General features: G+C 38.0%; 2 protein-coding genes and 1 pseudogene across 3 annotated transcripts; all 3 read left to right on the top strand.

Annotated features, from left to right (window-relative positions):
* Or8k38-ps1 (olfactory receptor family 8 subfamily K member 38, pseudogene 1) lies at positions 2,950 to 3,751 on the top strand (annotated as a pseudogene).
* Positions 12,106 to 13,047, top strand: Or8k33 (olfactory receptor family 8 subfamily K member 33). Its single transcript, NM_001000677.1, is given in 1 exon segment — positions 12,106 to 13,047. A coding segment is annotated over 1 exon segment (942 nt).
* A 37,192-nt stretch (positions 13,048 to 50,239) lies between these two features.
* Or8k32 (olfactory receptor family 8 subfamily K member 32) lies at positions 50,240 to 59,430 on the top strand. Of its 2 annotated transcripts, none has more exon segments than NM_001000678.1 (2): positions 50,240 to 51,122; positions 59,375 to 59,430. In NM_001000678.1, coding segments are annotated over 2 exon segments (939 nt in total).
* The last annotated feature ends 12,659 nt before the right edge of the window (positions 59,431 to 72,089 follow it).

Below are 72,089 nucleotides of genomic sequence, written 5' to 3'. Positions count from 1 at the left end.
CTTTTTATTTGTGTTATGGAAAAGATTAAAGACATTCACTATTATTTTCTTTGAAGACAAAGAGACTTTCCTCTTCACAATGAGATATTGAATATTTTTTTAATCTCAGTGGCTTTTAAGCACCACTTTTATGCTTATGGCCAAAATGACTATGGTGTGGAATCTGAGTGAATTCTCCAAAGTATATTAATAAATAATAGCTATTGTACTGAATAGTGAATGTTAACAAATTTTAAAAGGCAACCTGTTTCTTAGAATTAAAAAAATTAGTGAGAAGAGACACATTTTCATTATTTACCATATATAAATATTTATACGTACTTGTCAAATACAGTTTAATTTGTAATATTTCATGATTATCCCCTTTCATTAATATTTGAACTATTTCTGAATCACATTTATCAATGATATTAATTGCTATAACATGAATTTTTGGTCATAAGTAGAAATTATTATTATTAAAACATTATTTGAAGGTGACAGGGAAGGAGTATTAGGTCACTACAATAACACAAATTACATTTTATATGAGGTAAGTTTATTTGATCTGTGATATTACATATATAATGTAATATATATATATATATATGATCTTACTTATTTGAATGGAGCACAAGCTCATATATTGTTACTACACCTTTTACTGTCATTTGTGCTTTTTTATTGTATAGTATATTGACAATTTCTGTTCACAATTTTCTGATTCATTATTGCAGTTTAATATCATTTGTCTGTAGCTATGATATGCTGCCAATTTCTATATTACTAAAATGATTGAACTATTTATATTTGGTTGTATATTTGCCTGTGTGTGCAGTATCCTGTAATGTATTTGAAAGGAATTCTTATGTCAACGTATAGAGAAACACACACACACACACACACACACACACACACACACGCACACACACACTAGTATTATATTCCTTAATAAAAGTCCTATACATAACAGAACTTCATGACATTCCTTATAAAATATTCATACTATAGATTGTAGTATATTTTATTATTTTCTCCAAAAAAATTTCTATAAGAGTTAATTGCATACACCTAATTTAAACAGTCTATTTCATTTAGTCTTCTTAAATGTCCCTACGTTCTTTCAGGCTCCTCCACAAGCTGTTGAATAAAATTTGTTGTATTTTAATACACATATCAGTTTTAATTAAAATGTCCACAGCAGAACTGTAATAAATTCATACAATATATTTAATATTAAAAATAATTCAAATTATAAATATTACTAAAAAAGCAAATTCAAATACAAAATTCTGCTTGTTTCACTTTAGTCAGACAATGAGAGTCAGTGGTGAATGCTCTGAAAAATTCTGAATATTTATATCCTAATTACCATTTACTCATCTATTCATCACTGTTGCACAGTGGCAGCATTAATGTTCTTAAAAATAATCATGCAAATATAGCTCTTTCCTACAAGTTTATTTGGTATTATAGATTAAAAACTGTATAATTCTAAGGGAAAAAAAGAAGATAAGGCAGATGTATATTAATGGGTCTTTATCACAAAACAATTTTAAGCTGATCACAGTATTTGGTAGAAGAGTTCTTCCTTAGATTGATCATAGAGACATAGATACCATGGAAAAGAAAATCCTTTCATCTTCATCTTTTCAACATGGTAAAGATTTCATGACTTTCAACATAGTCAGAGTTATACCAGTATGTTGCCTGTACAAGGTAACCCTCAAATACATCGCATGTTGCATATGATGCTATACACTGTACCTACATGAATGGAACTTCTTTTGGCTTATTCATAAGACAGTTTAAATTGTTTTCTGTTGTAACATTTTTGATATATATCCAAAATTCGAAAATGTTTTTGCAAGGAATAACACTTGTAGTATAAGAGCTGTGCTTCAAATTGATGATTTATATACACATTTTCAAAATTTGGCATTATGAAATCATAGCACAAAATTGTAGTGTACTTTGTGACATTTGATTATTGACTGTCAATATTGTTTCATAGTTAGATAAAATAGTAAAAGTGATTGTTACATTAATTATTCATTATTTAGCATCATATTCTAATATTTATTTTTAAAATATTTTATGAGAACTATCTATATCATTATTTCAACCATGTATTCTAATCTGACTGCCTGTCAATTCATATATTTAATTTCCTTTTCCTTCTCTATCACTTCTTCCCTCTTTTCCTCCATTTCCTTCCTTCCTCCCTTTCTTCCTGAGTTATTCCCTTCCTTCCTTCCTTCTTTCCTTCATTCCTTTCTCCTTCCTTAATTGAATTTTTTTCTCTCAGCTCTTTATTAGGTAGAATTTGGAGTTTGGTTGAGAGAAAACCCCGAAACAGTTGTCAACCTGGTTTAGGTTCAGGACAAATGAACCAGGAATAGAGAAGCCATTGCTTGGAGACAGGCTGTTACTAAGACAGAAGCAGATCTTTGATTTTCTAACCAGGGATCTGATTGGCTGAAAATTTCTGAGACCAAATTCAGGTGATTTCATGAAGTGGTTGGTCAAAAAAGGCAAGTCGGGGGCAGGATAAGACCCAAAGCAGCACTCCCTGCTGTGTGCAGGAAAATAGACACCAGGCTTATTTTGGTTAGAGGTCATCTCAGCTATTCCCCACCATTTGTTGAACCATTATGTTTTTTCCATCTGTAATTACTTCCTTGAATTTTTAGTTAAAGAAGAATAAATATCACTTGTGACCAGAATTTGGATACAGTGGAATGTGTTTAAGCTTAGGTAATCTTTAACCTAATTGTTGCCAATAACATTTAATCTCCAAATGTATATGATTGAACTATCCCGAGATACTGAATGAGTTTTAATTTCAAAATGCCTTATGTGAGAAACAAAGCCCTATTACTGCTTCTGTATCATTTATAATTCACTCTATCTGAATCACATGTATATTCATTTTCAAATTTCTATATCAAGCCTTCAATATATCAAATTTAAAAGATATTTATTTAGCAAATGTCTAGGAGATGATAATGTCTCTAGTTTTTTACTTCAGAATTCTTTCTATCCAGGACAGACTGTAAAATATACCTGCATGGAGAAACAGAATCTCACAGTGGTGACTGAATTCATTTTGAAAGGTATCACTGACCGTCCTGAGCTTCAGGCCCCCCTCTTTGGGTTGCTCTTCATTATCTACCTGATTTCAGCCGTGGGTAATCTGGGCATCATCATTCTCACCAATGTGGACTCCAGGCTCCAAACACCCATGTACTTTTTCCTCAGACATCTGGCTTTAACTGACCTTGGATATTCTACAGCCGTAGGACCAAAAATGTTAGTGAATTTTGTTGCAGAGCATAATTCTGTCTCCTATTATCTTTGTGCTACACAGTTAGCCTGCTTTCTTCTTTTCATTACTTGTGAACTTTTTATTCTTTCTGCAATGTCCTATGACCGCTATGTGGCTATATGCAGCCCTCTTCTCTATACTGTCATCATGTCACAAAGAATATGTTGGGTACTTGTGACAGTCCCATATATCTATAGTATATTTGTATCTCTAATTGTCACACTTAGGGTATTCACTTTATCTTTTTGTGGCTACAATGTCATCAATCATTTTTTCTGTGATTGTATCCCGTTAATATCTTTGCTCTGTTCAAATACACACGAGGTTGAACTGATAATTAGGTTCTTTGCAACATTTGATTTGATTTCCTCTCTTCTGGTTGTCCTTGTGTCTTATCTGTTCATCCTTATAGCCATTCTGAGGATGAAATCTGCTGCTGGCAGACGAAAGGCTTTTTCAACCTGTGGGTCTCACCTGACTGTGGTCATTGTCTTCTATGGAACTTTGATATTTATGTATGTGCAGCCCAAGTCCAGTCAATCATTTGAGACTGATAAAGTATCCTCCATATTTTACACACTTGTTATACCAATGTTAAATCCCTTGATCTATAGCTTTCGGAATAAAGATGTAAAAGATGCCATAGAAAGAATATGGAAAAAGATAGTCAACAATTTTTCTTAAAGGCTGCATACAAATGTAGTCATAGAAATCTGTGTCTAATGTAAACCTACTTTTGTTTCTTCATAGCAAATAGGAAAAGGCTCAATATATATTTCTTCTGCTTGTATTCTGGATACTAATCTAACTATTTATTATTCTAACTATATTAGAGAAGAAAAGAAAAATGCTGTTGCTTTCCTTCAGGAGAAAGGAAGAATTTAAATAATAGGACTTCAGTATACTCTATAGAGAGTAATATCAGGTTGAGGATCAAGTGATCACAAATGTGTGTTATTGAGTTCTTTGATGCCTGGAAAAGTCAGAGAAACTTTGAATGGTTTGTATCACTTATCAACATTTCAGTGAAAAAAAACGTAGGGTTCATTGTGTTTATATCTGTTTTTCTAAGTTGTATAAATTCAATTTTAGGCTGAAAATCATTTAGATGGGTTGTCTACAAATCAAATTTGATTATGACACTAGAACTGCTAATTGCAGTTCATGATTTAAGAGTCATTCATGAAAATATGTTCAAGCACTTATTCCTCATGATAAATTTTTTGTTAACAGCATACTTTCTTTTATATATAAAATGCTCACACTATGTATTTGACTTTTCAATAAGCAAAAAAAAATCATTGCAGCATCTGATCTTGTATAATCCATGGTGTGTTTGCGCACAAGAGAAACTACTAGTTACTGTGTTTTTCTGATGGAATCAAGTTTTTTCTTAGGATTGATCATGATTTTGAACCAGTTTGAACTAGAATCCATACTGACTTCTTAGTACTACTTTGTCTTAACTTCTCTAAATTCAAGTTATGCTTATTTAAACTCATAGTTTATTTGCTTTTAATTCTTCCATAGTAAGCCTCTTGGTAAATATGTTTTTGGTATGCTTTAAGGCTGATTTATTGTGTTTCCTCCCAAGACTGCATTCTGTCCTTTCATTGGTTATGCGTTTTCTATTTGGTAATTTAACCTAAATGTAGCTAGGAAAATTAGTGATTTGTTTTGGCAAATTATTTCTAAAGAGAGTGGTAGGTTAAATATTCATGTATAAACCTGCCATGTCCTCTGCATACCCAGCACTCATCACATAACTTTCTCTACTACAACCTATTATATAATAATTTTTACAATTTGGCATTTTATTTTCATCTTGACTTTATTGATGACTTTCCTTAGTATGGCAACATTCACTCAATAAAATCATTTTAGCAACATACATTGAAGAAACCTATTTATTGCAATTATAAATGCACATAGGTTTTAATTATTTTAATTTTTAGAAGTTAATACAAATATACAAAGAAATATGATCTTGTTTGCATTTCACACCCTTCATTCTTCTTCCCTCATATCCCTACAACAATTCACCACCTCATTTCAAATTTTTCTTTTAATTATATATTTCTGACTTTGAAATATGATTGCATCATTTTCAGAAGATAAAATATTGACTGAGTTTATACAAAACTTCACTAATAAATTAATTATGTTTTTTAACTCTTGATGAACCTGTGGAACTGTGACAGGTGATAAATACTCTTAATGGATCTACATGTTTATTCACTTATGAAAACTTCTTATTTGATTTATGATTTAATTTTATGTGTGGACTTGTAATGAACCTTTTACCACGTAACCATGTATTCTAAAAAGATATATAAGTGGACAAAGAGAGGAGGGTGAAGAATTTTACCTTATCACTATTTTTCATTCATTCCATTTTCACCTGTTTTTCTTAGAGAGCTTTTATAGGAAACGTTTTACAACTTAGAAATTAAAGCTAAAAATCACTTTTCTTCCTCAGACTTCAACTAGCAGGCTGAAAGAGCTGTGTAATTTCTGCAGAGATAGAACAAAGGCTACATTACTTTTATTATTATTACTATTATTATTATTATTATTATTATAGCAGCAACAGTATAATCATCATCATCACCATCACCACCAACACCATCATCATTATCATTAATTTTATTCATCCACATTTCAAATGATATCCCCCTTCCCAGTCAACCTCCCATATCCCCAGACTCTCTAGGTTCCATCGTCACATTGTTGGGCATCGCAGCTAAACTCCCATTAGACCTGAGAAACTCTTACATTTCAGGTCGCTGGGACTCTCTAGATGTTCCTTTCACCTCTCATTCTCCTGGCTCTCTGGGCTTCTTTCCTGTCTCTCCTCATACCTAATCTTGCCCTCCTTCTCCCCACCCTCTCTTCTCTCCTTCTCAGGTCCCCCCTCCCCTGCCTCCCATGGTTATTTTCTTCAGCCATATGAATAGGATTGAAACATCTGGACTCTTCAGAGGCTGGTCAAATGAAAGATCCACTTTCTATCCAGCAATAATTTTAAGCCTGTTGGCACACAAAGTTTCTTCTTTGGATCTAATTTTTCTAATATATGCTGGGAATGGACAGAGGATGATTTTCTAGCCTATGAACACAAAGACAGTGCCTGAGTTAACTCTATATAAACTTAGGCTCTTCCCCAAATGTCAAACTGGAATGACATCCATGTTTTGGTTCAGTCCTTTCCAATCCTTCACCAACCTATGAGTGCTTGTGACCAGAGACCATTTTAAGGACCAATCAATTTGGCTAATGATCAAGAAATTTGAGTCAGTTAAGTAAGTTGAGTTATTTTTTGTAAGGGAGTGTATCAAAACCTCCTAGATTGAGGAAGGCAGCTAAGTTCACTGGTACACCGTCAACTCTGTGAAGTGTTTAGCCAACCTGTGCAGATACTCTTTGCTGGAAATAGAATGTATACATTCAGGTAAATGGAAGTAGACAACCATGGCTTACTAATTATGACAGTGAGTTCAGGCTTGCTTAAGACTTACATAGGTTATCACCACCTAGAGTGATACATACAAATTAATGTAGAACTATTAGAATAAAACATGGAGACTTTTAAATGTCAAGTATTAAGAACAAATAAGTAAGTGGGATTAAATCAAATAAAAAAGCTCACAATAGTAAAGAGAAATGTACAGATTGTCATGTGAATCTAGAGTAGTGGCTGGCAAACTTCCTCATGCTGTGAGCCTTCTATACACTTGCTCATGTGGTAGTTACCACCAGCCATAAAATTATTTTCATTACTAGTCCACAACTGTAATTTTGCTATGGTTATAAGTCATAATGTAAATATCTGTGTTTTCTAATAGTTTTAGGTAACTCCTGTGAAATGGTCATTCGACCCAAAGTCGACCTGATCCAGAGGTTAGAACTGCTGATCTAGAGTGTGAGAAGAAATATTTGCAACCTATAAAGTTTAGAAAGAGGTATAGTCTATAATACAAAGGAACTAGAAAAGGCAGTGATGGAAAACAAATCATTTATATAACAGAGAGTAAACCCTGATGGAAATTTCCCTAAATGAAACATGCTACTTGAGAAAAGGTAGATTTTAAAATGTACAATAGCATTCAAAACACAAACCACAATACTACTTCCCCGTGCTTCTTTATTTTTTTTTTTTTTAAATTCACTTGGGAGTTCTTTTGGCGTGTGTCTCTGTATATGTATGTGTGTGTATGCATGCAAAGGTGCGCTTGAGCATGTGCCTACAAGATTTGAAATGTGTGCAGTGCATATCAGTGCTCATAGATACAGGAAGAAAGTACCATTGGATATCCTGTAACTAGAGTCACAGGCTGTTGTTAACCACTTTGAGTAGTCTGAGAACTAAACTGAGGTCCTATGAAAGACCACTACTGAACTTTTAACTTCTCATCCTCTCCATCCTCCATACATCCTCATATGTACACGCTGACCCTTCTCCAAATATTTTCTAGTACTCTTTGATTATAAAAATGTAATAAATGAATTTATGAAAATGAGGGTATTTTAAAAAATGGATGTACTTTCTTAATATCCCTTGTTAATAATTTTTGAATCTTTGAAAGCTTTCTATTAACCATGGCTTAAATAGATGCTATGTAACCACGTACAATATTCTATAGTTTTGCGTTATGTTCAGGCTCAACGTCATTACATTTTACAGATTATTATTTTGGGGATGGATAATATTGCAGAAACTATGTGTAACATATTTATATATTGATTCATTTATAAAGGAATACGTAAGTTGTTTGTACTTTATATCAAGTTAGAACTAATCTACGATGAATCCAATGTTGTGAATATCCCTTTGAGATAATAATGCAAGTGATTTAAGATAAAACCAGACATCTCTTGGCTGATCTCATAATGTTAGTTTATTCAAAGTGTAATACAAATTCTTTTTGACAATTAGTGGACAGTCTCCAGACATTTCATTAAGCATTCTGACATTTTAAGTTAATCAAGATCACCCACAGGGAGCCTCCTTACAATTTGAAGAAATATTCATAAGTTACCATCTAACAGTGCCTTAAATTATTCATGGATGAAGTACTGAAGATATATCATCACAGGTAAGGGATGCAGAAGATTTTATGTTATCATTATTCAGTTTTTGCCGTCAGAGTCCTTTTGGATGTTTTCCATGATTTTTCTCCTACTACTTCATGATGGAACAAGAAAAACCCTCTCTAGCAACTTAAGTTAGAGAAAAAAGTTAATGAGGAAGTGTAAAAGTTTATATTTTATATACTTCTAAAATATTTAATTTAATACACTAAAAGTAAAAATTGGTCCACACACATGAAATGAGATGAGGTATTAGTGAAAAGTATAAGTATTTTCAAGGCAAAAATAAAGTAGAAATTCTGCTTTTTAATATGCTTCAAATAGTTAAGCTTTGTGGCTGCTGTGTTTTCTATAGGATTACTGTTACATGCTATTTCCAAACTATACAACTTATGTAATTACATTGATAAGAATGAGGCCCAATACATTATAGTTAAACAATTATTCCATATCATCAATATTTTACATATTATGTAAAAGTAACTAGTATTAAGAGAACATTAAGTAATAGCTTTCATGCCTATGGTAAAATAGTCTTGTTTTCTACAGTGATCTGTCCTCACTTTTCTAGGAGTGTAGGTTTAAAAATTAAATTTGATTCATTGGAAAAGAGAATAAAGTTTCATTATTTTGCATCAGATTAATCTCTAAAATTATTAAGATGAAGTCCATGTGTGTTTCTTCAACATATAGGATTACTGTTACATGCTAACCACATACCTTTTATTCTGCAATGTACTAAAATAATAATAATAATAATAATAATAATAATAATAACTATTATTATTACTATTACAAAATCCAGGAAAATGAAAGAATAAAACAAGATTCAAACAATTTCGCATTGTAATTTTGAAAGATGATTCTCTAATTTTTTAAATATATAAATATTTATATAATAAAATCTTTTGGATGGGACAGTGTGGATTATCAATTATGCACCATCATCTAAGTAATATTTTTTGTGAAGTATTTGGAAATATTTTCCACAATAATGTTGGCAACTGTATGATTTATTAAGTTACCTGCAGTTTTTGTAATACAGACTTGTTATCTTTGAAATACCCACAAAATACTGCCTTATATATAAGTGAAATTAATATATTATATAAGTGTAAAAATTATAATCTTCCTACCATTTTCTCTCTGTCTGTCTGTCTGTCTGTCTTTTTATTTTATTGAGATAGAGCCTAAATCTCCCTCTAAAGTTTTACACGACATTCTCTGTTTAGAGAACAATGACCTTCAACTTCTACTGCTATCTCTCCATGTCCGCAAAGTAGGGACTACAGGTGTAAGCCAATAAGCTTAGCTTTAGTATTTTTAAATCCCATATTACTCAATCCAAGGGGAATGTTCTGTGTCTTCTTTGCATAAAACCTATTTTCAGGTCTTTTTTTGCTATAATTTGATCAAATTGTCTCAGTCTCCTAATTTCTTCAAGAACAAAAAGCATAATTGTTACGTTAAGGTAATTATCAGATATAATAAAATGGCCACACTAAGAGAACAATATTCCAGTAAACTGACATAAATATAACTTGAAATATTATTATATTTATAAATGTTATATTGCAATTAGTGAAAATCAAAACCGTTCATTAATCTATTGACATTTTAAAATTTTTATACAAAATATTTTGATCTTATTTTTCCCACCCAATACCTCCCAGATCACTCACACATCCCTACCCGCCCATTATATTTTCTTCCTCTCTCTTAAAAAAAATGAAGCCTAAATATTAAATTGGGGTGAAAAACCTTAAAGGACAGAAAACAGATTATAACAAAAGAAAGCACATGACAAGAAATGGAAGTCATTTGTTTTGGCCAACTTCTCCTGAGTATGATGCTTGCTTGATATACACAGAGTCATTCCACTAAGGAAACTGATTTTCCTTTATCAACACATTTCAATTGCTAGTAATTTTTTATGGTGGTGGAACTTTGTGATCCTTTCTCTGTATTGCCACACATTTTGAAAAGAAAAGATGCACATTTATTTGTAGAGAATATGTCTTTCACACATTGTGGCTAACTTCAAAGTAATATTACCAGCATTCCAGACAGAAGGAATATAATTTCTTTTTTTTTCTTTCTTGCTAAATCTTTTTTCTAATTTTTTATTAGCTATAATTCTTTACTTACATTTCAAATGATATTCCCCTTCCCAGTTTCCTGTCCATAAGCTCCCAATCCCTCCCTCCTGCCCCCTCCCCTAGGCGGGTATTCCTCCTACACATCCCCCTTATTGCACCCCCCCCCCTTATTCCCCTGCACTGGAGGTCCAACCTTGGCAGGACCAAGGCCTTCCTCTTCCACTGGTGCCCCACCAAGGCTATTCTCTGCTACATATGCAGTTGGAGCCAGGGACTAAACCACTACCAAAACACTATACAAGGAGTATAATTTTTTAAGCAGCCTTCTCTACACAATGAGACTCTGCTTCCATAGAGTTCTACAATAGGCATGGTTGCTCACAGATAAATTTCTTCACAAATATGTGTAAGTGTCTAGGCTTGAACAACAGTAAAGACAAAACAAAAAGTTGACGTATATTTGAGAATGATTTCATGATATCACTTTAATACTGAAATAGCTAATTGTTCTTCCAAAAATGCTACAAGGACATTATTGGAATTGGTGATAATGTTAAAAAAAAGCTAACTCTACAAAGCAATGCTTATCTTTATTAAGAAAATGACCCAGCTCTTCCTGTATACTTCTAACCAGTATTTTGTTTCTTCATAGGAAAACAATATCATTTCCAATTATGCTGATTTTTATTCATAATTACAGTGTTTACCAAGACAATTAACACCATCAGCTATACAACCATCAATAAATACTTCACAAGACTATACGATAAAAAAGAATTGGTATATTTTACAAATGTAAATATTTGTAAAATTTCAACTGAATATGTGTGCTAGAAAACCACTTACATACTCTACAGTAGCAATGTGTTTTTTACAGCTGTTATCTCTCCAGGCACATATTTGCATATTTTTCTTTTCATAAAAATTTTAAGAGAATTGACACATGTGTTATTGAGGCTATTGAATTAATTATTATTAACAATTGAAATTATTTGATGCAGATGGAAAACAACAGTACAATGGTGATTCATTTGCCATGTATCTAACAATTAAGTTCTAACAGAATCTAACCATAATTTTAAATTTCTTTACATATATATTCATGTCTGCTTTTCTTCTGTTGTCCCATCAGTATATGTATGCATGTTTATATGTATCTATAAGGCTATCTATGATGTACTTATATTTACCATTTATCTACCTAGCATCCATTGACAGTTAAGTATATAACAGAAGTTTCTAACCTTATACATGAGTTGTTGATATTGATATTATTTAGAGCTCTATCAGAAACAAATATAGTGTTTACCAGACGAAATGACTGCAAAACCTTAGAGCAGAGTCACAATTCATGTTTACATTGGAACTATCTCTCTCATCTACTCTAATTTTTTCAATAGAAATTTTATGAATCAGTAAAAAAAATTAGCTTCTATCTTTTAATTTGCGTATCCCTATGAATAAATATGTTTTAAATATTAATATTTTTATGCATTAAGTTAGAAATGTTAGATATTTCTTACTTGTAATAGTTTGTCCTTAATATAATGCATTCTAAAACAATTACTATTTTATTGCTTCTGTTTATGACAGGTTTTCTGATAGAGAATGGATAAACATAACATAACAGTGGTGACTGAATTCATCTTGATGGGAATCACTAAGAACCCTGACCTGCAGGCCCCATTGTTTGGGTTATTTCTCATTATTTACCTGACCTCAGTGACTGGCAATCTGGGAATAATCATCCTTACCAATGTAGACTCCAAATTACAGACACCAATGTATTTCTTCCTTAGGCATTTGGCTTTCACTGACTTTGTTTACTCAACAACTGTGGGACCAAAAATGTTGGTAAATTTTGTTGTAGATCAAAATGCAATTTCCTACTATCTTTGTGCTACACAGCTAGCTTTTTTCCTTCTCTTCATTGGCAGTGAGCTCTTTATTCTGTCTGCAATGTCCTATGACCGCTATGTGGCCATCTGTAAGCCTCTCCTCTACACTGTCATCATGTCACATAGGGTATGTTGGGTCCTAGTCACAATGACCTATCTTTACTGTACATTTATGTCACTTGTAGTCACCATAAATATTTTCTCTTTATCCTTCTGTGGCTATAATGTCATCAATCATTTCTTTTGTGACTGTATCCCCTTAATATCTTTGGTTTGCTCAAACACACAAGAAGTTGAACTGATAGTTATGATCTTTGCAGCTTTTGATTTGATTTCCTCCCTTGTGGTTGTGCTTATGTCCTACCTGCTCATTCTCATAGCTGTTCTCAGGATGAACTCTGCTGCAGGCAGACGTAAAGCTTTCTCTACTTGTGGGTCCCACTTGACAGTGGTTACAGTGTTCTATGGGACATTGATATTTATGTATGTACAACCTGAATCTAGTCATTCCATTGATACTGATAAAATATCATCCATTTTTTATACTCTAATCATCCCCTTGTTGAATCCCCTGATCTATAGCCTGAGGAACAAAGATGTAAAAGATGCCCTACAAAGAACCTGGCAAAAAATATTCACCATATTTTCTTAAAATTAACAGGCAGTACAAATCCTTCAAACCAGATTTCCATATTCAACCATTTTACTTCCCTCCAGAGTGTAGAGCACCAGTGAATGTGTTAAGTATGTATTAACTACTTGAATGGTTGTGCTAATCAAGTTTCCATATATTATACTTGCATTAGAAAGAATGAATTTTTCCAGGGGACATTATCTACTATGAATAACTGCCAAGCCTATTGCAAAACATAAGCAAATTTAGCGACTATGGAACTGAAGGTATAGCTAAAGATGCATCCAGTGCATGAGAGAGAAATAGAGAAATTATACTATGTACAAAAGAAGAATTTGAATGTTCTAGTGGAATTTTTTATTAAAATAAACACTATAACATTTGTATATAACAGCATGTACTTTTGTTTAATGAAATTATAATCATTTTTATTTAATTTTGGTTTGTATATTCTACTGTTGCAGACTTCAATAAAATAAACCTTAATTATTGTCACATCAAATCTTGACTCCCACATTACCTTACCCCTCCCCATCTGAAACATTTTTCTTTTTTTTAATTTATTTATGTAATGTATGTGAGTACACTTTTGATCCCTTCAGAGACACCAGAAAAGGGCACTGCACCCCATTACAGATGGTTGTGAGCCACCATGTGGTTGTTGGGAATAGAACTCAGGACCTCTGGAAGAGCAGTCAGTGTTCTTAACCACTGAGCAATCTCTCCAGCCACGAAACATTTCTTTTCAAATATCCCTTTCTACTTTCTCCCTTGACTTTTGGCCCACTGAGTTTAATAAGAGTTACTTGTGCAATGTTAGGTAGCAGGTTTTTTAAAAATAGGGCAAACAAACCCGCTGATCCCGGCCTGCAGCAGCTCTCTGCTCCCAGACCCCATGGGAGAGAGACCTCACCGGCTGGTCAGGTGGGCACTCCTGAGGCTGCAGAGCGGAAGAGACCACCAACACTGCCCACCCCTGCCCACATCCCTGGCCCAAGAGGAAACTGTATACAGGCGGCAGGACCCCTGCGCCTGAGACACTGCTGGAACCTGAAGGGTCAGAGTGGATAAACAGTTCTCTGCACCCAAATCCCGTGGGAGGGAGAGATAAACCTACAGTGAGGCAGACACGCCTGGGAAACCAGAAGAGACTGCACTCTGCACGCATCTCTGAGGCCAGAGGAAAACACCAAACGCCATCTGGAACCCTTGTGCACTGAGGCTACCAGAAAGGGCGGTGCAGATCTTCCTGGTTGCTGCCACCGCGGAGAGCTCGTGGGCAGAACCCCACGAGCAAACTTGAGCCTCGGGATCACAGGTAAGACGAACTTTTCTGCTGCAAGTGACCTGCCTGGTGAACACCAGACACAGGCCCACAGGAACAGCTGAAGACCTGTAGATAGGAAAAACTACACGCCCGAAAGCAGAACACTCTGTAACCATAACTGGCTGAAAGAAAACAGGAAAACAGGTCTACAGCACTCCTGACACACAGGCTTATAGGACAGTCTAGCCACTGTCAGAAATAGCAGAACAAAATAACACTAGAGATAATCTGATGGCAAGAGGCAAGCGCAGGAACCCAAGCAACAGAAACCAAGACTACATGGCATCATTGGAGCCCAATTTTCCCACCAAAGCAAACACGGAATATCCAAACACAACAGAAAAGCAAGAGCTAGTTTCAAAATCATATTTGATCATGATGCTGGAGGACTTCAAGAAAGACGTGAAGAACTCCCTTAGAGAACAAGTAGAAGCCTACAGAGAGGAATCACAAAATCCCTAAAAGAATTCCAGGAAATCATAAATAAACAAGTAGAAGCCCATAGAGAGGAGTCACAAAAATCCCTGAAAGAATTCCAGGAAAACACAATCAAACAGTTGAAGGAATTAAAAATGGAAATAGAAGCAATCAAGAAAGAACACATGGAAACAATCCAGGATATAGAAAACCAAAAGAAGAGACAAGGAGCTGTAGATACAAGCTTCACCAACAGAATACAAAAGATGGAAGAGAGAATCTCAGGAGCAGAAGATTCCATAGAAATCATTAACTCAACTGTCAAAGATAATGTAAAGTGGAAAAAACTACTGGTCCAAAACATACAGGAAATCCAGGACTCAATGAGAAGATCAAACCTAAGGATAATAGGTATAGAAGAGAGTGAATACTCCCAGCTCAAAGGACCAGTAAATATCTTCAACAAAATCATAGAAGAAAACTTACCTAACCTAAAAAAAGAGATACCCATAGGCATACAAGAAGCCTACAGAACTCCAGATAGATTGGACCAGAAAAGAAACACCTTCCGTCACATAATAGTAAAACACCAAATGCACAAAATGAAGAAAGAATATTAAAAGTAGTAAGGGAAAAAGGTCAAGTAACATATAAAGGCAGACCTATCAGAATTACACCAGGCTTTTCGCCAGAAACTATTAAAGCAAGAAGATCCTGGACAGATATCATACAGACCCTAAGAGAACACAAAAGTCAGCCCAGATTACTGTATCCTGCAAAACTCTCAATTAACATAAATGGAGAAAGCAATATATTCCATGACAAAACCAAATTTACACAATATCTTTCTACAAATCCAGCACTACAAAGGATAATAAATGGTAAAGCCCAACATAAGGAGGCTAGCTATACCCTAGAAGAAGCAAGAAACTAATCATCTTGGCAACAAAACAAAGAGGACAAAAGCACACAATCATAACCTCACATCCAAATATGAATATAACAGGAAGCAATAATCACTATTCCTTAATATCTCTCAACATCAATGGCCTCAACGCCCCAATAAAAAGAATTAGATTAACAAACTGGATACACAACGAGGACCCTGCATTCTGCTGCCTACAGGAAACACACCTCAGAGAAAAAGACAGACACTACCTCAGAGTGAAAGGCTGGAAAACAATTTTCCAAGCAAATGGTCAGAAGAAGCAAGGTGGAGTAGCCATTCAAATATCAAATAAAATCAATTTTCAACTAAAAGTCATCAAAAAAGATAAGGAAGGACACTTCATATTCATCAAAGGAAAAATCCACCAAGGTGAACTCTCAATCCTAAATATCTATGCCCCAAATACAAGGGCACCTACATACATAAGAGAAACCTTACTAAAGCTCAAAACACACATTGCACCTCACATAATAATAGTGGGAGATTTCAACACCCCACTCTCATCAATGGACAGATCATGGAAACAGAAATTAAACAGAGACGTAGACAGACTAAGAGAAGTCATGAGCCAAATGGACTTAACAGATATTTATAAAACATTCTATTCTAAAGCAAAAGGATATACCTGCTTCTGAACTCCTCATGGTACTTTCTCCAAAATGACGATATAATTGATCAAAAAACAGGCCTCAACAGGTACAGAAAGATAAAAATAATCCCATGCATGATATCAGACCACTATGGCCTAAAACTGGTCTTCAATGACAATAAGGGAAGAATGCCCACATATACGTGGAAATTGAACAATGCTCTACTCAATGATAACCTGGTCAAGGAAGAAATAAAGAAAGAAATTAAAGACTTTTTAGAATTTAATGAAAATGAAGGTACAACATACCCAAACTTATGGGACACAATGAAAGCTGTGCTAAGAGGAAAACTCATAGCGCTGAGTGCCTGCAGAAAGAAACAGGAAAGAGCATATGTCAGCAGCTTGACAGCACACCTAAAAGCTCTAGAACAAAAAGAAGCAAATACACCCAGGAGGAGTAGAAGGCAGGAAATAATGAAACTCAGAGCTGAAATCAACCAAGTAGAAACTAAAAGGACCATAGAAAGAATCAACAGAACCAAAAGTTGGTTCTTTGAGAAAATCAACAAGATAGATAAACCCTTAGCCAGACTAACGAGAGGACATAGAGAGTGCGTCCAAATTAACAAAATCAGAAATGAAAAGGGAGACATAACTACAGATTCAGAGGAAATTAAAAAAAATCATCAGATCTTACTATAAAAGCCTACATTCAACAAAACTTGAAAATCTACAGGAAATGGACAATTTCCTAGACAGATACCAGGTACCGAAGTTAAATCAGGAACAGATAAACCAGTTAAACAACCCCATAACTCCTAGGGAAATAGAAGCAGTCATTAAAGGTCTCCCAACCAAAAAGAGCCCAGGTCCCGACAGGTTTAGTGCAGAATTCTATCAGACCTTCATTGAAGACCTCGTACCAATATTATCCAAACTATTCCACAAAATTGAAACAGATGGAGCACTACCGAATTCCTTCTATGAAGCCACAATTACTCTTATACCTAAACCACACAAAGGCCCAAGAAAGAAAGAGAACTACAGACCAATTTCCCTTATGAATATCGACGCAAAAATACTCAATAAAATTCTGGCAAACCGAATCCAAGAGCACATCAAAACAATCATCCACCATGATCAAGTAGGCTTCATCCCAGGCATGCAGAGATGGTTTAATATACGGAAAACCATCAACGTGATCCATTATATAAACAAACTGAAAGAACAAAACCATATGATCATTTCATTAGATGCTGAGAAAGCATTTGACAAAATTCAACACGCCTTCATGACAAAAGTCCTGGAAAGAATAGGAATACAAGACCCATACCTAAACATAGTAAAAGCCATATATAGCAAACCAGTTGCTAACATTAAACTAAATGGAGAGAAACTTGAAGCAATCCCACTAAAATCAGTGACTAGACAAGGCTGCCCACTCTCTCCCTACTTATTCAATATAGTTCTTGAAGTTCTAGCCAGAGCAATCAGAAAACAAAAGGAGGTCAAGGGGATACAGATCGGAAAAGAAGAAGTCAAAATATCACTATTTGCAGATGATATGATAGTATATTTAAGTGATACCAAAAGTTCCACCAGAGAACTACTAAAGCTGATAAACAACTTCAGCAAAGTGGCTGGGTATAAAATTAACTCAAATAAATCATTAGCCTTCCTCTACACAAAAGAGAAACAAGCCGAGAAAGAAATTAGGGAAATGACACCCTTCAAAATAGACCCAAATAATATAAAGTACCTCGGTGTGACTTTAACCAAGCAAGTAAAAGATCTGTACAATAAGAACTTCAAGACTCTGAAGAAAGAAATTGAAGAAGTCCTCAGAAGATGGAAAGATCTCCCATGCTCATGGATTGGCAGGATTAATATAGTAAAAATGGCCTTTTTACCAAAAGCGATCTACAGATTCAATGCAATCCCCATCAAAATACCAATCCATTTCTTCAAAGTGTTAGACAGAACAATTTGTAAATTCATCTGGAATAACAAAAAACCCAGGATAGCTAAAACTCTCCTCAACAATAAAAGGACGTCAGGGGGAATCACTATCCCTGAACTCAAGCAGTATTACAGAGCAATAGTGATAAAAACTGCATGGTATTGGTACAGAGACAAGCAGATAGACCAATGGAACAGAATCGAAGACCCAGAAATCAACCCACACACCTATGGTCACTTGATTTTTGACAAAGGAGCCAAAACCATCAAATGGAAAAAAGATAGCATTTTTAGCAAATGGTGCTGGTTCAACTGGAGGTCAACATGTAGAAGAATGCAGATCGATCCATGTTTATCACCCTGTACAAAGCTTAAGTCCAAGTGGATCAAGGACCTCCACATCAAACCAGATACACTCAAACTAATAGAAGAAAAACTAGGGAAGCATCTGGAACACATGGGCACTGGAAAAAATTTCCTGAACAAAACACCAATGGCTTATGCTCTGAGATCAAGAATCGACAAATGGGATTTTATAAAACTGCAAAGCTTCTGTAAGGCAAAAGACACTGTGGTTAGGAAAAATCGGCAACCAACAGATTGGGAAAAGATCTTTACCAATCCTACAACAGATAGAGGCCTTATATCCAAAATATACAAAGAACTCAAGAAGTTAGACCGCAGGGAGACAAATAACCTTATTAAAAAATGGGGTTCAGAGCTAAACAAAGAATTCACAGGTGAAGAATGCCGAATGGCTGAGAAACACCGAAAGAAATGTTCAACATCTTTAGTCATAAGGGAAATGCAAATAAAACAACCCTGAGATTTCACCTCACACCAGTGAGAATTGCTAAGATCAAAAACTCAGGTGACAGCAGATGCTGGCGAGGATGCGGAGAAAGAAGAACACTTCTCCATTGTTGGTGGGATTGCAGACTGGTACAACCATTCTGGAAATCAGTCTGGAGGTTCCTCAGAAAATTGGACATTGAACTGCCTGACGATCCAGCTATACCTCTCTTGGGCATATACCCAAAAGATGCCTCAACATATAAAAGAGACACGTGCTCCACTATGTTCATCGCAGCCTTATTTATAATAGCCAGAAGCTGGAAAGAACCCAGATGCTCATCAACAGAGGAATGGATACAGAAAATGTGGTACATCTACACAATGGAATATTACTCAGCTATCAAAAACAATGACTTTATGAAATTCGTAGGCAAATGGTCAGAACTGGAAAATATTATCCTGAGTGAGGTAACCCAATCACAGAAAAACACACATGGTATGCACTCATTGATAAGTGGCTATTAGCCCAAATGCTTCAATTACCCTAGATGCCTAGAACAAATGAAACTTAAGACGGATGATCAAAATGTGAATGCTTCACTCTTTCTTTAAAAGGGGAACAAGAATACCCTTGGCAGGAAATAGAGAGGCGAAGATTAAAACAGACACAGAAGGAACACCCATTCAGACCCTGCCCCTCATGTGGCCCATGCATATACAGCCATCCAATTAGACAAGATGGATGAAGCAAAGAAATGTAGGCCGACAGGAGCCGGATGTAGATCTCTCCTGAGAGACACAGCCAGAATACAACAACACAGAGGCGTATGCCAGCAGCAAACCACTGAGTTGAGAATAAGACCCCTGTTGAAGGAATCAGAGAAAGAACAGGAAGAGCTTGAATGGGCTCGAGACCCCATATGTACAACAATGCAAGCAACCAGAGCTTCCAGGGACTAAGCCACTACCTAAAGACTATATACATGGACTGACCCTGGACTCTGACCTCATAGGTAGCAATGAATATCCTAGTAAGAGCACCAATGGAAGGGGAAGCCCTGGGTCCTGCTAAGACTGAACCCCCAGTGAACTAGATTGTTGGGGGGAGGTCGGCAAGGGGGGAGGATGGGGAGGGGAACACCCATAAAGAAGGGGAGGGGGAAGGGGGATGTTTGCCCGGAAACCGTGAAAGGAAATAACACTCGAAATGTATATAAGAAATACTCAAGTTAATAAAAAAAATAGGGCAAACTATATTTAGCTTCAACTTTGAAAAAAAAAGACATTCTATTGCTTTCCTGCAGGAAATGATGGCATCTCAGAGGCTCTCTGACAACATGATTGGAATGTTTTTGAACTTAGTCTAGTCTACTCTAATACAGATATGCACAGCTGCTATGAGTTACTGAGTTCAATATTTATGTCATAGCCAGATGACATAATTTTACTTTATATCTTAGTTACCTTAGACCTTAAATTCTTTCTGCCCACCCTTCTCTGACATCCCCTAAGCTGCACAGATAGATCACAGATTTTCATTAATCAAGCATTCTACCAATACTTATTCTCATGTCTTTGCCTACCATTGTTTTTCTGCACCAAGTGTATCCAACTACAGTAAAAATTATATTGATAAAGGAATAATGTTTATGATGACACTTGTAGTTTTTCAACTAACACATCATCACTTGGTATTCTAAGGCTGAATTAAATTATAAAAAGGACTGAAGGACAAAACTGACCAGCATTTCATACCTGAATATTTACTTTAAGTGTCTGAAATTTTCAGTTTTTCATTAGCATATCATTTCATACCTCTTTTAAGTTGCATCTGTTGTAAAATTAATTTCAATATTATTTAATTACTTAAAAGAAGAAACAAACAAATTAGTTTCATCTGACTGTTTCTTAATACAGTCTAAGGTTTAAGGTTGCACCACCCTAGGTATTGTCTTGCAATTGTCATTTCCATCAAAGATAAGAAATGTGGGCTAAAGTCATTGCCTTGGGATCCTGTGAGTCTCTCTCTTCCTTGGAATCTGGGACTTTCTACCACCAGTTCCCCATTCTACACTCCTACTTGTTTCTTTTTTTTTTTTTTTCCTGTGAACTGTTTTGGTCTGTCCCTGTTTTTTTTTTTTTGTTTGTTTGTTTGTTTTTGTTTTTTTTTTATTATTATTAACTTGAGCTCCTACTTGTTTCTATTCAATTTCCTGACCCTCTGGACTTCTCTCCTGTTCCTTCCAATACACAATTCTGCCCCACATTTTACCATTCCCCTCCTCTCTCCCTCCAAGGTCACTTCCTCCTTCTACCTCGTGTAATTATTTTTTCCCTTCCTATGTTGGATTGAAGCATCTACACTTAGGTCTTTCTTCTTCCTAAGCTCCATATGGTTTGTGGGTTGTAACATGTGTATTCTTAACTTTTGGGCTAATATCCACTCATCAGTGAGTGCATACCCTGTGTGTTCATTTGTGTCTGGGTTATCTCACTCAGGATGATATTTTGTAGTTCCATCCATTTGCCTGAGAATTTTATGAAGTCATTGTATTTAATAGCTGAGTAGTTCTTCATTGTGTAAATGTACTACATTTTCTGTATCCATTCTTCTGTTGAGGAACATCGGGGTTGTTTCTAGCTTCTGGCTGTTATTAATAAGACTTATTTAAACATTGTGGAGCATGTGTCCTTGTTATATGTTGGAGCATATTTTGGTAATATGCCAAGTAGTAGTACAGCTACATCTTCATGCAGAACTATTTCCAATATTCTAATGAACCACAGGATTGATTTCCAAAGAGGTTTTAGCCAAAATGCCCAACAAAAGGGAAAGAGAATCTATAGAGACCACCTCTAGTATATAGGCTCAGCCCTAGTTGAGGGATGAGGCCATCCACCCATCTAAAAATTTTAGACCTAGTAATAGTCCTGTCCAAAGGAAAGACAGGGACAAAAAATGGAACAAAAATAGAAGCAAAGGCCATCCAGAAGCTGCTTCAAGCAGGGATCCATTCCATCTGCAGACATCAAACCCTTATACTTTTGCTGATGCCAAGAAGTCCTTGCTGACAGAAGGCTTGTATGGCTGCTCCCTGAGAGGTTCTACCAGCACCTAACCAATACACACACATACACACACACACACACACACACACACACACACACACACACACACACACACACACACATATTCATTCCCAGGCAACCATCGGACTGAGACAGGGGACCTCAATGGAAGACCTATGGTAAGGACTGAAGTAGCTGTAGAGAATTGCAATCCCATAGTAAAAACAGTATACACTGACTGGACCACTCATAACCTGGAGGACTAAACAACTAACAAAAGAGAATGGGGTTGTGGGTTGGAGGAGGTATGGCATGTTGAACAGCTAGGGGGTGAACCTGGAGGGGAATTAAATCTGGAATGTAAAAAAAATTCATAAATAAATAATTTTTAAATAAGACAAAGGAAAGAGAAAGCTCTTTCCTCTTTTGGTATTTAAAGGCAAGACAACACAACTATTTTTTATTTTTAGTTTTATTTATTTGTACACTACCGATCTTACTCCTCTCCCGGTCCAAACCGCTACTGTTTCATATCCCATACCATCCCCTGCCCTGTCCCTGGCTCCATAGGTATGTTCCCATCCCTAAACTTCCTGGGGCCTCCTGTTTCTTAAGAGTTAGGTGCATCTTCTCTGACTGAACTCAGACCAGGGAGTCCTCGACTGTATATGTGTTGGAAGCCTCATCTCAGCTAATGTATGCTGCCTGGTTGGTGATTCAGTGTCTGAAAAATCCCGGGGGTCATGGTTAATTGAGACTGCTAGTCCTCCTACAGGTTTGTCCTCCTTCTCAGCTTCCTCCATCTTTTCCCCAATTTAACCAGGGGATCAGCAGCTTCTCTTCATTGTTTGAGTGCACATATCTGCATCTGGCTCTGTCAACTGATTTTTGGGTCTTTTGGAGGGCAGTCATGATAGGTCACTTTCTGTGAATGCTCCATAGCCTCAGTATTGGTGTCAGGTCTTGGAGCCTCTCCTTGTGCCGGATCCCACTTTGGACCTGTTGCTGGACCTTCTTTTCTTCAGGCTCTTCTCCATAACCATCCCTGAATTTCTTTCAGACAGGAAGAATTTTGGTCAGAGCTTTGACTGTGGGATAGCAACCCATCCCTCACTAAAAATAACTATCCTTTTAAGAGATATTTTCTTAAGGGGTCACAAGCCCCTTCAGCTCTTTCAGTCCTTTCTCTAATACCTCCAATGGGGATCGCATTGTCAGTTCAGTGGTTTGCTGCTGGCATTCTCAGTTCAGTGGTTTGCTGCTGTCCATCAGTCCTCTAACCCTTTCTCCTCCCCTTCTATATGGGTGTCTTCCTCCCCTTCCAACCCCCATTACTGCCCTCCCCAACAATCCCCTACACTGGGGTTCAACCTTGGCAAGACCAAGTCTTCCCTTTCACTGGTACCCCATTAAGGCTATTCACTTCTACTTATTTAGTTGGGGCCCAGGGTCAGTACAGGTATAGTCTTTGGGTAGTGGTTTAGTCCCTGGAATCTCTGGTTGGTTGGCATTAATAAAAGTGGAAGAAAAATAAAGATATGAAGATAAAAGAGTTATTTTCTTCTATTGACTATGTCCTCTGCCTTATGGAAGCTTTTCAGTTTCATGAGGTACCATTTATCAATTCTTGATCTTAGACCCTGAGCCTTTAGAGTTCTATTTAAGAAATTTCACTCATGCCAATGAGTTTGAGGCTCATTCCTACTATCTATTAGATTCTGTTTATCTAATTTTATGTTGATGAACTTTATCCACTTTGACTAGAGCTTGGTGACCAATACAGACCTATTTTCATTTTTTCTATATACTGACTACCAATTAGACCAGCACCATTTATTGAAGATGCTTTTTGCCCCAGTGTATATTTTCTGCTTCTTTGTCAAAAATCAAGTGTCCATAAGTGCACGGTTTTATTTCTTTGTCTTCAATTCTATTCCATTGATCAACCTGGCTGCCTTTACACCATTTCCATGCAATTTTTATCACTGATGCTCTGTAGTATAGCTTGAGGTCAGGGATGGTGATTCACATAAAAATTCTTTTATTGTTAAGAATTATTTTTGCTGTCCTGGGTTTTTGGTTTTTCCATGTAAAATTGAGAATTGTTCTTTGAGTACTTAGAATTGTGTTGGAATTTTAAAGGAGATTGCATTGAATCTGTAGATTGCTTTTGGAAGGATGGTCATTTTTAATGTTAATCCTACCAATATATGAACATAGGAGAGCTCTCGATTTCCTGAGGTCTTCTTCAATTTCTTACTTGAGAGACTTGAAATTCTTGTCATACAGAACTTACATTTGTTTAGTTAGAGTTATAGTCAATAGAAAAAATTAGCAGCCTACAGATTGAAAACACAATCTTCATTAACCCCATACCTGATAAAGGGTTAATATATAAAATATATAAAGAACTCAAGAAGCTAAATACCAAAAACCAAACAACCCAATCAAACAATGTCGTATAGTTCTAAACAGAGAATTCTCAACAAAAGAATCTCAAATGGCTGAAAGCACTTAAAGAAATGTTCAAAGACCTTACCAATCTTGGAAACCAAAGTCAAATCGACCCTGAGATTCCACCTTACACCAGTCAGAATGGTTAACATCAAAATTGCAGGTGATATGTTGGCAAGTATTTGGAGAAAGAGGAACACTCCTACATTGCTGGTGGAATTGCAAACTTGTACAAGCAATCTGGCAATTTATCTGGGGGTTCCTGAGAAAATTGGACATCGATCTATCTGAAGACCTAGCTATACCACTCTTGGACATATACTCAATATTTGCCCAAACATGCCACAGAAGCACATGCTCTGTTTTGTTCATAGTGGGCTTATTAGTGATAGCCAGAGGCTAGAAACAACCCAGATGTCCCACAATGGAAGCATGGATGCAGAGTATGTGGTGCATTTACACAATGGAACATTATTCCGCTATTAAGAATGATGATATCATGAATTTTTCAGGCAAATAGAAAATATCATCCTGAGTGAGGTTACACAGACCCAAAAAGACATGCATGTAATGTACTCACTAATAAGTGGACATTAGCCAACAAAGCACAGAATATCCAGGATATAATCCACAGAACTCAAGAAGGTTAATAAGCTGAAGAGCCCAAGTGAGGATTCTTCAATCATGGGGGCAGACAAAGGGAGGGATTTGTGTGGGAGAGAGATGTGATAGGAGATAGGGGAAATGTGATCATGGATTGGGGGAGGGAAAGGAGAAAAACCCCAAGGGCCAGTAGAATAGAATGGAAATGTGCAACCTTGGAGACATTAAGATGGGGGAACCCTCTTGGATGTACCAGAGACCTGGGAGGTGAAAGACTCTCAGGAGTCAAAGCGAGGGACTTAGAGAAAATGTCCAACAGTGGGCAAAGGGAACTTGTAGAATCCACCTCCAGTAGAAATATAGGGCATCAAGTAGAAAGATGGGGTTGTCATCCCACAGTCAAGAACTCTGACCCAGAACTGTTGGTGTATAAAAGAACTGCAGGGACAAAAATGGAGAGGAGTTTGAGGGAAAGGTGTTCCAGTGGTATGCCCAACTTGGGATTCATCTCAAGGGGAGGTTCCAAGACCTGACACTTTTACTGATGCTCTCTTCACGATATTTAGGTTATAAAAGCAACTTAAATTTCCATAAAATGATGTATGAGTAGTGATATGTGTCATGTATATATATATATATATATATATATATATATATATATATAATTCAATACTATTTGTTTGTAAAAGGTTAAGAAATTGTGAATATTGTTGGTTAATGGATTGACTGGGATTTGAGACTAGAGCAGATCATATCCACATCCAAATAGAAAAAATATCGTTCATGTATTTTCTGTCACTGATGACACCTAGCTCTAGAAAATTGTATTTTCTGTGGATATGCTGAATAATGGTTTGGGAGAGAAATACAGAGTGGAATGGCAGTGTCCAGGTTGAAAGCTGAGTTGAAATTGACTTTAATGGCCATCTCTGAGTACTGTTTCATGTTACTAGAATATGACATGCAAGCTTCCAAGCAAACCATGGAAACAAGCCCCTACTTTCTGTGATATATACATGAACCATATCAACAACCAAAACACCGTAATAACCCTATTTGTGAAGTAGTTCCATAGATTGCTTAACTATTTTAAATCAGTCACTATGGCTATGTTGAAACACTGTGATCAACTAATAGCTCTCTAAATGCACTCAAGATCTTTATAAAGAAGAAAACTATGCCTGATATGGGAAATCTAGTGAAAAATTGCATGCTACTAATGTCATGGATATTGGATGAGAACTTACAACTACTATATTTCTAAATCAATAACCATATCAGTATTCTATATATTTTCCTTATAACCTCTGTTATGTTTAGTCTTCACCCCCTCACCAAGGAAATTTATCTTTACTACAGATGTAGACTGTTAGAAAAAAACACACTAATCAAAACACTAATTTGAGGATCCCATGTTTAATGGTACATCTTCATCATAACATTCCTGTATCCATGGTTAGCACAATACTACCCAAGAGTGACTGGAACAATTGTAAGAGCCAGAGGACTAGGGGATTACTCTGTCACTTGTCTCTTGTCTCCTACTAATATCAAAAGCTAAATCAATAAAGACTCAATAACATTGCTACCCAAACATAAGCCCTGTATAATTAACTTTAATTCACTGAATGTAATTATCTTCTTGCAGGCTTATGTCTGAATAAGTTCACTCTTCATAGTTATTTCAGAACCCTGGCTAGATCATTCACCTATTTATTTTTGGCCTAAACTCCTCTCCAAGTAAACTCCTTCAAACTGGCTTCTCTGAGCTTCACACTAATTTGCTCTGCTTGGCCTCAAACTAACTCTGGCAATTTCTTCTAATATTCTAGCTCCATTCTTCAACTCTAAAGCTGTCTGGATAAAACTGGTTTTCTCCCCATCTCTGCACTAGTCTCTTAAGTTGCTTTTCTTTACTGTGTGTTCTAATGAGAATTGGGCATATTCTATCTCTAACTCATTTGGTCAAATTATTTTCTGATCGATCACTTTGTCACCCCACAATTAGACTTACTTTCAAACAAGACTGCTTCCATCTACAAACTAACTTTACCTTCATTATTTGCAATCAAAGATGTTTATGAAGGGAATGTCTGTATTCCAGCCAGAAGTATTAAAGGTGTATCATTTCAACCTGTTCACACAGACCTAGAAGGTCTCTATATGTAATCCCTTGCTAGAGCAGCCCTCATGCCAGATTAAAATTGTTCTACAGAAGAACTTCATAAGGAGAAAACCAAGGCAGAATAAATATATACAGGAAAACCCAGGAGACCATAACCGCATACAAAAAAACCTTCAGAAAACTAAGGAAAGCAATATTAGGAGAAATCACCTTCCTCATTCAAGAACACATAAACTGCTTATCTAATGCATGTATGGTCACATGCTCCATATGTTCATAGCTACTATTAATGAAAAGGAGACTATGAATTTGAAAGAAAACACATAGGATTCTAAGGGTGTATTTAAAGTGATGAAATGGAATTAAAAATGTAACTATATTATGACCATTAAAACTCAAAGAAAATGGAGGAAAGAGAATATTAAATCATTTAGTCGTTTTCTGGCACATTCATGTCAAAAATTTCTATAAAAAGATTTGGCATATATTTAACATTTAACTTCTTTAAGTAATCATATTCTAAAATTTAACACAAAGAAAAATTAAATGAGGTACTACTGGTGATTCAAGTATTAGAAAGCACAAAAACAGAATCAGCAATACAAGATGCAAATATCAGAGCAAATTTTGGCCCTCTCTGAATATATTGGTGGTATAGACATCTATTTATCTCATACCTTCTCTTTCTGATATATCTGAAACAATTTTCTTGTTTTCCTACTTGGATTCTTAAAATAGGGTGGATAGAACAAACTGTTCACTTTTGTGAGACTATAGACACCTTCCCTGATTATTATACCTATATTATTTTAGAGTCCATGAGATGCCTGGAGTTTGTGAACAAATGTCAGATATTCTACTATGACTGTCTATCTGTGTATCCATCTTTCATCTATCATCTATCTATCCACCTAGTTATCTAATTTACAATCCAATAATCACATTTATATGCATCTTTCTATAAATATTGATAGTAGGATACTAATAATATGTTAATACTCTCATATTCACTTCTGCATGTATTATAGTAAAGGTTTTAAAATCTACTTAGATATTATTGAAGTGTAAATATCACTTTTATTTCCTCAAATGAAAGGATGATAGACATATTCAAATTGTGTAAATTCATGCTTTGGGCTAAGACCAGAGAATTTCTTCCTCTGTTTTAATTATCCCTATGCCTAGGCCAGTAAACTTCTAGTCTCTCTAAAATATAATCTTCCAAGCTGACTGATTTAATTCAGCTTGGCTACTGACCGAGTTTCTCTGCTTAGCCTCACACTAACTTTGGCAATATATTCTAACCTTTAGTCTCATCCTTATTCTCTAACCTGTTCTTTCTTGACCTGTGTTTAAACTGTCCCAGTAAAACTGCCATTCACACACTTCTCTCTCTTCTCTTCAGTGGCCTCTCTTTCCTGAACTGTTCCTGTTGGAGTTGTGTATATCCTAGTTTTGATTTGTTCTTCAAATCTTTCTCCAATATTACTTTGTCTACTCCTCAATTAGTTGTTACTTCCAAATATAGCTGCTTTCTTCCCCAACCTAACCTTACCTTCATTGTTTGGTTTAATGTAAACACTAAGTGTTTGTGCCTGTATTATTACAGTTAGATCATACTATAGTCCAGGTTGTGTCTGCATTCTGACAGGATTATATAAGACTAGAAGGTCTTTGGATGTGATCTCTTACTGATTCACCCTTTCTTTATACCAAGGATTAATAATAGACTATGACTGCATATTACAAAGAGCATAATAAACATTGTGTTGATTAAATTGAAATTCAATCTAAAACTGTGTTATAGGAATCCCTACAGGGATGCTCTCTTCTCTGATGTTGACTAGCATTTTATAAATATTTGGATAATTAGAATATAGTAATCACATACAATGAAAAAATAGCATTTTCATACAGGTGCATGATATACTTTTACAGTCACACTATTATTCCCTCCTCTTCTCCTCCTTACCCTGTGATACTCTTCTTCCCAGATATAACCCTCCATACTTTGATTTGTCTTATGTGCATTTATCTATTTAGCTTTATTTATGTAGGTCATTATTAGCTTACTTGCTGCTGCTGCTTAAAAGGAAATGGTAAAAAATGTATTCAAATGCATGAACATGAGCACCTTGCCAATGGCTGTGCCACTGAGGAAAACATCTTTCACTTCCCCAGCAACCATTAATTATTTAATGATCATGAAGGAAGGTTAAGGTTTCTTGATCACTCCCCATTTCATTGCAGGGTATTTAGGTTCCCAGGCTTATACTTATCTTATGTAGGTCATCTAACCTGTGGATTCATTAGATTTAAAAAAAATTATTCCTGATCATTGTACAAGGCTCTTACAGATACCAACTCAAATCTGTGTTTTCATTTTTTAATGGAATACAAATGTTCATTTTCAATATATTTATGACAGAAAAATTTCTAACATACCCCACATTCATTACACTGCCAAAGCTCCTTCAAGTCAAAATAAAATTAGTTTGTTCTTCATGATATTTCTGGTTTTCAAATATTAATAATTTCATTTCATCCCTCAATGGTTCTCTTAAATATATATTGCCATAGGAAAGATTCTCAGTGAGGAAACTAAAAGCTGAGTGTACATTTCTAAAACACCACTATTTTAAGCAACTCCCTAAAAATCCAAATATTGGATCTCATATTAGAGTACACCAAAGTCTTAAACTTGCTTTGAAACCACCCCTCTGATATGACCTGATTGCTTGCTTTGATTACACAGCCATAGTCAGCCTAATTTTATCTGTGGATATAAAAATGCAACAGTTACAACACCCTTTATTATGTTTGCGAATACATATGGGATTATGGGTGCCTTTAACATTTAAGTTTTAAACATGACTCAAGACAGCTGTGAATAATTAACTTTAATCTCACAGTACTATGAAGTTTTTTCTGTGGAAATGATATAGTAGACATTTATGGTAAAAGATAAAAGCCACAGATAGAGAAAGAATGTATTTCTGCTCCATAACTGTCCCAAATTGAGACCTGTCCCATAGGCAAGAACCGATCCCTGACACTATTAACTCTACTCTGTTATGCTTTCAGACAGGGTCCTGGTATAACTGTCCTCTGAGAGGCTCCACCAGTGAACAATGGAAACATGCAGAGATCGAGATCGACAGCCAAACATTAGGATGGGGTTTAGGCAGTCTTGTGGAACAGTTGAGGAAATGATTGAGGGAACCAAAGAGGAATTCCACAGGAAGACCGACAGAGTCAAATAATCTGGACTCTTGGGAACTCCCAGGGAATAACCAGCAAACAAAGAACTTGGATGGACTGGACGAACCCTACTCCCACACATGTGTAGCAGATCTGAAGTTTGGTCTTCGTAAGGGTTTTACATCAACTGGGCTGTCACTAAATTTGTTTACTGTCTGTGGATCCTGTTGCTCGTACTAGGCTCCCTTGCCTCAGTGGAAGAAGATGAACCTAGTATTGCAGAGACCTGATGTTTCAGAATAGGGGGATAACCAAGGGAGCTCTCCCTTCTCAGAGAGGAAATGGAGAATGTAATGGGGAAGAAACTGTTTGAGGGGGAAAGAGAAGACAGCTGGATAGTGCGGTGTTAAGTAAATAAATGAAAATATTAATAAAAAAGGATAGAACAACTGGGAGTGGTGGCACATGCATTTAATCACAATAGTCAGGAAATATACATATAAACAAATGATTTTTAAAATTAAAACTATATCTTAGTTGTTGCTAATGTTGTTAGCATGCACACACATGCACACACACACATATGCACACACATTAATACAAATTTAAAAAGAGTTAATAAAAATGACAATATTATTATTCACTCATAAAAGTGATATAAGTGCAGAACTTGGTAATTTCCGCATGAATCCACAAAAGTATGATTCACCAATGAAAATTTTATTGGAAAAACAAAAGAAAACATGTATTTACCTCTGGTGTTGTTTAACACTGGCAATGCTCAAGGTGATCCCTTGGTGGTGTTAATTACCTGTTAGGGGCGGGGAAAGTGGCAGGTTTTTAGCTCATCCAAGCTTGATGTCTGCCTTAATAATCATGCCCAGGGCACATAAGAATAAATAGAATAAAATAAAATAATTGGAGTAGTAGTTTGGGAGCATAACTTGTAAATACCTAATAAGTTAATATTTGGAAAAAATCAGGGAGTGATGACTAGACAAATGTACAAAGACTGAACAATACATCCACTATGCAAAAGCATTGATTTTTCAGAAAGATATCTCTACTACCATGTAGTATGGCTTTCTTTAAAAACATTTAGTCACTGATAGAATAGCTTCCAAGAAAATACATAAACTATGATTCACTAAAAAAATAATAATGAATAACATGAAGGATAGTGAAGTTGGTTGCAGTAAATATTAAATAATACCTGAACCTTTTATCCTGTTCTAACACTGGCACCCTAGGGCCACATGACACTGTGGGGTATCTTGCATTCTCTAGTGCCAGCATCCTTGGGGCCACATGGCACCTGGTTCCCTTTTGACCCACTCTAGTGTCACCCAGGGGGCCACATGGAACTATCCATAATTTATTTCTGGTTAATATCTCTCCTGGTAGCTCCCTGTTAGCTGCAAAATCTCTGGTTCCAGCTCTCCGGTAAAATCAAGACTCAACAAACTGCAACAAAACAATCAGATTTATATGTGAAATCCTCAATCCAGAATACATCCACACAATAAACTCACAACCAATTGATGAAGATATAAACTGCCACCTAGATAAGATAAATTGACATATAGAAATCCAACCCTTAAGAAATATTCATAACAACCTGTGTCTATGTAGAGATATATGGCGAGGATCATTTACATCTGCCTCCATGTTGGTTCTTCTCTTTTCTGCCTCTCCCTCTCCTAAAACTTCTGTTTTCACCTCCCTTCCTTCTTGTCCAAAGACAGGCCTCATTTTACCCTGTGTTTGCCTTCACCTGCATAATGGCATCAACCTACAAATATCTATACCTGATAAGAGAATTTGATATGTTAAAATTTATAATTACTAGGCTAAGTACGGATGACCAATGAGTCTCAAATATATAAAATAAAATATCCTGCAAATTTTTAACATTATATGATACACTTGCACTATGAGGTAATACTGTTTTGAAAACTAAGTTCATATTAATATAAGGAAATACATAGTGACATCAACAATTTAAGAAGGGCATTAAGGTTCACAGAGTATAGATACTTTGCACAAATCGATTTGATTTAAATTTTTGTTAATTTTGTTTATTTACATTTCAAACATCATTCCCCTTCCAAGTTTCCTCTCCAACGCCCCCATTCCCTCCCTCTTCCTATCCCCCAAGATTCCATGAGATGCTCTCCCACCCCACTGCCCTTGCATTCACCTACACTGGTGTATTGAGCCTTCATGGGACCAAAGTCTTCCTCTCCCTTTGATGCCAGACAAGGCCATCCTCTGGTACATATTCATCTGGAGCCATGAGTTCCTCCATGTGTATTCTTTGGTTGGTAGCTTAGTCCCTGGGAGCTCTGGGGGGAGGTCTGCTTAGTTAATATTGCTGTTCATTCTATGGGGTAGAACAAATCAAATTTAAAATTATTTTGAAAATACTATTATAAGTCAATTGAGGGAACTAGATTTAATTTCATGTCATAAACAAAATTCTTTCAGACATATAAAAGTGATAGGGGTGAAATATGACCACAAACAATTCTGGGAAATGTTATATTAATATTAGAATTATAAAATGATATTTTCTGTAACTTCAATCTGTTTGCTTACATAAATTTGCATATAATAAAGTATGCTGTATTACAATGATCAATTAATTATAATTACTGAATTGCACTACTACTATCATCTGTTTCTAGAACTAATCTCTTAATGAAGCAGCCAAAGAAAATTGTTCTTTATTCCTTATATCCTATGTACATGGTAATCAATGTCCCATCTTTGTATATATTGTAAGTCTGGATACTTCATGGGAAAGACTTCATTTTGAATTAGTGTGAAATTTTTAAAATCTACCCCTGTTGTGCTGTGTATTGGAACTTTGTTCTCCTTTAAATTTATTTTATTGATCTTCATATGACATGTATGTCATTAAAGTAAACAAATGAGATATATTGTTGTTGATAGCAACCTAAAGCTTTTCTTCAGTACTGAAGAATTTACTCTTTTTCTTTTATTGGCTATTTTTTATTTTTATTTTAAATGTTATCCCCTTTCCCGGTTTCCTCTCCAGAAACTGGCAAAACCATCCCCCTTTCCACTGATTCTATGAGGGTGCTCCCTCAGCCACCCACCCACCAATCCCTCCCTCCTCCCTGGCCCTGACATTCCCTACACTGGGTCATCAAGCCTTGACAGGACCAAGCCCACATTGTTGCTCAAAAAGATCATCCTCTGCTACATATGTGATGGAGCCATAGATCCATCCCTGTGTACTCTGGGTATGGTGGTTTAGTCCCTGGGAACTCTGGGCAGTCTGGTTGGTTGATATTGTTTTTCTCCTTATGGGGTTGGAAACCCATTCAGCTACTTAAGTCTTTAACTCTTCCATTGGGGATCTTGTTCTCAGTTCAATGATTGGCTCTAAGTGTCTACTTCTGCACTTTCGAGGCTTTGGCAGAGCCTCTCAGGAGACAGCTATATCACTCTCTTACCCCTCATTGACTGTCCAGCTCACCACACAGGGGTGACAATTAGTGATGTTTCAGCAAAGACATCAGGACAGCAGGTAGAAAAGAATGTTGGGGGGTTGGGGATTTAGCTCAGTGGTAGAGCGCCTGCCTAGCAAGCGCAAGGCCCTGGGTTCAGTCCCCAGCTCCGAAAAAAAGAAAAAGAAAAAAAAAAAGAAAAAGAAAAGAATGTTGGCCTCATTTGGATGAAGGACAAAAATGTCCTTGCCTGGGTTGGGAGAAAATGTGTAGGTGAGCTTGGCCCTCTGCAAAGGCATGCTCCATAGCTAGCCTATGATAATATAACTGAATAGGTTTTGCTGCCAATTATCTACCTGTTGTTTAACAAAGCTGGTTAAACGATTAAATGCCCAAGGGCCAAAAGATATAAGCAAAACAGGGCCTACTAGGGGGCCCAACAGAGAGGGAAGCATGGTGGACAACCAAGCAGAGTTGGAGAACCAATTTTGATATCAGCTCTCAGCTTTTTCTCTTTCTCCTTTTCTCTTTTTTATGACTTCTCTGACTTTTTCATGCTCTCTTTAACCATATTCTAAGACACAGGAAGTACCCAAGCACTGCCTTTCTCTCACAAACTAGAATTCACTGTGATTGCTCAAAGTTGGGAAATTAAAGGTAAAAAGCCAATCAGAAATAAGTACACTTATTAGCATGTGTGGTTTAGGTAAAAGGGGGGCCAGACAATTGTTCTTTCTGATTAACCTCTGACTCTTACAGACAGTGTGGGCCAAAATTAAGATAGTCAGATATACTTAAAACACTGCTCCATTTTGGATAGATGTGTTAAAAATTGAATGAATTTATATGATTGTAAATTTTTAACACGAAATATCACAGAAGGGATGCCACCAGGCAGAGAATTACCATTTTAACTGATATCAAATATCTTAAATAATTTGGAGAAACCTCAGCATTGAATTATAAAAAATAAAGATATGAATAAGTACCCCGTGCATGTTATGTAAGAAATAAGAAAACCCCAAGTCAGTACAGTACAGTATCAATGACTGAAAGTTAAATAATATGTTAATACATAGAAGGAAAAGATAACATGTTGACTGTCATTGTTGGAATTCTCAAAATAATTCCAATAGACAATTCAATTTGGGTTCCTGCAACAATCATAATGGCGTTATCCAAAAAGCCAAACAAATGAAAGGTATCTCATTGTGGAAGAATATGAAAGAGCGTACCCCTAAACGGGGAGCTGCGTCTCTCACTCCAATCGCGGGGTGGGGTGCCCCCAGGAATCACGAGTAGCTGGTCTTGATGTAACAGCAAGAGGTAGCTTTTATTAACAAGATCCATATTAGCGGGATCCCGGGTCGATACGTATCTCACACAGGAGACAGAGGAATCGACCCTGAGCTTCCAAACTCGGGGGTTTATATAGGGGAGGTTAGGGGCATTCGCGAGGTTGCACATGATTGGTCATTTCAAATGGTGCACAGTTACTTTCGTCACGAAATTACATCAGCAAGAAGTACGTGCTATCTAGCAGCTCAGCATCGAGGGTAGGGTGGCTCATCTCACTCAGGGGGATGACTCACTTCTGGGGAGTGAAGGAAGGGGAGGGGGTGGCTACGGATGGTCAGTGCCCTTGGGGCTGGTAGCTGTTCGGCAAGTCCTATCTCTGGCTCTCCCTCAGGCACGTCCGGCCCTGCATGTCCAGGCTCTGATAATGATTACCCTTTATGAAACTCTAGTTCTACAAATACATATCTCAGCTGTCTTGGAGTGGGTGGTAGAGCTTGCGATTCTTCTTGTGTGAAGGCAATGGACTCGAAGCGGTGCAGTTCTTTGAGCAAGCAGCTCCTGTTGGTGGAATGCAGGCTGTAGATTAAGCTATATGTGCCCTGTGCCGTGTTCAGCACCTCCATGGGCTCCTTCTTGGCATGAGTGCCCAGAAGCCAGGAGTAGGAATGCACAGGCTCTTTTAACAATTTTATGGTAAATATAATTCCTGTATCGGTACCTGATTAAAGCATTCTAAGGCCCCAAGTATATTCATGTGTCTGATTCTGGTTTTAACCCATGGAGGTAAATTTAACATTTAGGGGGATACACTATCCCCTTGTTTTAGAATTAGAACCTTCACAACGGGAATCTGGGACATGGATATTAGTTAGGATGGGAGATATTATAAGTCAAACAACGCAGTATATTAGGTAATAAAATTCTTAAGAACATAGGAAAGGGGCCAGGTAAGAAAGTTAGGGGGGGGCCTGTTGAGAGCTGGTGGAATAACCAGATCACATGACAAAGAGCATTCAGTCACACAGCTAAACAAGGAAACTTTCTTGGGATGAAAAGGCCAGTGCAAAAACTAGTGCAAGCTTTGTGCCTGTGAAGCAAAAAGATAAGCAGAGGGGCAGCTGGAATCTGTTACTGGCTGTCTCTCTAAACTTAGATTTTCCTTTAAGGAGTACCGCCCTTCAGTGTCAGCTCTGTGGCTCTGCCTCTCAAGAGACCCATTCTCTAAACAATGCTAGGCTGCCAGTAAGAACTAATAACAAAAGGATGGAGAGATGGTTAGGACCTGGGTGCTAGGTGCCAAACGGCTGACAAAAGAATTGTATGGCTCATCTGCTTTAGAGAGGAAGTTTCTTCCAGGCTGTCAGACATGCCTGGTGACCTTGAGCCAAAAGACCAGGAGAAAATAGCATCTGAGTCTCTAGAGTGTTGAAGGTAGGCTTGCCGGGAGGGGGGTGTGGGGGGTGTGATCCGATTAAAGTCTCGAGTATCAGAGAGTAAGCTGAAGTTAGAGATAACTGGTTATAAGGACTCTTTCTGTTGCTATTCCTGAGGAAGGAGTGCACAGTAGACCAGGGCTTCCTGCCCCTTATATCCAATAAAGAGATTGGTAACACTGGAATAATGACCTTTAATAGAACTACGGCCTTCCCTGTGCCACTGAATTCCAGGACTTCAGTAGCAGTCCTTCACCAACCTGTTTGATTGGGTAGAGGGCCATGGAAAAGAAAACATTGGTCCTGACCTTGGCCACAGCCTCCAGATGGAGTAAGCTGAAGAGCCCATGCTAAGACTTTCTCCTCTCATCATCCTAGCGTAAACATAGCCAAAGCCTGTTCCGGATTCTGTCTGACAAAACAAAGTTACTCGCAGACTGTTGCAAACTCTTTCTGAAACTACTTTAGGGGCTCCCCTGCCCCCCAACCTAGAGCATTTTGACCACAGGGGCAGGAACTAACTGCTGTGGGAATAGGATCAGAGGCACTCTCCATGTCAATGATGACTAACAGGGCAGGTGACATAATGCTGGAGATCAACTCCTCTCTTGGAATAGGGCCAGAAGATAAGGCAGGCTCCCTTAAAGAACTTCTCTTAATGAAAGCTCTCCTTCTGTGAGCAAGTGTTGAAGGTCTGGCCACTGAAGGCAGCGACTGGAATTTATTTTTCAGGGCCAAAAGTCTCATAATAGTCTTTAAAATAATTACTAACTCTCCACTATCTTTTTGCTGTTAAAGTGTCAGCCTCAGCTGGCCTTATCACCTTGAAACTCCTCTTAGGATGACTTGGCCTGAGCTGCTCTGCTGCCTGTGTGCAGCCTGTAGCTGGCTTGCTAGCAGGCCTGCTTGCCTGTCACCCTTAGCCCTATACTTCCTCACTCTGTGCTGTCCCTTTCTTAGAAGCTGTGAATGTCTAAGCAACAGGGAGATCCTTTCTTCAGGATCCAAGGCAAAGCTTTCAGGTTCTTGTTAATACCTGCTTCAGACACGGTCACTCACTAACCTGGAGTCCTTCATACACATGTGTGGTGAACTGTTAATAGCAGCTAGACTGGACAAAGGGAACAGAGGGAGGGGCATCTCTCCTTGGGTAGGAGGCTCAAGAGAGAAAGACAAAACTCCATGGAAGAAAATTTTTTTCAAGCAAATTTTTTCCAAGTTAAGCACCAAGAGGGCCAAGTAAAACTGCTTGACAAACAAAACAAACAGTTCCATGATTTCAAACATAGTCCTCAGTCCATGTCCAAAAACAAAACAAAAGCCAAAAGACACTTGACAATACCACAGAAAACAAACTAGACAAACAAGACCAAGACAAGGCATCCTATAAGCAATTTCCACAGATGCCTGATACCTTCAGTACATGGCCAAACTGCAGCTTAAACATAGCTGCTTCTGGGATGAGGCAGACCATCTGATCCCACCTCCCAACGGGATTCCAGAGTGTCCTCTAGATTCCTCTCTCCTCCTAGAGCATCCTTTAGGGCCTGTGGCCTGTGACAACTAGCACATCTGCCTGTTACAGCTGTAAACCCCTCATAGGATCCACAGCAACCACGGAGGGAATTCTAAGCCCTCTCTGGGGGGGGACTTGAACCCCCCTCTGAAAGGACCCAAACTCTTCAGACAGCAGACGTGGACAACACAAGACAACATGAAATAAAGACGAGACAACATGACACAGAGAGGAAACAGAAAGTAACACAGAACACAAAACCCAGATTTGCTCAAGGTTACCTCCAACCTTCTCGCCATTTGTGGTCTGGGGGAAGCACAGTTCCCAGCTGATGCATCAAAATGTTGTAAGACCCCATAGTGGTCTTACGTCAGGAGTGCCACCCACAGATCACAGATTGACAAAGTGATCACTGCAATAGCATGAGAGTATAAGGTTTTTAATCCACTTACATGGGGTTGCTCTTCCACGCAGGGAAAAGCAACCTTGAACCCAAAAAGCACACAACTCTTATTCATTACAGACGGCAGACTTCAGCAATAGGGATAGCTGGCCCATAAAACAATCATTAACTCTGCATTATCGTTTGTATTAATTGCTTCCTCCTGTGGGAACTATGGACAAATATTTCCTACAAAGTATAAGAATTCCTTTAAATCTCTTTTCTTAACCCTATTCTTCACATCCTGAGAGACTCCCTGAGTCCTGTCACAAAAGCTGACTGTAGAATGCTTGTCCCTTCGATTACCACTGAGATCTGCGTCCTCTGGGGAGAAACACACCAAGCGTCAGGCGGTCCACAGTTGCCAGAAGCGGGAGAGCAAAGGCTCTGAGAGGGGGAACGAAGGCTCCGACAAAAGAAGGAAGACAGGCCTGTCTATTCACTGAGGACGACGTTCTCCTCCAGGAGGCCTCCAAACAGCTGCATGCTGGGCGCCATTTGTCAATGAGGGTGCTGAGGGTACCTGGAAGAGAATGAGGGACAAAAGATGTGAAGAAGGACGCCAAGACAAGATTCTGCTCAAGGCAACAATTTTATTTCTTCCCAAGGCTGAATTTATACCATAACAGGGGTAACAGAGAGAGGGGGCAAGTGGGAAACATTTATATGTATATAAACATTATATGTATATAAATGTATATATTGGATAATTGTATATATTGGATATTAGTCATCTATCAGATGTAGGATTGGTAAGGATCTTTTCCCAATCTCTTGGTTGCCATTTTGTCCTATTGATAGTGTCCTTTGCTTACAGAAATTTTGTAATTTTTTGAGATCCCATTTGTAGATTTTTGATCTTAGAGCATAAGCCATTACTGTTCTATTCAGAAAATTTTCCCTATGGCCATGTGTTTGTACCATTCCCCCCACGTTCTTTTCTGCTAATTTCCATGAATATGGTTTTATGTGGAGGTCCTTGATCTACTTGGACTTGAGCTTTGTACTGGGCAATAAGAATTGGTCTATTTGCATTTTTCTAAATGCTGACTGAAAGTTGAACCAGCACCATTAACTGAGCCAAATTATGCTTATACATAAACCATACAAAGACCCAAAAAAGAAAGAGAACTTCAGACCTATTTCCCTTATGAATATTGACTCTAAAATATGCAATAAAATTCTCACAAACCGAATTCAGGAAAACATCAAAATGATCATCCATCATGATCAAGTTGGATTGATCCCAAAGATGCAGGGATGGTTCAATATACGGAAATCCATCAACATAATCCACTATGTAAATGAACTCAAAGAGAAAACCACATGTTCATCTCATTAGATGCTGAGAAAGCATTTGACAAAATTCAACATCCCTTCATGTTAAAAGACTTGGAAAGATCAGGAATTCGAGGCCCATACATAAACACAGTAAAAGCAATATACATCAAACCAGTAGCCGACATTAAACTAAATGGAGAGAAACTTGAAGCAATCCCATTAAAATCAGGGACTAGACAAGGCTGCCATTCTTTTCCTACTTATTCAATATGGTACTCAAAGTCCTAGTGAAAGCTCTCAGACAACAAAAGGAGGTCAAAGGAATACAAATTTGAAAGGAAGAAGTCAAAAATATCACTATTTGTATTAGTATATGTAAATGACCCCAAACATTCCACCAGAGAACTACTAAGCTTGATAAACAACTTCAGCCAACTGGCGTGGTATAAAATTAAGCAAATCATTAGTAGCCTTCCTCTACTAAAAGGATAAGCTGGCTAAGAAAGAAATTAGGGAAATGACATCCTTCACTGTAGACACAAATAACATAAAATACCTCGATGTGAATCTAACCAAGCAAAAGAAAGAACTCTATGACAAAAACTTCAAGTCTCTGAAGAAAGAAATTCAAGAAGATCTCAGAAGATGAAAAGACCTCCCATGCTCATGGATTGGCAGGATTAATACAGTAAAAATGGCCATTTGGCCAAAAGCAATCTACAGGTTCAAATGCAATCCCCAGCAAAATTCCATCTCAGTTCTTGATAGAGTTAGAAAGAGCAACTTTCTAACTCATTTGGAATAACAAAAAAAACCCAGGATAGCAAAAAGTATTCACAACAATAAAAGAACTTCTGGGGAAATCAGCATCCTTGACCTTAAGCTGTATGACAGAGCAATAGTGATAAAAACTGTATAGTATTGGTAGAGAATCAGGCAGATAGATCAATGGAATAGAACTGAAGACCCAGAAACGAACCAATACACCTCTGGTCACTAGAACCTTTACAGAGGAGCTAAAACCATCCAGTGGAAAAAAAGATAGCATTTTTAACATTGATACTGTTTCACCCATGGTTCAGCATGTAGAAGAATGTGAATCAACCCATTCTTAGTTCCATATGCAAAGCTTTAGTCCAAGTGGATCAAAGACCTCCACATAAAACTAGATACACTCAAATTAATATAAGAAAAATTGGGGAAGAGCCTTAGACACATGGGCACTAGGAAATTTTACTTAACAAAACTCCAAAGATGTATGCTCTAAGGTCAAGAATCAAAAAGTGGAACCTCATAAAACTGCAAAGCTTCTGTAATGCAAAGGACACTGTCATTAGGACAAAAGGCAACCAACAGATTTGGAAAACATCTTAACCAATCCTACACTTCATAAAGGGCTAATATCTGATTTATACAAAGAACTAAAGATATTTAAGACTCCAGAGAATCAAGTAACCCTATTAAAAATGAGGTACAGAGCTTAACAAAGAATTCTCAGTTGAGAAATATCTAATGTCTGAGAAGTACCAAGAAAAAGTGTTCAACATCTTTAGTCATCAGGGAAATCCGAATCATAGCAACCCTGAGATTCCACCTCACAGCAGTCAGAATGGCGAATATCAAAAACTCAGGTGACAACGCATGCTGGGGAAATTGTGGAGAAAGAGAAACACTCTTCCATTGTTGGTTGAATTGCAAGCTGGTACAATTAGTCTGGAAATCACTCTGGAGGTTCCTCAGAAAATTGGACATTGCACTACCTGAGGACCCAGTTATACCACTCCTGGGTGTATAGTCAAATGATGCTCAAACATACAACCAAGACACATGCTCCACTACGTTCATAGCAGTCTTATTTATAAGAGCCAGAAGAGGGAAGGGCCTAGATGCCCTTCAACAGAAGAATGGGTACAGAAAATGTGATAAATCTACACAATGGAGTACTAGTCAGCTATCAAAAACAACGACATTGTGAAATTCATAGGCAAATGGATTGAACTAGAAAATATCATCCTGATTGAGGTAACACAATAACAAAATAACACACATGGTATGCACTCACTGATAAGTGGATATTAGCCCAAAAGATCTAATTACCCAAGACACCATCTACAGACCACATGAATCTCAAGAAGGATGACCGAAGTGTGGATGCTTCAGTCCTCTTTAAAGGAGTAACAAAAATATTCATAGGAAGGGATATGGAGACAAAGCTTGGAGCAGAGACTGAAGGAATAGTCATTCATACCCTGTCCTCACGGGGATCCAGCCCATATATATACAGCCAGCAAAACTAGACAATATTGATGAAGCCAAGAAGTGGATACTGACAGGAGGCTGATATAGTTGTCTCCTGAGAGGCTCAGCCAGAATGTCACAAATACATAGGCAAATGCTAGCAGCAAACCACTGAACTGAGAACAGAGTCTCTGTTGGAGGAATAAGAAAAAGGTATTGAAGGAGCTGAAGGGCCTTGCAACCCCATAAGAACAAATATACCAACCAACCAGAGCTCCCAGGGACTAAAACACTACCCAAAGATTACACATGGACAGACCCATAGCCCCTGCTGTACATGTAGCAGAGGAAGGCCTTGTTGGGCACCAATGGGAGGAGACGTCCTTGGTCCTGCCAAGGCTGGGCCACCAGTGTAGGGGAATGTCAGGCTGGGGAGGTAAGAAAGGGGAGTGGTTGGGAAAGGGGAACACTCTTAAAGAAGAAGGGGCTGGGGACTGGATAGGGGGCTTATGGATAGGAAACCAGGAATCAGAATAACATTTGAGATGTAAATAAAAAATATTCAAAAAAAGTTACTTGAAAAAAAAAGACTATTTTTTCCAGTGGATGATTTTAGCCCCTTTGTCAAAACAAGTGACTATAGGTGTGTGGGTTTGTTTCTGGGTCTTGAATTATATTCCATTGATCCACCTGCCTGTCTCTGTACCAATACTATACAGTTTTTATCACTTTTTTAAATCACTTTTGCTCTGTAATACAACTTAAGATGCAGGGATGGTGATTCCCACAGAAGTTCTTGTATTGCTGAGGATAGTATTCCCTATCTTGTTTTGTTGTTGTTGTTGTTGTTGTTGTTGTTGTTGTTGTTGCTCTAAAGGAATTTGCAAATTGCTCTTTCTAACTCCATGAAGAACTGGGTTGGAATTTTGAAGGGGATATCATTGAATATATATATTGCCTTTGTCAAAATAGCTATTTTTACAATATTAATCCTGCTAATCCGTGAACATAAGAGATCCTTCCATCTTCTGCAGTCTTTAATTTCTTTCTTCAGAGACTTGAAGTTCTTGTCATACAGATCTTTCACTTCTTGGTTAATGTCACATTGAGGTATTTTATATTATTTGTGGCTATTGTGAAGGTTGTTATTTCCCTTGATTCTTTCTCAGCCTGTATCTCCGTTTAGTAGAGAAAGGCTGCTGATTTGTTTGAGTTAATTTTACATCCAGTCACTTTCCTGAAGTTGTTTATCAGCTGTAGGATTTCTTTGGTAAAATTCTTGTGGTCACTTAAGCATACTCTCATTTCATCTACAAAAATGATATTTTGGCTTCTTCCTTTCCAATTTGTATCAATTTAACCTCCCTTTGTTTTCCCAATGCCCTGGCTAGGACTTTAAGTACTATATTGAGTAGGTAGGACGAGTATGAAAATTAAGGCACAACATACCCAAATGTTTGGGAAACAATGAAAGGTGTGCTAAGAGGAAAAATCATAGCTTTGAGTGCCTCCAAAAGGAAACTGGAGTGCATACAGTAGCCGCTTGACAGCACACCTGAAAACTCTAACAAAAAGAAGCAAATACATCCATGAGGAGTAGAAAGGAGAAAATAATCAAACTCAGGGCTGAAATCAGCCAATTAGAAACAAAAAAAAAACTATTCAAAGAATCAACAACACAAGGAGCTGGTTCTTTGAGAAAATCAAAGAGATCGATAAACCCTTAGCCAGACTAACCAGAGGGCACAGAGACAGTATCCAAATTATCAAAATCAGAAATAAAAAACGTGATACAACAACAGAAACTGAGGAAATACAAAAAAAAATTATCAGCTCCTACTACTCAACAGACTGGAAAATCTGGATGAAATGAACAATTTTCTAAACAGATATCAGGTACCAACATTAAACTAGTGTCAGATAATCCATGTAAACATTCCCATAATTCCTAAAGAAATAAAAGAAGTCTCCCAACCAAAAATCCCAACCAAAAAAAAAAAATGCCCAGGACCAAAAGGTTTAGTGTGCAGAATTCTATTAGATCTTCATTGAAGATGTAAAACCAATATTCTGCCAACTATTTAACAAAATAGAAACAGAAGGAACACTACCCAATTCATTCTATGAAGCCACAATTACACTTACACCTAAACCACACAAAGTCCCAACCAAAGAGAGAGAGAGAGAGAGAGAGAGAGAGAGAGAGAGAGAGAGAGAGAGAGAAAGAGAATTTCAGACCATTTTCCCTTATGAATATCGACACAAAAATACTCAATAAAATTCTTGCAAACCAAATCCCAGAAAACATCAACGATCACTCATCATGATCAAGTAGACTTTCATCCCAGGGATGCAGGGATAGTTCAAAATGGAAATTATCATTGTAATCCACTGTATAAACAAACTCAACATAAATAACAAAACAAAACAAAACACATTATCATCTTATGAGATGCTGAGAAAGGTTTTGATAAAAATTCAACATGCCTTCATATTAAAAGTCTTTGAAAAATCAGGAATTCAAGGCCCATAGTTAAACATAGTAAAAGCAATATCCAACAAAACAGTAACGAACATCAATCTAAATGGAGAGAAACTTGAAGCCATCCCACTAAAGTCAGGAAATAAACAAGTACTGAAGAATTTAATGGGGACTTGATGTTTATCAAGTTACTCCATTTTCCAAGCTATTGCTACTTATACCAACCATTTCATATTCTGATTAAATTAGACAGTTTCATGTAGCTCATGGAACTGGAAGTTTACTCTATTTATCCTTGTATAATTGAGGATTATTTAATTCAGTATGATGTTCTCCATGTTCATCTCTAGTACAATACTTTGCATTTTTAAAGTTGAATTACTATTTGTATATTCACCTTGTTGATGATTAATTTTCTTTACTTCATGTCAAGTTATGTTATATAAAACAAGAGAGTACACATTTACGTATGAGAACCAGGCCTCAATATTTTTGACAAGTACTTGTAAGTAAGAATATTGAATTATACAACAAATAATTAAATCACAGCTGAATACAAATTGATCCTGAAAGTTCTAACCTCCAGCCATCACTTCATTAGACTTTCTAAAATTTTGTCTGTAATTAACATACCCAACTCTCCTCAGGGAGAGTGTCCTTGATTTAACATGTATACATAAAGAGATCTCAAAAACCCTTGCTAACAACCACATTGGGAAATGAAGACAGCATTTTCATAAGAGGTAACAAGGGTGCACACAGACTCCTGTCATTTCATCATATGTATGTGGGGGGCAACTTTTGTTAGTGTCTCACCATTTGGAGGTAATCATTTCTGATTCATTTCCTATTCTTTTTAGTAATCCATATTGTCTGAGTAGCATACACTTAATTTTATAACTAGTGAAGTGCTGAGATGAGAAGAAATAGGAAATAAACGACATGAGTTTGTTTAAAGAACAGAATTTTAGAAAATAGATGGTAAGTGTGCACTATGCTGTCTGTACCATCTTTAGTTTTATTTGCCTCAGATTTATTAAGGATCCCCTACAAAATTATGCTAAACCCAAAGTCGTGAAACTTCTAGAAAAAGATGAAATAAGTATCCAGTTACTGACAGCAAAGACAGAGGAGAATTAAGACAATATGTGATAACATATATCTATGTTTTATGTCATGTATGACATGTATTTATAAAATATTATATGAAAGTCCATTCTCCTTACTTAACCTAATGTAAAATCTTCATACTGATATGTCACAGCTGTGTTTTCCTTTTGATCCATTTATATTTTTACCATTTACTTATTTGTGTGTGTGGTGTGTGTGTGGTGTGTGTGTGGTGTGTGTGTGGTGTGTGTGTGGTGTGTGTGTGTGGTGTGTGTGTGTGTGTGGTATGTGTGTGTGTGGTGTGTGTGTGTGGTGTGTGTGTGGTGTGTGTGTGTGTGGTGTGTGTGTGGTGTGTGTGTGTGTGGTGTGTGTGTGTGGTGTGTGTGTGTGGTGTGTGTGTGTGTGGTGTGTGTGTGTGTGGTGTGTGTGTGTGGTGTGTGTGTGTGGTGTGTGTGTGTGGTGTGTGTGTGTGGTGTGTGTGTGTGGTGTGTGTGTGTGTGTGTGTGTGGTGTGTGTGTGTGTGTGGTGTGTGTGGTGTGTGTGTGTGGTGTGTGTGTGTGTGGTGTGTGTGTGTGTGTGGTGTGTGTGTGTGTGGTGTGTGTGGTGTGTGTGTGTGTGTGTGTGTGTGTGTGTGTGTCTGTGTGTGTACGCATATACAGAGATCAGGGAATTGTGCATGAGTCCATTCTCACCTTACACTGAGATGTTCTCCTCTTCACATTCAAGTCTGTTTACCAAGCAGTTTACCTGTGAAGAGATCTCCCTGAGTCACTTCCTGATTTTTTTAATGAAGCAACTGTAGTTGCATCCCACAGTGGCTGTAAAACCATTAATGAGCATCAAGAGACACCTAATTATATCTTATGTCAAAGGGAGGGTTCCTTAATTTGTATTAAGAAACACTAATTTTTCTGAGAGTGTAGTTTGGAAGAGTAACATACCAGAATTTAGTGAGCATATTAATCTATAAAAGAAATAATTTTTCATTGTGTTCTAAAACTATTCAAAGGAAACTTTTTGTCTTTCCTTACTTATGAGAAAATTGACAGTCGGTGTATTTCACTTTTTACTGCTTTACCATGGCAAAGCAAACCAATAAAAAAGAACCAAGACTTGGTGGTGTCAGTTAAGCAATAATTGATGTTTTTACATATTAACCATCTGAAGTTTATAATGTTAAGTGGAAAAATCAGGAAACCACATGTTATAAAAACCTCATAAGTGAGTGAAGTACAAATTATATATATTCACTTTTACCCAGGACCTTCAAAACTTGGAGGTTGTGTTGCTATATTCTCAGAGACTGCAGCTTCTACCATGATTACCAATGGAAAACAATTTATTTCTGGTTTTATTAAAAATATTTTCATAGTTTTTTGAATACTTATGTTTACAAAAGTAATAATTGTTTTTCTCCTGTGATTTTTCTCTCTGTTGCACTGTAAATACTTCGACACTTCTTCTTCTAGTGTAGCAATTTATTTCACTCTATGTTCTACTTTTTATTGTGTTCTATGGTGTGTTTGGAAGTAGTTCCTTTTAGCTAAACAGGTCAAATACTTTGTGTCTCCACTCACATCAATGCAAATACCATGGAACTGCATTTTTATTTTGTTTTGTGGCATATACAACACAGGTAAAAGTTAATACAGTGTCAGGCATTAAACGTCTTTCACAAAACTTGCCAAACATACTGAAAATGCTTTTGTTAATAATTATATTATTTGTAATATAGTACCTCTTTTATTTATTTATTTATTTATTTATTTATTTATTTATTTTTACATTCCAGATTTTATTCTCCTCCCAGTCTATCCTCCGACTCTACCACATCCCATACTTCCTCTGCACCACCCCTGCTTCCACAAGAATGTCCCCACCCAACGCAGCCAACCAGACCTCTGAACTCCCTGAGGCCTCCATTCTCTAGAGGGTTAGGGTACATAGTCTCTCACTGAACCCTGGCCGGGCAGTCCTCTGCAATACATGTGTTGCAGACGTCATATCAGCTGGTGTATGCTTCTTGGTTAGTGATCCAGTGTTTAAGAGATTTCAGGGTTCCAGGCTAATTGAGACTTCTAGTCCTACTACAAGTTTGCCCTCCCTCTCAGCTTCTTCTGTCTTTTCCCTACTTTAACCACAGGAGTCAGGAGCTTCTGTTCACTGATTGGTTCAAATATCTGCATCTGACTCCTGCAGCTGCTTGTTGAGTCTTCCGGAGGGCAGACATGATAGGTCCCCTTTTTAAAGCTCTACATAGCCTCGTAACAGTGTCAGGCCTTGAGGTTTCTCCTTGACCTGAATCTCAATTTGTGCCTGTTGCGGGACCTTCTTTTCCTCAGGAGAAGACTCCATTTCCATCTCTGCAGTTCTTTCAGACAGGAACTATTATGGATCAGAATTTTGACTGTGGGATAACAACCCCGTCCCTCACTTGATGTCCTTTCTTTCTGCTGGAGGTGGGCTCAAAAGTTACCTCTCCCCACTGTAGGGCATTTAATCTAGGGTTCCTCTCTTTGAATCCTGAGCGACTCTCACCTCCCATGTCTCTGGTACATTCTGAAGGGTACTCCCAATCCCCTACCTCCTGAGGTTGTCTGTTTCCATTCTTTCTGCTGGCCCTCTGGGCTTCAGTCCTTTCCCCCCGCAAACTAATACCAGATCATGTTCCTCTCTCCCTCCAACCCCCGTCCCCTTTCCCTCTCAGGTCCCTCTCTCTTTCCAACCTTGTGGTTGCTTCCTTCACTCTCCCAAGTAAGACTGAAGCATCCTCACTTGGGCCCTTCAATTTGTTAACCTTTTTGAGTTCTGTGGACTGTATCTTGGATATTCTGTAGTATTTTTGGGGAGGGGGAGCTAATGTCTCCTTATTAGTGGGTAGATACCATGCATGTCCTTTGGGTCTGAGTTACCTCACTCAGGATGATAATTTCTAGTTCCAGGAGCTTTTCAGAGTTTGAGTATAAGCCAATTTTAATGAACTCTCTTAATTTCTTTCCTCAATTTCTTCATGTTTTTCTATATTCGAAGCGTTAACATGTATGTGTCTAACTTGAGACAATAAAAATTGCATAATAAAACGTACCTTCACAGGAAAAGATTACTTTATATACAAGAGACTTACTTAATTTTTTATAGAAATAGTAATGCCAAAAATAATTCAAAAGGAGAGCAAACTATGAATATTTTCTCTTGCCTGAGAGATCTACAGGCTGGGATAGCTTGTATTTACCAGTTCTTCATTACTAACTCCTCATTTGCCCATCATTACAGATCTAACAAAGAAGCTACATTCAATCTTGTAGGATGTACATGTGCAAATATATGAACAACACTTACTCAGGTAAGTTATTATAACAAGCGACTATTTGAAATCAATGTGTGCATCATCTTTGTGAACTATCTTATGAGAGCAAAGAATCCCTGGATCACTTATCACTCTTTCAGGTTTTCCAAAGTGAATATGGAGACTTCTTGGTATTATACATGCTAAATATGTGTTATACATCACATCTTATTTTCCCAAAGAGAAAGTTGTATATCACAGGGTAGCATGTAAGATGATGGCATAGATATACTAAGAAGCACTTTGGTTAATGCAAATAAAGACATCTATAAGTGAAATACTTTGAGTGAAATTGCATCTAACAAAGAAGGATTGTTACAATTATCCTGGATATTTCAATCTATACATCTAAAGATTCTCTAGATCTAGCTATAAAAGTAGTCTTCTGTGTACTGTGAAATATTTCAGTATTGTGTATTGTTATTGCCATGTACTATATATGTTATTAGAACTATACAATTGTTAAATGTCACAATTTATTTTGATCTTTTCAGAAATAAAATGAAAATAAATTTTATCCATGTGTATCCATTTTCTATCTTCAATTTGAAGATTTTATATATAAATGCAAGTAATCTATTTATGTATGATATACAATAAAACAGATAAAATATTAAATGTATGTATCTATGCATATACACATATTGCTCTCTAGCAATGTTACTAGATAACGAAAGTAACAAAAGTTTAGTCTGGATTTTGACCATGATATACATTTGATATGTAAAGATAATTTGCTTTCCATTTTAACTACTGCTAAATCATTAGATTAAGGGGAACAGCTCACATTCATTTTGGAGACACTGTATATTGTTAGCAAGAATTTATCTTCTCTGAATAAAACATTCATTGGTTGAGAACCAAAGATTCATATCTATGTCTTTGTTTATTCAAAGATACATGTTTGCATATGTGTGTGTACAGAAGTAAAGAGAAGTGTATATACATCTCTTTATTAGTAGATATATTTTAAACACTATTTTCACATATTTGGACACATATTTAATCAACTTTGAATAAGAAAAGTCCACAAATGGTAATATTTGAAATCTTAACTGTGCTGCTCTATTTATAACAGGTTTTTTAATAAACCCAAATGGAGAGCCAAAACCTCACTCCAGTGACTGAATTTATCCTGAGGGGCATCACTGACCGCCCTGAGCTACAGGCCCCATTATTTGGACTGTTTCTCATCATCTATCTGATCTCACTGGTTGGCAACTTGGGGATGATCATCCTTACTATAGCAGAATCCAGGCTTCAAACACCCATGTACTTTTTTCTCAGACACTTGGCTATCACAGATCTTGGTTATTCTACTGCTATTGGACCAAAAATGTTAGCAAATTTTGTTGTCAGTAAAAATACAATATCCTTTCATCTTTGTGCTACACAATTAGCCTTTTTCCTCCTGTTCATTGCTTGTGAACTGTTTATTCTATCTGTGATGTCTAATGACCGCTATGTAGCTATCTGTAACCCTCTACTTTACAATGTCATGTCACAAATTATGTGTTGGGTCCTGGTGGCAATCCCATACCTTTACAGTGTATTCATTTCTCTCATAGTAACCATAAATATCTTTTCTTCATCCTTCTGTGGCTACAATGTTATCCCTCATTTTTACTGTGATGGCCTTCCCTTGATATCCCTGCTCTGCACAAATACAGACAAAAATGAGCTAATAATTTTAATTTTATCTGCTATTAACTTGATTTCTTCTCTTCTGGTCATCCTTGGCTCCTATCTACTCATCTTCAGAGCCATTCTCAAAATGAACTCTGCTGAAGGCAGACGGAAGGCTTTCTCCACCTGTGGGTCCCATCTGACAGTGGTCATTGTCTTCTATGGGACTTTAATTTTTATGTATGTGCAACCTAAGACCAGTCACTCCTTTGACAATGACAAAGTGGCTTCCATCTTTTATACTCTAATCATCCCTATGTTGAATCCCTTGATCTATAGCTTAAGAAACAAAGATGTGAGCAGCTCTCTGCTCCCAGACCCGGTGAGAGAGAGACCCAACCTCCTGGTCAGGTGGGCACGCCTGAGGCTGCAGAGCAGAAGAGACCACCAACTCTGCTCACCCCTGCCCACATCCCTGGCCCAAGAGGAAACTGTATAAGGCCTCTGGGCTCCCGTGGGGGAGGGCCCAGGAGCGGCAGGACCCCTGTCCCTGAGACACCGCCGGAACCTGAAAGAAACAGACCGGATAAACAGTTCTCTGCACCCAAATCCCGTGGGAGGGAGAGCTAAACCTTCAGAGAGGCAGACAAGCCTGGGAAACCAGAAGTGACTGCTCCCTGCACACACATCTCGGACGCCAGAGGAAAAAGCCAAAGACCATCTGGAACCCTGGTGCACTGAAGTTCCCGGAAGGGGCGGCACAGGTCTCCTGGTTGCTGCCGCTGCAGAGAGCCCGTGGGGAGCACCCCACGAGCGAACCTGAGCCTCGGGACCACAGGTAAGACCAAATTTTCTGCTGCAAGAAAGCTGCCTGGTGAGCTTGGGACACAGGAAAGCAGAATTTCTCTAGGACCGGGCACGTTCTGTGTTTACCGGAAGTCCCACACCCGCGGATCCCGGCCCGCAGCAGCTCTCTGCTCCCAGACCCGGTGAGAGAGAGACCCAACCGCCTGGTCAGGTGGGCACTCCTGAGGCTGCAGAGCGGAAGAGACCACCAACTCTGCTCACCCCTGCCCACATCCCTGGCCCAAGAGGAAACTGTATAAGGCCTCTGGGCTCCCGTGGGGGAGGGCCCAGGAGCGGCAGGACCCCTGTGCCTGAGACACCGCCGGAACCTGAAAGAAACAGACCGGATAAACAGTTCTCTGCACCCAAATCCCGTGGGAGGGAGAGCTAAACCTTCAGAGAGGCAGACAAGCCTGGGAAACCAGAAGTGACTGCTCCCTGCACACACATCTCGGACGCCAGAGGAAAAAGCCAAAGACCATCTGGAACCCTGGTGCACTGAAGTTCCCGGAAGGGGCGGCACAGGTCTTCCTGGTGGCTGCCGCTGCAGAGAGCCTGTGGGGAGCACCCCAGGAGCGAACCTGAGCCTCGGGACCACAGGTAAGACCAAATTTTCTGCTGCAAGAAAGCTGCCTGGTGAGCTTGGGACACAGGAAAGCAGAATTTCTCTAGGACCGGGCACGTTCTGTGTTTACCGGAAGTCCCACACCCGCGGATCCCGGCCCGCAGCAGCTCTCTGCTCCCAGACCCGGTGAGAGAGAGACCCAACCGCCTGGTCAGGTGGGCACTCCTGAGGCTGCAGAGCGGAAGAGACCACCAACTCTGCTCACCCCTGCCCACATCCCTGGCCCAAGAGGAAACTGTATAAGGCCTCTGGGCTCCCGTGGGGGAGGGCCCAGGAGCGGCAGGACCCCTGTGCCTGAGACACCGCCGGAACCTGAAAGAAACAGACCGGATAAACAGTTCTCTGCACCCAAATCCCGTGGGAGGGAGAGCTAAACCTTCAGAGAGGCAGACAAGCCTGGGAAACCAGAAGTGACTGCTCCCTGCACACACATCTCGGACGCCAGAGGAAAAAGCCAAAGACCATCTGGAACCCTGGTGCACTGAAGTTCCCGGAAGGGGCGGCACAGGTCTTCCTGGTGGCTGCCGCTGCAGAGAGCCTGTGGGGAGCACCCCAGGAGCGAACCTGAGCCTCGGGACCACAGGTAAGACCAAATTTTCTGCTGCAAGAAAGCTGCCTGGTGAGCTTGGGACACAGGAAAGCAGAATTTCTCTAGGACCGGGCACGTTCTGTGTTTACCGGAAGTCCTACACCCGCGGATCCCGGCCCGCAGCAGCTCTCTGCTCCCAGACCCGGTGAGAGAGAGACCCAACCGCCTGGTCAGGTGGGCACTCCTGAGGCTGCAGAGCGGAAGAGACCACCAACTCTGCTCACCCCTGCCCACATCCCTGGCCCAAGAGGAAACTGTATAAGGCCTCTGGGCTCCCGTGGGGGAGGGCCCAGGAGCGGCAGGACCCCTGTGCCTGAGACACCGCCGGAACCTGAAAGAAACAGACCGGATAAACAGTTCTCTGCACCCAAATCCCGTGGGAGGGAGAGCTAAACCTTCAGAGAGGCAGACAAGCCTGGGAAACCAGAAGTGACTGCTCCCTGCACACACATCTCGGACGCCAGAGGAAAAAGCCAAAGACCATCTGGAACCCTGGTGCACTGAAGCTCCCGGAAGGGGTGGCACAGGGCTTCCTGGTTGCTGCCGCAGCAGAGAGCCCCTGGGCAGCACCCCACGAGTGAACCTGAGCCTCGGGACCACAGGTAAGACCAAATTTTCTGCTGCAAGAAAGCTGCCTGGTGAACTCAAGACACAGGCCCACAGGAACAGCTGAAGACCTGTAGAGAGGAAAAACTACACGCCAGAAAGCAGAACACTCTGTCCCCATAACTGACTGAAAGAGAGGAAAACAGGTCTACAGCACTCCTGTCACACAGGCTTATAGGACAGTCTAGCCACTGTCAGAAATAGCAGAACAAAGTAACACTAGAGATAATCTGATGGCGAGAGGCAAGCGCAGGAACCCAAGCAACAGAAACCAAGACTACATGCCATCATCGGAGCCCAATTCTCCCATCAAAACAAACATGGAATATCCAAACACACCAGAAAAGCAAGATCTAGTTACAAAATCATATTTGATCATGATGCTGGAGGACTTCAAGAAAGACATGAACACACTTAGGGAAGCACAGGAAAACATTAATAAACAAGTAAAAGCCTACAGAGAGGAATCGCAAAAATCCCTGAAAGAATTCCAGGAAAACACAATCAAACAGTTGAAGGAATTAAAAATGGAAATAGAAGCAATCAAGAAAGAACACATGGAAACAACCCTGGATATAGAAAACCAAAAGAAGAGACAAGGAGCTGTAGATACAAGCCTCACCAACAGAATTCAAGAGATGGAAGAGAGAATCTCAGGAGCAGAAGATTCCATAGAAATCATTGACTCAACTGTCAAAGATAATGTAAAGCGGAAAAAGCTACTGGTCCAAAACATACAGGAAATCCAGGACTCAATGAGAAGGTCAAACCTAAGGATAATAGGTATAGAAGAGAGTGAAGACTCCCAGCTCAAAGGACCAGTAAATATCTTCAACAAAATCATAGAAGAAAACTTCCCTAACCTAAAAAAAGAGATACCCATAGACATACAAGAAGCCTACAGAACTCCAAATAGATTGGACCAGAAAAGAAACACCTCCCGTCACATAATTGTCAAAACACCAAACGCACAAAATAAAGAAAGAATATTAAAAGCAGTAAGGGAAAAAGGTCAAGTAACATATAAAGGGAGACCTATCAGAATCACACCAGACTTCTCGCCAGAAACTATGAAGGCCAGAAGATCCTGGACTGATGTCATACAGACCCTAAGAGAACACAAATGCCAGCCTAGGTTACTGTATCCAGCAAAACTCTCAATTAACATTGATGGAGAAACCAAGATATTCCATGACAAAACCAAATTTACACAATATCTTTCTACAAATCCAGCACTACAAAGGATAATAAATGGTAAAGCCCAACATAAGGAGGCAAGCTATACCCTAGAAGAAGCAAGAAACTAATCGTCTTGGCAACAAAACAAAGAGAATGAAAGCACACAAACATAACCTCACATCCAAATATGAATATAAAGGGAAGCAATAATCACTATTCCTTAATATCTCTCAATATCAATGGCCTCAACTCCCCAATAAAAAGACATAGATTAACAAACTGGATACGCAATGAGGACCCTGCATTCTGCTGCCTACAGGAAACACACCTCAGAGACAAAGACAGACACTACCTCAGAGTGAAAGGCTGGAAAACAACTTTCCAAGCAAATGGTCAGAAGAAGCAAGCTGGAGTAGCCATTCTAATATCAAATAAAATCAATTTCCAACTAAAAGTCATCAAAAAAGATAAGGAAGGACACTTCATATTCATCAAAGGAAAAATCCACCAAGATGAACTCTCAATCCTAAATATCTATGCCCCAAATACAAGGGCACCTACATACGTAAAAGAAACCTTACTAAAGCTCAATACACACATTGCACCTCACACAATAATAGTGGGAGACTTCAACACCCCACTCTCATCAATGGACAGATCATGGAAACAGAAATTAAACAGTGATGTCGACAGACTAAGAGAAGTCATGAGCCAAATGGACTTAACGGATATTTATAGAACATTCTATCCTAAAGCAAAAGGATATACCTTCTTCTCAGCTCCTCATGGTACTTTCTCCAAAATTGACCATATAATTGGTCAAAAAACGGGCCTCAACAGGTACAGAAAGATAGAGATAATCCCATGCATGCTATCGGACCACCACGGCCTAAAACTGGTCTTCAATAACAATAAGGGAAGAATGCCTACATATACGTGGAAATTGAACAATGCTCTACTCAATGATAACCTGGTCAAGGAAGAAATAAAGAAAGAAATTAAAAACTTGTTAGAATTTAATGAAAATGAAGATACAACATACCCAAACTTATGGGACACAATGAAAGCTGTGCTAAGAGGAAAACTCATAGCGCTGATTGCCTGCAGAAAGAAACAGGAAAGAGCATATGTCAGCAGCTTGACAGCACACCTAAAAGCTCTAGAACAAAAAGAAGCAAATACACCCAGGAGGAGTAGAAGGCAGGAAATTATCAAACTCAGAGCGGAAATCAACCAAGTAGAAACCAAAAGGACCATAGAAAGAATGAACAGAACCAAAAGTTGGTTCTTTGAGAAAATCAACAAGATAGATAAACCCTTAGCCAGACTAACGAGAGGACACAGAGAGTGCGTCCAAATTAACAAAATTAGAAATGAAAAGGGAGACATAACTACAGATTCAGAGGAAATTCAAAAAATCATCAGATCTTACTATAAAAACCTATATTCAACAAAATTTGAAAATCTTCAGGAAATGGACAATTTCCTAGACAGATACCAGGTATCGAAGTTAAATCAGGAACAGATAAACCAGTTAAACAACCCCATAACTCCTAAGGAAATAGAAGCAGTCATTAAAGGTCTTCTAACCAAAAAGAGCCCAGGTCCAGACGGGTTTAGTGCAGAATTCTATCAAACCTTCATAGAAAACCTCATACCAATATTATCCAAACTATTCCACAAAATTGAAACAGATGGAGCACTACCTAATTCCTTCTACGAAGCCACAATTACTCTTATACCTAAACCACACAAAGACACAACAAAGAAAGAGAACTTCAGACCAATTTCCCTTATGAATATCGACGCAAAAATACTCAATAAAATTCTGGCAAACCGAATTCAAGAGCACATCAAAACAATCATCCACCATGATCAAGTAGGCTTCATCCCAGGCATGCAGGGATGGTTTAATATACGGAAAACCATCAACGTGATCCATCATATAAACAAACTGAAAAAACAAAACCACATGATCATTTCATTAGATGCTGAGAAAGCATTTGACAAAATTCAACTCCCCTTCATGATAAAAGTCCTGGAAAGAATAGGAATTCAAGGCCCATACCTAAACATAGTAAAAGCCATATACAGCAAACCAGTTGCTAACATTAAACTAAATGGAGAGAAACTCGAAGCAATCCCACTAAAATCAGGGACTAGACAAGGCTGCCCACTCTCTCCCTACTTATTCAATATAGTTCTTGAAGTTCTAGCCAGAGCAATCAGACAACAAAAGGAGATCAAGGGGATACAGATCGGAAAAGAAGAAGTCAAAATATCACTATTTGCAGATGATATGATAGTATATTTAAGTGATCCCAAAAGTTCCACCAGAGAACTACTAAAGCTGATAAACAACTTCAGCAAAGTGGCTGGGTATAAAATTAACTCAAATAAATCAGTTTCCTCTATACAAAAGAGAAACAAGCCGAGAAAGAAATTAGGGAAACGACACCCTTCATAATAGACCCAAATAATATAAAGTACCTCGGTGTGACTTTAACCAAGCAAGTAAAAGATCTGTACAATAAGAACTTCAAGACACTGAGGAAAGAAATTGAAGAAGACCTCAGAAGATGGAAAGATCTCCCATGCTCATGGATTGGCAGGATTAATATAGTAAAAATGGCCATTTTACCAAAAGCAATCTACAGATTCAATGCAATCCCCATCAAAATACCAATCCAATTCTTCAAAGAGTTAGACAGAACAATTTGCAAATTCATCTGGAATAACAAAAAACCCAGGATAGCTAAAGCTATCCTCAACAATAAAAGGACTTCAGGGGGAATCACTATCCCTGAACTCAAGCAGTATTACAGAGCAATAGTGATAAAAACTGCATGGTATTGGTACAGAGACAGACAGATAGACCAATGGAATAGAATTGAAGACCCAGAAATGAACCCACACACCTATGGTCACTTGATTTTTGACAAAGGAGCCAAAACCATCCAATGGAAAAAAGATAGCATTTTCAGCAAATGGTGCTGGCTCAACTGGAGGGCAACATGTAGAAGAATGCAGATCGATCCATGCTTATCACCCTGTACAAAGCTTAAGTCCAAGTGGATCAAGGACCTCCACATCAAACCAGACACACTCAAACTAATAGAAGAAAAACTAGGGAAGCATCTGGAACACATGGGCACTGGAAAAAATTTCCTGAACAAAACACCAATGGCTTATGCTCTAAGATCAAGAATCGACAAATGGGATCTCATAAAACTGCAAAGCTTCTGTAAGGCAAAGGACACGGTGGTTAGGACAAAACGGCAACCAACAGATTGGGAAAAGATCTTTACCAATCCTACAACAGATAGAGGCCTTATATCCAAAATATACAAAGAACTCAAGAAGTTAGACCGCAGGGAAACAAATAACCCTATTAAAAAATGGGGTTCAGAGCTAAACAAAGAATTCACAGCTGAGGAATGCCGAATGGCTGAGAAACACCTAAAGAAATGTTCAACATCTTTAGTCATAAGGGAAATGCAAATCAAAACAACCCTGAGATTTCACCTCACACCAGTGAGAATGGCTAAGATCAAAAACTCAGGTGACAGCAGATGCTGGCGAGGATGTGGAGAAAGAGGAACACTCCTCCATTGTTGGTGGGATTGCAGACTGGTAAAACCATTCTGGAAATCAGTCTGGAGGTTCCTCAGAAAATTGGACATTGAACTGCCTGAGGATCCAGCTATACCTCTCTTGGGCATATACCCAAAAGATGCCTCAACATATAAAAGAGACACGTGCTCCACTCTGTTCATCGCAGCCTTATTTATAATAGCCAGAAAATGGAAAGAACCCAGATGCCCTTCAACAGAGGAATGGATACAGAAAATGTGGTACATCTACACAATGGAATATTACTCAGCTATCAAAAACAACGAGTCTATGAAATTCGTAGGCAAATGGTTGGAACTGGAAAATATCATCCTGAGTGAGCTAACCCAATCACAGAAAGACATACATGGTATGCACTCATTGATAAGTGGCTATTAGCCCAAATGCTTGAATTACCCTAGATCCCTAGAACAAACGAAACTCAAGATGGATGATCAAAATGTGAATGCTTCACTCCTTCTTTAAATGAGGAAAAAGAATACCCTTGGCTGGGAAGGGAGAGGCAAAGATTAAAACAGAGACTGAAGGAACACCCATTCAGAGCCTGCCCCACAGGTGGCCCATACATATACAGCCACCCAATTGGACAAGATGGATGAAGCAAAGAAGTGCAGACCGACAGGAGCCGGATGTAGATCGCTCCTGAGAGACACAGCCAGAATACAGCAAATACAGAGGCGAATGCCAGCAGCAAACCACTGAGCTGAGAATAGGTCCCCCGTTGAAGGAATCAGAGAAAGAACTGGAAGAGCTTGAAGGGGCTCGAGACCCCAAAAGTACAACAATGTCAAGCAACCAGAGCTTCCAGGGACTAAGCCACTACCTAAAGACTATATATGGACTGACCCTGGACTCTGACCCCATAGGTAGCAATGAATATCCTAGTAAGAGCCCCAGTGGAAGGGGAAGCCCTGGGTCCTGCTAAGACTGAACCCCCAGTGAACTAGACTATGGGGGGAGGGCGGCAATGGGGGGAGGGTTGGGAGGGGAACACCCATAAGGAAGGGGAGGGGGGAGGGGGATGTTTGCCCGGAAACCGGGAAAGGGAATAACACTTGAAATGTATATAAGAAATACTCAAGTTAATAAAAAAAAAAAAAAAAAAAAGAAAAAAAAAAGAAACAAAGATGTAAAATATGCTATTAGAAAGACAGGGAAAATCATATGCAGTAATTTCTCATAGAAGTCACAGGATATTAAATGTTACATTACTTCACTACCAATGAATTTAAATGCCCTGTAAGTTTCAATGAAGAAAATAGGGAACAACTTCACTTCTCTGAAGAAAAGACAGATTGTAAAGAACAGATTTGAAGAAATGAGGTAGCATAGAAAATTCTTTTAAAAATGTGTAGACCAAAGAGAATAGCAATGTTTGTTGTATGTGAATGAAGAGAAGAACAAGTGTCTCAAACGACTTTTGGTTTTGTGATAATGTGGAAATTTTAGGATAATCATAGTTTTCTAAATTGAACTTTACAAAAAATTGCCTGATGTTTATGTGTATCTGTTTATTTATTTGTATGAAAATGGACTGGTTTTGTAGTAGTATTTATATACATTTGGTATCCATGTACATTTCTATTAACTATTAAAAGATTTTAATCACAAGACAAATGAAGTCTATCAGTTTAATAATAAGTTCCCAGTAATATCAGAGCACACAGATACATTCATTCCACAGGAGTATTTATGTCCTGATTCTACTTCAATTCCTCTTCTTATTAATTCATACATGATCACAGTAGCAATAACTAATGTCATATATTTAGTGATTAAGTAGTTCAAAATTTAAGTGTATCATCTGATATTGTATAATTCTTTGTGTATGTGTATGTGCACATATGTGCACATGAACAAACATTTATGAATATGGGTGTGTGTGTGTGTGTGTGTGTGTGTGTGTGTGTTTGCTTGTTTATGTACAATGTCATGAGTTTTCCATGCCAGCTTAGAAAACTTTATTTTTGTCTTGTTCTTAAAACAATGTTAATTCATTTTTCTATTCATTATATTGAATTATTTGATGTTTTCTTGCTATATGTAAAGTATATTTCCTGTAAGTTATATACTGTTTGATTATTGAATAAAATGCTACCACTATAATTAATTGGGATGTAGAGGTAGGAGAGTCAGCATTCCAAGGATAGCCTGGGATACCTAGTGAGTCTGAGATGAATCTGGGCTGGATCAGGTGATTTGAAAAAGTAAATGCTGAGATATATTAAGAAAGAAATAACATTTAGTAATGCTTAAAAATTGTGTTTTTGGGGGGTCTGATACCAAAGTAAATATAATATAATATTTAGATGGATAGGATCAAATATAATTTTAAAATGTCTGTGGCAAAAAAAATAAGATCAGATAATAAATTGATAATAAAGACTATGAAATTTTGGGATTTAAATTGAACATAAATAGTCAGACTTTGTTATTCACTGCAGGAGAGATTGAGCCAGGGACTTGGCCATTCTTAGTCAATGAATCACATCTCTCTATTTATAAAACAAATATATGATACAAGATTCAAACAAACAGCATATAATTAACTATTGAAACAATAAAATTTTAATTTCAAAAACTTACCAATTTCTTTGAACACCATATTTTTGAAGGATAAAAGACCCAGACAAGTGTAAAAATCAACTCAACATCACAAATAGTCTTGGTAATAGGAAATAAACTGTTTTAAGTACTGTTGAAAATCACTTTTCTCGAAGGGAACAGGAACAGAAAAGACTCTATTCCTGAAATATTGTGGCATTATTGTTTGGTTTTTTTTGTTTTTGTTTTTGTTTTTGTTTTACCGTATTTGTTGTTTTGTTTGGCTTGCTTTGGTTTGCTTTGGTTAGGTTTTATCCATCACTCACTACTTTTTTCCTTTTGTTAATTTCTAACCAGAAGATAAATGAGGGATAACCCATCAAGGACATGCTCTTTAGGTTTTATTATTGATTGTTAAATGGATATAAAAAAGGTGTATTAGAGGTTTTAATGTGTGCATACCTACATTCTCTTCCTTGAGATAGATTGAACAGCAGAATCCCTGTAGTATTTTGGGACACTGGAATTCAAACTTTCAAGCTACGTCTATTTTTCTATTTCTGTTAAGGCATTTTACTTAATAACCATGTTGTTTCTTTATTGTGTTATGCAAATTGCATAAATTTTTCAAATACTGATTTACTTATAGTAATTTCTGGAGGTGAAAATAAAGATTTTATTGAAGGTAGCAAACAAATAACCTCAGAATTTAAAATACTATATTAAAAAAATTCTGAAACACTTCGTAAATTTCCTCATTAATAAATGTACTTCAAAATTAGGACACATGTGAGTGAAAAAAATGGAGAAATGCTTTTCTATATGATGTGTTAAGCAAGTTATATGTTAGATGTTAAATTCAGTGAATGATCCTTTATAATTGAACACAAGACGGCACTGGTAGTCCCTCAGGGCACATATCTGTGAAGAAAAATGACTCTCTTATACTCAACAATCATAAGTTAACATCAAGAGCTTCTCAGCTGGGGTTGGAAATTCATCACATCTTCCTCATCTGTGCTTTTACTTTCTTCTTCTTGACCTCACATAGTTTTTGTGCATATAATCATAGTCATTTTCCGTTCACATCCACAAGATCCCCATTGTATTTGCAAAACACAGTTTGGCTTTAATCTGCTTTCCTAATGTTTACACTCCCATCATATCAATATCTCTCCCAGGATGGTACATTTCTACAAAGTAATGTGATGAAGTTATCAGATTGAGGTTTGTGAATCAGGATTGCCTTAATTTTCTATTTTTTCCTTTGCTTTTATTGGATATTTTCTTTATTTTCCCACTGTAAACCCCCATCCAATCCCTCCACTACCTGCCTCCATGAGGGTGCTCCCCCCAACCAACCACACCCTCCCTCTCACCTTCCACCTTGGCATTTCCTTACACTGGGGCATCAAACTTTCATAAGAACAAGTCCTCTCCTCCCATTGATGACTGACAAGGCCCATCCTCTGATACATATGCGTCTGGAGCAATAGGTTACTCCATGTGTAGTCTTTGGCTGGTGGTTTAGGCCCTGGGAGCTCTGGGGGGAGGTCTGCTTAGTTAATATTGCTGTTCTTCCTATGGAGTTCTTATACTTACCACAGTCCTTTCTCTAACTCCTCCATTGGAGATCACATTCTCAGTCTAATGTTAAGCTGTGATCATCCCCCTCTGCATCTGTCAGGCTCTGACAGAGATTCTGAGGAGACATCTACATCAGGCTCCTGTCAGCATGCAATTCTTAGCATCTCTAATAGTGACTGGATTTGGTGACTGCATGTGGGATGGATCCACATGTATGGCAGTCTGTGGATGGCCTTTCCTTCAGTCTCTGCTCCACACTTTATCTCCATATTTTCTCCTATAAGTATTTTGTTCCCTCTTCTAAAAAGTACTGAAGACTCCATACATTTGTCTTTCTAATTCTTGAGCTTCAGGTGGTCTGTAAATGGTATCTTCAGTATTCCAAGCTTTGGGCTAATATCTACTTACCAGTGAGAACATATAATGTGTGTTCTTTTGTGATTAGGTTACCTCACTCAGGATGGTATTTTCTAGTTCCATCCATTTGCCTAAGAATTTCATGAAGTAATTGTTTTTAACAGCTGAGTAGTAGTCCATAGGGTAAATGCACCATATTTTCTGTACCCATTCCTCTGTTGAAGGACATCTGGGTTCTTTCCAGCTTCTGACTATTATGAATAAGGGTGCCATGAGCTGGTGGAGCATATATCCTTGTTAAATGTTGAAGTACCTTTTGAGAATATGTTCAGGAGTGGTATAGCTGGGTTCGCAGATAGTACTATGCCCAATTTTCTGAGGAACCTCCAGACTGATATCCAGAGTGGTTGTACCAGCTTACAATCCAATCAACAATGCAGGAGTGTTCCTCCTATATTTCCTCACCAACATCTGCTGATCAGTTGTTTATCATCATTAACAACATCACCTGAGTTGTTTATCTTAGCCACATGGTACTCTGTTAATGATGTTTATTTGTAAAACAAAAACAAAGAAACTTGCTTTTGTGATGAGTATTGATAGGCACACTTATCTATGGCTATACTATAAGTCCCAGTAAGACTGTGTTCTTGACACCCAAAGCTGGGGGTATACCACAGACATAGAACACATAACATGCTTGCAGAGAGCTAGTCTGCCAGGAGCACTCTTTGTCCTAAGCCCACATCCCACTGGTGGGACCCCACTTTCTTTCAGTTGATTGTCCAAAGAAAGACCTGCTAGGAGTGTACAGGGCTCAGGAGCTGCAAAACTTCCAGGGACAGGAGCCTTCTGACCTCCATCTGTGCCTAGAGATGGGGCTGTTCCACACTTCTCAGACCCAAAAGCTGCAGGTAGAGTGCTGTTCTGCCAGGGGGGATCTTACTCCAATATGACAGGCTCACAGGCTCAGAGGCCCAAAAGAGTGACAAGTTCTGGACAGAGACAGCAAGACCAACTGACATCGGAGATAGCAAGATGCCAAGAGGCAAGCTCAAGAACCTAAGCAAGAGAAACCAAGACTATGTGGCATCATCAGAACCCAGTTCTACCACCACAGCAAATACTGGATATTCCAACACAGTTGAAAAGCAAGATTTGGATTTAAAATCACTTTTCATGATGATGATAGAGGACTTTAAGAAGGACATAAATAATTCCTTAAAGAAATACAGGAGCATACATCCAAACAGATGAAGGAATTAAACAAAACTATTGATGGTCTAAAAGTAGAAATAGCAACAATAAAGAAATTACAAACGGAGACAACCCTGGAGATAGAAAAGCTAGGATAAAGATCAAGAGTCATAGATGTAAGCAACACTAACAGAATACAAGAGATTGAAGAAAGAATCTAAGAGGCAGATATACCAATGAAAGCATTGACACAATAGTCCAAGAAAATATAAAAAGCAAAACTCCTTACCCAAAATATCCAGGAAGTCCACGACACAATGAGAAGACCAAACCGAAAAATAATAGGTATAGAAGAGAACATATATTCCCAACTTAAAAAGTCAGTAAATATCAACAAAATTATAAAAGAAAATGTCCATGAAGAAAGAGATGCCAATGAACAAACAGGAAACCTATAGAACTAAAACAGATTGGACCAGAAAAGAAATTCTTCCCGTCACAAAATAGTCAACAGACAGATAGACCAGTGGAATAGAATTGAAGATGCAGAAATGAACCCTAACACATATCGTCACTTGATATTTGACAAAGGAGCCATAACCATCCAATGGAAAAAAGATAGCATTTACAGCAAATGGTGCTGGTTCAACTGGAAGTCAATATGTAGAAGAATGCAGATCAATCCATGCTTATCACTCTGTACAAAGCTTAAGTCCAAGTGGATCAAGGACCTCCACATCAAACCAGATCACTCAAACTAATAGAAGAAAAAGTGGGGAAGCACCTTGAATACATGGGCACTGGAGAAAATTTCCTGAACAAAACAACAATGGCTTATGCTCTAAGATCAAGAATCAACAAATGGGATCTCGTAAAACTGCAAAGCTTCTGTAAGGCAAAGGACACAGTTGTTAGGACGAAACGGTAACCAACAGATTGGGAAAAGATCTTTACCAATCCTACAACAGATAGAGGGTTCATATTCAAAATATACAAAGAACTCAAGAAGCTAGACTGAAGAGAGACAAATAACCCTATTAAAAATGGAGTTCAGAGCTAAACAAAGAATTCACACCTGAGGAATGCCAAATGGCTGAGAAACACCTAAAGAAATGTTCAACATCATTAGCCATAAGGGAAATGCAAATCAAAACAACCTTGAGATTTCACCTTACACCAGTGAGAATGGCTAAGAAAATAAACTCAGGTGACAGCAAATGCTGGCGAGGATGTGGAGAAAGAGGAACACTCCTCCACTGTTGGTGGGATTGCAGACTGGTACAACCATTCTGGAAATCAGTCTGGAGGTTCCTCAGAAAATTGGACATTGAACTACCTGAGGATCCAGCTATACCTCTCTTGGGCATATACCCAAAAGATGCCCCAACATGTAACAAAGACACATGCTCCACTATGTTCATAACAGCCTTATTTATAATAGCCAGAAGCTGGAAAGAACCCAGATGCCCTTCAATGGAGGAATGGTTACAGAAAATGTGGTACATCTACACAATGGAATATTACTCAGCTATCAAAAACAATGACTTTATGAAATTCATAGGCAAATGGATGGAACTGGAAAATATCATCCTGAGTGAGGTAACCCAATCAGAGAAAAACACACATGGTATGCAGTCATTGATAAGTGGCTGTTAGCCCAAATGCTTGAAATACCCTAGATACACAGAACACATGAAACTTAAGAAGGATGACCAAAATGCGAATGCTTCATTCCTTCTTTAAAAGGGGAGCAAGAATACCCTTGGGAGGGAATAGGGAGGCAAAGTTTAGAACAGAGGCAGAAGGAACACCCATTCAGAGCCTGCCCCACATGTGGCCCATACTTATACAGCCACCAAACTAGATAAGGTGGATGAAGCAAAGAAGTGTAGGCTGACAGGAACCGGATGTAGATGTCTCCTGAGAGACACACCCAGAATACAGCAAATACATAGACGAATGCCAGCAGCAAACCACTGAACTGAGAACAGGACTCCCGTTGAAGGAACCAGAGAAAGAACTGGAAGAGCTTGAAGGGGCTTGAGACCCCATATGAACAACAATGCCAAGCAACCAGAGCTTCCAGGGACTAAGCCACTACCTAAAGACTATACATGGACTGACCCTGGACTCTGACCTCATAGGTAGCATTGAATATCCTAGTAAGAGCACCAGTGGAAGGGGAAGCCCTGGGTCCTGCCGAGACTGAACCCCCAGTGAAGGTGATTGTTGGGGGGGAGGGTGGTAATAGGGGGAGAATGAGGAGGGGAAGTCCATATAGAAGGGGAGGGGGGGTTAGGAGGATGTTGGCCTGGAAACGGGGAAGGGGAATAACAATCAAAATGTAAATAAGAAATACTCAAGTTAATAAAGATAAAAAAAAGTCAAAACCCCAAATACAAAAAAAACAAGAAAAAAATATTAAAATCAGTAAGTGAAAATGTTAAGTAACTTATATATGCAGAACTAAAAGAATTACACAAGTCTTTTGAACTGAGACTATAAAAACTAGAAAATCCTGGACCGATGTCATATATAGCCCAAGAGAACACAGATGCCAACCCAGGCAACTATAGCCAGCAAAAATGTCAATTATCATAGGTAGAGAAACCAGGATATTCCACGACAAAACCAAATTTACCTAATATCTTTGCACAAATCTACCTCTACAAAGGCTAAAGATGGAAAACTTAACACAAGGAGGGAAACTGCACCCTAGAAAAAGCAAGATAGTAGTCTTCTTGGAACAAACTCAAAAGACGATAGCCACGCAAACATTATTCGACTTCCAACAACAAAAAGAACAGTAAACAATCACTATTTTTTAATATCTCGTAACATCAGTTGACTCAATTCCCCAATAAAAAGTCATAGACTAACACACTGGATCTATAAATAGGACCCAGCACTTTGTTGCATACCAGAAATGCACCTCAGTGACAAAGACTGACACTAACTCAAAGTAAGAGGCTGGAAAAATTTTTCCAAGCAAATGGTTACAAGAAACAAGCTGGAGTAGATATTGTAATATAAAATAAAATCAACTTTAAAACAAAAGTAATAAAAAAGATATGGTATGGAAGGATACTTCATACTCATCAAAGAAAAAATCTACCAAGATGAACTCTCAATTCTGACCATCTGTGCTCCAAATGCAAGGGCACCCACATTCATAAAAGAAACTTTAGTAAAGCTCAAAGCATACACCATACCACACACAATAATAGTAGGATACTTCAACACACCACACTCATAAATGTACGGATCATGGAAACAGAAACTAAACAGAGACACCGTGAAACTAATGGAAGTTATGAACCAAATAGATGTAGTAAACATCTATAGACTATTTCATCCTAAAACCAAAGACTATACCTCCTTCTCAGCACCTCAAGTTACCTTCTCAAAAATTGATCATATAATTAGTCACAAAACATATTTCAATAAATAAAAGCAGATGGAAATAATCCTATACATCCTATTTTATCACCATGGACTAAGGTCTTCAATAACAACAAAAATAACAGAGAGCCCATATGTACATGGAAGCTTAACAATGTACTATCCAATGACGACTTGGTCAAGGAAGAAATAAAGAAAGAAATTAAACACTTTTTAGAATGTAAAGAAAATGTAGGCACAACATACCCAAACTTATTGGATACAATGAAAGCAATGCTAAGAGAAAACTCATAACTCTTAGTGCCTCCAAGAAGAAACTGCAGAGAGCTTAAACAAAAAGTTTAACAGCACATCTAGAAACGCTAGAACAAAAGGAAGCAAATTCACCCAAGAGAAATAGATGGAAGGAAATAATCAAATTCAGAGCTGAAATCAACCAAGTAGAAACAAAAAGAAGTATACAAAGAATCAACAAAGCCCTGGAGTTGATTCTTTGAGAAAATCAACAAGATAGATAAATTATTAGCCAGACTAATCAGAGGCACAGAGACTGTATCCAAATTATCAAAATCAGAAATGAAAAGGGAGACATAAGAACAGAAACTGAGGCAATTACAACAATTATTAGATCCTACTACAAAAGCCTATACTCAGAAAAAACTGGAAAATCTGAATGAAATGAACATTTTTCTAGACAGATACCAGGTACCAAAGTTAAACCTGGATCAGATATACCATCTAAACAGTCCCATAACTCCTAAAGAAATAGAAACATTCATTGAAAGTCTACCAACCAAAAAGGACTAGGATCAGATGGGTTTAGTGCAGAATTCTATCAGACTTTCAATGACAACCTAATATCAATATGCTTCCAACTATTCCACAGGGAAAAACAAAAACAGAAGTAACAGTACCCAATTTTTTTTCTTTAAAGCCACAGTTACACGTATACCTAAACCACACAAAGACCTTACAAAGGAACAGAAGAACTTCAGAACAATTTCCCTCACGAATATAGGTGCAAAAACACTAAATATAATTCTTGCAAATTGATTCCAAGAAGATGAAAACTATTATTCACCATGATCAAGAAAGCTTCATTCTAAGGATGCAAGGATGATTCAATATATGGAAATCAATCAGCCTAATGCACTATATACACAACCTCAAGAAAAAAAAAAAAACATAAGGTCGTTTCATTAGATCCCGAGAAAGCATTTGACCAAATTCAACACCCCTTCATGAAAAAAGTCTCAGAAAGATCAGGAATTCAAGGCCTGTACCTAAACATAATAAAAGCAATACACAGCGTAGAAATAGCCAACATCAAACTAAATGGAGAGAAATTTAAAGCAACCCCACTAAAATTAGGACTAGCCAAGGCTCCCCACTCTATGAAGTAGAGGATGACCTTTTTGAGCATCAGTGGCAGGGGAGGCCCTTCGTCCTGTGAAGGCTTGATGACTCAGTGTAGGAGAATGCCAGTACAGGGAGTCCAGAGTGGGTGGGGAGGAAAGAACTCTCATAGAAGCAGAGGAAGGAGGGATGGGTTAAGGGGTTTCCAGAGAGGAAACCAGGAAAGGGGATAACATTTGAAATACAGAAAAAGAAAATTTCCAAATAAAAAATAAAAAACCTTTTAAAAAATCTGATGTTTGGAGGAAAAAAAAGATCGTGTCCTTTAATCAGAATCATAATGGTAGAACTTTGGGATGGTCTATAACCTCAGATTCACAGGTGCCTACCTGCTGTAAGGAGTGATATCTGTCCTGCAATAGACAGTTTCTTCCTTCTACCATGTAGGTTACAAGGTAAAACATTAGGTCTTCAGGATTGGCAATGAGAAACCTCATTAGATGAACCATCTCTGAAACCTTTCTTGATGATTGGCTGAGAGAAATGTAGTTTGCATCTTAGTCTAGGTTTGATACTGGAGAGAAGTACATATTTGCCAGCTGTTTAAGAATAATGACAAATTTCCTTTTTTTGTACTAGATCTCACCAAAATGTCTAGGAAAATACCTTATAAGACAAAAATTGAATTGTTTGACTTTCTTGCTGAACAACAACAAAAAATACTAAACATATCCTTTTTTAACAATGTTTTATCATTGAAAACAAACCAAAAAGAAGTGAGAACTGGTGGTTTTGCAATTTTTAGAGGTACTTGTATATTTTAATGATCTGAAATTTTTTAATATTTACTATAAAATTATATTTTTATGAAAGGACCACAGGATTCAAAATATTAGACAGGCACAATTCACAAGTTTTATTTTATGGTACAAATGATACATAAAAAGAAATCATCTTTAAACAAGATGTTAAAAAGTTGATTTCATTGTCCTTTTCTCAGAGAATACTATGTCTTCCTTTCTTGTCTACTTTTAATCTTTTGCTTTTCTACTAAATATATTGAAACATACAGTTTTGTATATTTAGAGCTGCTGCTTTCTTGTAATTTTCACTGTGATGTGTAAGAGGTTCTCAGAAATGTCTTCTCTGATTACAGAGTTATTTGTACTGTGTCCTTTATCATAATGGGGAGATGATCCACAAACAGGAGGATTTTCTGTCACACCCAAGAATCATTTCTTTTTTTTCTTTTCTTTTTCTTTTCTCAGAGCTGAGGACCGAACCCAGGGCCTTGCGCTTGCTAGGCAAGCGCTTTACCACTGAGCTAAATCCCCAACCCTTCAAGAATCATTTCTAATCAATGCTTTCTTACAACATTTTGGGTTTTGCTAGAGTGTGTGTATGGCACATACACACATATAAAGTGAGAAACAGTGGCATTGAAAATAAACTCTTTGATATGAATGCTGTCTTTTAAATGCTATCTGTTTATTAACAGAGAATTTGACAGTTCAAAATATACATTCAGTTTAACAGAGTATTCTTTCCTTCATTTTAAACAAATAATTAAAGACTAAATAAGTCTTTAGTAAATAAACAATAACCACTTCCCCAAACACACACACACACACACACACACACACACACACACAGTTCCGAAACAAAAGATTTGAGGTAAGAGTTAAACTGAAGCTACAAGAAGGTTTATTCTGACAAAACTCATGTTAGGAAAAAGTAACCAACACAAAAACCTGAAAAGAACATACAGACACGAAAGGGAAGGCCATAACCAGCTAGCTTAATTCATCAAAGTTAACCTGCAAGAACCTTGGACCATGAAGATAAGAGCAGTGTCTGGGTGAATGACGACAACACAGGCCCTGGACTCTATATGATTCTTGAAGGCCCTTGTCAAATCACTCCCATAAACAGTTTGTCAATCATAAATAAGCTCATGGTGCCACAAATTCAGGACCTAGCTCATACTGTCAAATATTGAAAGGTATATTCTAAACCCTTCATGTTCTAAACTCAGGTTGAAACACAAGTAATCTTCCTTAATTTTACTCTCAAAATGTTGACTTTTCCACTAATGTGTCTGTGCCAGAAATACCTGAATATGATCCAATCAGTAACATAGAATAGTTTTATTCAGGGCTAACAGTGGCTCAAGAGACTGAAGCGACAATTTTGGAGCTTGTATCAGGATGAGCTATGTCCTCTGGATATACATTGTGGTTATATAGCATGATATTTTTTACAGGATTCCTTTTGTCTGCTATTGAGACCCTTTTCCTCCTACTATGATGCTTAGAGCAGCCTTAATATAAGGGTTTGACCAGAGACATTTTTAAAAAATGGTTATCTTATTTATTTACAGTTAAAAAGTTATCCCCTTTCCCAGTTTCCCCTCTGCAAATCCCCTAATCCATCACCCATTTCAGTGCTTCTATGAGGATGCTCCCACACCAACCCACTCACTCTTACCTCACTGCTGTAGCATTCCTCTACACTGAAACATCAAGCCCTCAAAGGACCAAGGGCCTCCCCTCCCCCCGAATGACGCCGATCTCAGTGGGGAGTGATGTGACAAGCACTCTCAACACAGGACCTTTATGTGTCTGGTCTTAAAGAATCTCTCAAGATGCAAGGAATTCACGTTAAACATAAAGACTTTAGAAAATTTCTAGATTTTGTAGGAGAAACTTGCCCTTAGTTCCCATTAGAGGGTACAATTAATGAAAATATGCTGTCAAAGAGTTGGTGGTTGTTCTAATGATTATTGTGAGACCTTTGGTCCTGAAAGGGTCCCTGTTACTGTCTTTAGTCATTGGTCCTTAAATAATGATATTCTTAGGACCTCCCCACAGTGGCCAGATTTACAAGATCTAGTTCTGACTGGAGAAAGAGACCTCTAGGAGGCGTCTCGCCCAGCTACGACCGTGCCCCCACAGCCTTCTTCATGTTCCTTGGTGGTTATTGAGATGGAGGAGGCTACTTTTGAAGGAGGTAAGATTGTGGCTCTGGTAAACCTGACACACTGCCAACTAATAAGCCCCCCTCATGTCCCTCGGCCCCTCTCTGTGAGGCCTTTATATCCAGCCCTGACGGCCCCCCAGGATGGTCCGTTGTCCCCAGAAAAGGAGGCTGACTTGGAAGCTGAGGCAGCTGCCTTTGAGAGAGATCATTATTCCGCTCCTCCTAGGGCTTTCCCAGCCCTGAGACTTAAGAGTGGTGAACCTCTGCCTCCATTCTGACCCTACCATATGGTGCTTTAGATTCCGTCTTAACCCCTGCCTCCCATGGCCGCAGCACAGCAGCAAGTGACTGGGGACATTACTTCTCTAAGACATATCGTTGAGACTAGAAAAGAACAGGTCCAACTATTGCGAGCTCTTC

This window comes from Rattus norvegicus, chromosome 3 (genome assembly GCF_021556685.1).
Source record: "Rattus norvegicus strain SHRSP/BbbUtx chromosome 3, alternate assembly SHRSP_T2T, whole genome shotgun sequence".
Lineage (NCBI taxonomy): Eukaryota > Metazoa > Chordata > Mammalia > Rodentia > Muridae > Rattus > Rattus norvegicus.
This window is presented reverse-complemented; position numbering and strand designations above follow the sequence as displayed.

Bases quoted from the DNA above. Each gene is read 5' to 3' on its own strand.
- Or8k32 (XM_087653690.1), top strand. From the start codon at position 50,240: ATGGAGAGCCAAAACCTCACTCCAGTGACTGAATTTATCCTGAGGGGC. The intron at 51,125-59,355 runs GTGAGCAGCTCT...AAAAAAAAAAAG, and splicing joins ATAGCTTAAGAAACAAAGAT to AAAAAAAAAAGAAACAAAGA.